The 60,948-nt window shown below is 38.4% G+C and overlaps 4 protein-coding genes, 1 long non-coding RNA gene and 1 pseudogene across 5 annotated transcripts; 4 read left to right on the forward strand and 2 right to left on the reverse strand.

Moving 5' to 3' along the window:
• The first annotated feature begins 5,036 nt into the window (after nt 1–5,036).
• On the forward strand, nt 5,037–12,306 carry LOC105439163 (5-hydroxytryptamine receptor 1A-beta-like). The gene is made up of 3 exons (XM_030986460.1): nt 5,037–5,243; nt 8,173–8,319; nt 10,616–12,306. Exons 1-3 carry the CDS (start codon nt 5,037–5,039, stop codon nt 11,777–11,779), a joined length of 1,518 nt encoding a protein of 505 aa, XP_030842320.1. The 3' UTR covers nt 11,780–12,306.
• An 8,996-nt stretch (nt 12,307–21,302) lies between these two features.
• LOC115924330 (toll-like receptor 4) lies at nt 21,303–23,973 on the forward strand. Its single transcript, XM_030986461.1, has 2 exons — nt 21,303–21,500; nt 22,939–23,973. Exons 1-2 carry the CDS (start codon nt 21,303–21,305, stop codon nt 23,971–23,973), a joined length of 1,233 nt encoding a protein of 410 aa, XP_030842321.1.
• Nucleotides 23,974–28,278: 4,305 nt separating this feature from the next.
• Nucleotides 28,279–31,001, reverse strand: LOC115924331 (annotated as a pseudogene).
• A 1,701-nt stretch (nt 31,002–32,702) lies between these two features.
• On the reverse strand, nt 32,703–36,644 carry LOC115924332. Its single transcript, XM_030986462.1, has 3 exons — nt 36,641–36,644; nt 35,902–35,943; nt 32,703–33,247 (listed from the first exon to the last, which is right to left on the reverse strand). Exons 1-3 carry the CDS (start codon nt 36,642–36,644, stop codon nt 32,703–32,705), a joined length of 591 nt encoding a protein of 196 aa, XP_030842322.1.
• A 6,777-nt stretch (nt 36,645–43,421) lies between these two features.
• LOC115924271 lies at nt 43,422–43,859 on the forward strand. Its single transcript, XR_004064249.1, has 2 exons — nt 43,422–43,629; nt 43,742–43,859. It is a non-coding gene; the product is annotated as an uncharacterized LOC115924271 (long non-coding RNA).
• Nucleotides 43,860–49,058: 5,199 nt separating this feature from the next.
• LOC115924011 lies at nt 49,059–51,042 on the forward strand. Its single transcript, XM_030985518.1, has 2 exons — nt 49,059–49,213; nt 50,672–51,042. Exons 1-2 carry the CDS (start codon nt 49,156–49,158, stop codon nt 50,941–50,943), a joined length of 330 nt encoding a protein of 109 aa, XP_030841378.1. The 5' UTR covers nt 49,059–49,155; the 3' UTR covers nt 50,944–51,042.
• The last annotated feature ends 9,906 nt before the right edge of the window (nt 51,043–60,948 follow it).

Consider the following 60,948-nt stretch of genomic DNA (forward strand, 5'->3'; position numbering starts at 1 on the left):
TTTTGTTTAGGGCTTCAATATTACACCATATCACAGACATTGATAACCCGTAGGGCCATGCATCTCAGATTTAACATTGTTAAACGATGCCTTTAAAGCAAATAATTACCGACTACCCTGACGATGGGACAAACTATCATCGCAGAGGTGATCTCGTGGACCCTAGAGAGAGAGAAAAAAGAGCGGGATGATCCGACAATTGTTTCGGGCTTTTTTGCGCGTCAGAGGTATAAGGTTAGGGTTAGGTATAGTATTGTGTGCAGGTATCCAGTTCAGAATCAGGTTAGTGTAGGAAATCACCGAGGAGCATTTTGTTGCAGGAGCACGTGTCATACAACCGGAGCAACAAAGACAAAGATGATAGATCGTTAGATATACAAACTCTCACATCATCTCAGGAACCTGGGCCCTGTTTCATAAAACTCAATACCAATAACATGTTATAAGCTACTGTTATAAGCTACTGAATCCTGGCATCTGATTGGCTGGGAACAAATTTGTCATAGAAATTAAGCAGTTGTTATAGATAACAAGTTTTATGAAACGGGCCCCAGAAAGAGACATCAAGATCACTCAGTGAAGACATTCTTCAAATCGCTAAATCCTCAAACTCCAAAATGAATGCGAGAAAGTGTTGAAATGTGCCCAGACCAACGCATTTTCTTGAGAAACCATGATGAATGCTGTCACAATAAACAAATCAACATGATTCTGACAGACAGAAAAGATAAATCCGTACAACGTGAGAGAAGTTGACATTGACCTGTGGCTCAGTCACACCAAGGAGCCCGACACCAGACCGACGCCAGACCGAGAGGAGACCGAAGGTAACCAGACATCGTCGCGAATAGCCGAACAGTCGGTTTGGCGATGTGACTGATGAATTGAAGGTACTGTCAGTTCTGATCACACCAAACCGAGTCCAAATCGACAAAATGTTGGCCTTTCTACCCCGGTGACACCGAAAAGACCGATACCAGACAGACACAAGACCCGAATAGCCAATATTGTATGGGATTATTGATCAATTTGAGGGTAGTAACCCAGTCATAACGCATATGACTGACGCAAAACCGCAAAAAGACCGACAGAAAATGACATTACCTCCCCCCCCCCCCCCCCTCCCGAATCGGATCGGATCGGTTGGTTGTTGGAATCGGTATGGAGTCGGTATGGCGGTGGGAATGATCATGTCCCAGTCCGGAGTCCCAGTCACACCGCCAAACCACTATAAAAAGAAGAAGAAAAAAATCCACTACTCGAATGGGTCGGTTTGAATTCGGTTTGCAGGGTGACATACATATAAATCACATTAATGAGACCGACATAAGACCAACGCCAGAAGGAGGCGTGATAGCTCAGTGGTAGAGCAGTGGTCTCGTAACGGGGAGGTCCCGGGTTCGAAACCAAAACGATGCGCTAGTGCCCTGTGGTAAAGCATTCATTTTCATTACCAAGTCCTTCGAAGAGGACTTAAAGACGTCGGTCCCCTGGTTGCTCAATTAAAAACATACGCGAAGAGATTGAGACAGGGAGACAAAGGGAGAGAGAGAAAGACAGGGAGAGAGAGAGAGAGACACAGAGAGAGACAGAGAGCCAAAGAAAGACAGAGAGCCAAAGAAAGACAGAGACTGAGACAAAGAGAGAGAGAGAGAGAGAGAGAGAGAGAGATAGAATGAGAAATAGAAATACAGATGATACGGGGAGACAGACAGACAACAAAGGTAGACTCACGGACAGACCGAAGTGGGGAGGGTAGAGCGCTCATTTACGTCTCGTGACCAAACTACTAAGCGAATAATGCAAGAAGCAGATGAATGGCTGTGGATCAAAATTAGATTACCATTTCTATTAATCTAATATAACCTTTCCAAAACCATCCTTTCGCCTTGCATTGTATCACAATTCGATTTGTATAATTGATCAGGCATAGATAGAAACAGGATAGAAATTGAACACATTTCCTTCTGCTTCTAAGACTATAAACTGCCTAATGCTGTATCCAAAGATTGGGACTTCCCTTTGAAAACTGAATCAGCCATATTTTATTTCCGAATTATGATCAATTTCATTATTTTAAACAAATTCTTGATCTCATTTTTTAAGTCATTTACCGCGGCTCTATATAAGAGGTAATGCTTACCAATGTTTGGGCTCTGACAAAAAAATAAAATCCGAAATGTCGAAGACATATTAAAGATCCCTATAACTAAACTAAACCAATTTTCCTCATCACAGAACTCTTTTTTTTTAAACTATCCAACCTGTCAAGATTAAATTGTTCAGTAATTTCTTCATAATTTCAAGTAATTCACCTTGTGTTTAAAAAAATTCCTTACAGTTTGCATCCGGGTTTTTTTTCTTTCTTTTTCTTGGGTGGGGGGGGGGGGGTTATGGCCATGTACAACAGAATAGAGACATCGTAGCACGATGACGGAGTAAAAATTACACGAAAGCGGCTAAATACATGCAGTACATGTAATTGGTTGATATTTGTTTTGTTTATTCTTTTTTTAATCCAGTTTAATCTTAATCTTCCGCAATTTAAAGTTTCACCTTCAAATTTCTTATCTAAAGCAATTTTAACCACACAAATAACTATAATTGTTTTAATATTCTGGCACCTTTCAGCACCTTTTCATGCTTTAATTGATTTTGTTTTCTTCACTGAACCCATGACTGTAGGAAGATCCGTTAACGCCGTTGCCAATTTACAGAACTCCTACACGTTAATCTCATCCTGCGACGTCAGCACGCTCCCCTGTCACCTGACTTTGTGATTGTTACTACAGATTAAGCACGTGTACCTAGAAAATACACATCGTGAAAAAGGTTTAACTTATTTAAATTGCCTCATAGCGTTGTCTATTTTTAACAATGAGCCTCCAAACCAAATGACTTTCAGAATCAATACTGCAAATTAAATAAACTAACCGATTCGGGCTAAAGCGTGACTTGCAGAGAGGTATACCGGTACACTAAATACATCAAACATTTTCAAACAAGAAACAGATGCACCAAAATAGAATTAGTACTGAAGAAATAATGGATATCTTCCTCTTGATAGCTGTTCAAAATACATACGAACAAGAGAGAGGGGAGAAAGAGATACGAAGAGAGATATATAATTATAGATAGACCTATAGAAAGAAAGAGTGATGTATTGTAAGAGAATGAGACATACATGGGAGTTGGAGAGAAAAGGAAATACATGTAGATAGATAGATAGAGGGAGGGAGAGAGAGAGGAATGAGAGAAAGAGAGAGAGGAGAGAGACAGAGAGAGAGAAAGAAATTTCGCAAATCCTGACTCTACGTACTTCCTTCACTCCCTCGCAGTGGCGTAGGTAGGGGAACATGGGGGACCTCCCGCCTCCAATGACAACAAAACAACAAGAACAACGAGAATTAAAGGAAAAGGAATGGAAAAGGAAAAAATAAGTTGATACAATCTAACCCCCCCCCCCTCCCCCACAAACACACACGCACACGCACACGCACACACCAATCACCAATCGTCCCTTCATTCGACGGCCGTGTTCTCTCCCATTTCATTTATTTCGGAAGACCAGTGCCGCCCGCAGGACACATGTGCCCCATCGGTGGCTGGACCCTTCCTACGCCTTTAATTATACTCTCGATTTTATTTGGATCAATTGGATCATCTTTGGATAAATTCAAAGTCATGGCCAAGGCCCTTGCGATGTCCGCTAACCTCACTCTGGTTTACATACCAAATTCTCTTGGATCAAGACAGTATCCAGTACGAAAATATGGCTGTCATCTGGTCCCCGGTAGATTCCCACTGTACTACTTGTAGCTACTTGGTCTCTCTATATAGAAAACAATGCCTAAGCGGTGGCCGTTGGTCCCCCATGGTCCTCTTTTTCTTATGTTAATTGAGAGGTGAGTTGATGAGATAATAACCTGTCAGTGACCAAACTGGGAGGTCTAATCCCTCCTGGCCAAAGTAGTGCAGACAGGTTTTAATCGAACACACATCGAAATCTTTGAGGGGATAAGTGGGGTCGAGGGAGACTTGCCTCTCTCACTTAAAAAAAAATTCTGAAAGCACAATTTCTCTAAAGAATAGTCTGCGAAATATTTTGTTAAAGCTTTGGAACAAACGATTCAGCTATGAGTGTAAACATGACGTTTTCGATAGTTTGCAGATGTTGCTGTAAGCTATTTTTTAAAGCTAGAAAATAATATCGGAGTGTGTACTTTTAATATGGCACAGAATTAGAACATCGAAACGATGATATACTTTTTAAATTTCTATTAGGGTTGGGTGAGGCATGCTAGTTGGGTAAAATGTTGGTGACGATGATCACCGTGCATCAAAGACGAAATTAGTCTGATATGATAGGTTTTTGTCCTCGGTCTTATTCTTCATCGGATTCTCGTAACTCTCTTCCATTTTATTCTTTTGTCTGATCCTCTTGTCTGTTCTAATCCTCATGGTGTCGAGAGGGTTATAATTCAAAATATACTGCGATGATAATTGCTCCGCAGTTTAAAAAAAACACTGTATACCTAATCCTAACCATAAACCAAATCAAAACCATTATCTTTGAGTAAATTAAACACACGGCAATTGTTGTCGGATTGTGTGTTGGATCAGACGATCTTTGATCACCCCTGGCAAGCTGAATAATATATACATGTACAACAAAAATGGTGTATGAACTATGCAGACAGATTTGATTTAATATGATGAACTGAAATCTGACGGAAATTTAAATGAAATGATATCGGAATCTGGCATATACTATTGCTCCTGCGGCAATTGCTCCGAGTCAATTTACTACGTTTAATAACCAACTTCTCAACTTCAACACTGTACCCAACACTATACTTCAACACTTAACTGAACCGACACCTAATCTGAAACCCAAGTGCAACCCTAATCCTAACCCTATACCTTTGACGAAGTAAAGCGCGGACCGATTATCGCCGGAGAAAAACTGTAGGGTCACATTTCAGAGACTGATCTTTTCCATTTCCATTCGTATCCTTGACAGGGCGCGGTGAGGAATGGAGTCCGTAGCCACCTTTCCCGGTGCCGTCTGGACATCGTACGATCCGTGGTACCACGTCACCGAAACACCACTCCTCGTAACCAACCTCGTCGAGTTTCAGACGACGGCGCATAACGTCTCGGACGTCGGCACGACCGACCGTTCCAACGACACGACAACGACTCTCGACATCGTGGCGCTTGTTCTCCTACCACTCGTTCTGGCAAGTATTTAACATGATCGCAAAGATTAATATAAAACTAGGCGTTGTGGCGTGCGCCTGTAATCCAGCGTACAATGGAAGTTGCAAATTAAAAGAACGAAACCTTTATCAAAATAACACATTCAGTTGGTTGTTTGGACTAAAAAGGTTTCCTACCATTGACATCGGTTTGAATCTATCCTTTTTCCCTATAAGCTATGGCATAAACTCTTGTTCGGTTTTTAACATCAACCTCGCAAATGAACGTCAATGGTTCTATGAGAGTACTTGCCGGAAGTTAGTAAGCACCTCAAAGGGGTTTAATTTGGATTTTGGGTTAAGGTATATGAAACAAGAGGAATAAGACCCAAAACGCACGGATTTATTTGACGAAATTGAATACCCCTGTCTCATTGGAAGTCTGATCAGTAGACTGAACACTCATCTACATCATGATCAAGAGTAGCTCATGAGGGCTGTCCCGTCTTTGGGAGAGCAGGGGACGGCTACCCCCGATAAATTGGGTACGATAATAATGTATCGTAATCATGAAGCACAAGCCTTTGATTAGCTCCACAACCCCCTGGCCACCCCCATCTCCCCTCCCCCGATCGTGTAGACAGATCCATGCCACTGAACCAGCCGGGGAGGGGGAGGGTGGAGCTGATTCTTCGTGGAAGACACATTAACTTTTCCTCCCCTGTTTGTATCATAGGGGATACCTAGTGTGACGCATCGGGTAATCCCTGCAACACAGACATGTCTCCTCCATCTCCGATATCCTCCCAGACCGATGCAGCGCATGTTATACACTCCTGAATGAATTATCCACCGTTATTCTCTAAGTCTTATTTAAAGGGATTTGGTAACTTTGTCTCAGATTCTGAAACAAAACCCTTGATTTAGCTCATGCTACAATGATAATTATAAACATTTAGGTCAGTCAGGATCCCCATGACTTTTACAAGTCAATCGCCTGTCTGATTATCAAGATATTTATGATTTGAAATCGAAATTTAAAAATTCGTTTTCCTAACGGTTTCTAATCACACTACAGTCAATTGGGGAAAATTGGTATGGGAAAGCCGGTCACTCAAAGATTATTACTTTTTTGAAGCACTTCATGATCATTTTGAAGCGCCAGTTTTCGATGGCTTCAATATTACACCATAGCACAGACACTGATAACACGTAGAGCCGTGCCTCTTAGATTGAACATTGTTTAACGATGCCTTTAAAGGTACTATGTCCCATTTGCAGGCCAAAAAAATGAAAAAGTTAAATTCCAACTGCATTTGAAAGATGATACTAATTTAGAACTTCCCTAAAAAAGGTGGGGCTTGAAAATGTCTTCAAGTGGGAAAATAATGACTATTAGTTGTCAAATCGACTTTAGGGCTATAGAGCCCAAAAGAAATAGTCTTGATTTTCAGCCAATTGTACCGAATGGTCATACGTTTTATGCTGCGCAAAGATTCAATCAGTTTAATCTTGGCCATCACAAGAAGTGGGTTATTGAAGTAGAAAAATGCTCCTGTACCCTTTACAACTCTTTTCATGTATGTTATTACCAAAGAAGAAAAAAAAACCAGTCATTCACTCAATAGTGTCTGACAGTGAAGTCTAGCAAGTAAACGGGTTTCCAGCATAATTTGAATATGAGGACACTGCTAACGTTTAAATTTCACAGAGAGAACATACATGACATATTCATAATTCCTGCAAAGTTCTACAGCATTTGAGGTTGGCTGCAAAAGGGACATAGTACCTTCAACGTCTTCTCTATCGTAAAACAAGGAAGTTCTACTTCCCAAAATAACATTGCTTCCTGTAACATGAGAGCTTCTTTAAACCACGTACTCGAGTCAAGACGTGTGTGTCGTCTTCTTCTACTGTGCAATACGTCACACTTTATGAATTATAATCTAAGCTGCTTTCGCAGCAGGTTTAGATTTAAAGGAAATATAATCATAATAACGGGCTACTAAACTGTTGCCACATGATAGTGTTTGGTGTGTAATGCAAAACAGTAATGCGTTAACAAAACTAATAGAAGGGCGTTATTACAACGTTCTGGACGGAACTGGAGAAAAATAATGTTGTTGTTGTATTCCAACATCTTCCTTTCTCCACCTCTTTCTCTCTCTCCCTCTCTTATTCTCTCTCTCTCTCTCTTATCTTCTCTTCTCTCTCATGCTCTTATTCCCTCTCTCTCTCTTTTATCTTCTCTCTCTCTCTCTCTCTCTCTTTCTCCATTATCTCATACTCTCACTTATTCTTTCACCTTCTCTCATACTCCTTCCCTCCTCTCTCTTACCTTATCTTCACTTACTTTGATTATTTCCCATCAATCTATCCAGCCTTCCCGTGATAATACCATCATTCAATTCTTTTACGTTATAATATTCAAACATACTCACTTACTTACTCATGTATGATATGAAAATAAAAAGAGGTGGTATTCATACACCAATAATAATAATTCCATGACAATATTTAATAATAATAATAATAATAATAATAATAATAATAATAATAATAATAATAATAATAACATAATATTCCCTGTTTTAATGTATAGCGCTCAATACATCGATCCAACGATGTGCCAAAGCGCTTTACAGGTATATTACTTTTTGAAGACAGATTTAAAGACAGATAAGTCATGTAGATTCAAATAATGAAAGATAGGAAACCGCATAATACACTTACCGAGTGAGCCCTCCCCCTCCCTTTTGACGAATATTGACATAACGTCTACATATTTGCAGAAATAATGGGCCCACCATTCATTGTCTATACACGCACCATCTATGTACAATTCTGGTTAGTGAAATAATGCATTTAGTGTAATGAATCAATTACGATAAAATGGAAATTACATAACATTTGTCAAATAACGATTAATCCTTTAATTTTTCATCTCTCTTTGCCACCATGCCCATCACAGCTATGCGGTCTCGTCGGTAACACTCTGGTCTGCATCGCCGTCTTTCGGTTTGCACCTCTTCGCATCGTCGCCAACTATTTCATCGTATCCCTGGCGATAGCGGACATGGCGGTGTGTGGTATTGTCATGCCTCTGGCCGCTATACAGGTAACCATATTGTTTGCACCTTTTTTTTAGGGGATAGAGGTGGTATAATTATATAATATTGACTGGCCTTGAGGGGTATATCAGAAATATTGACCAAGCTCAGATCATATTGCCCCGAGTCGAAAGACGAGGGCAATATGGTCTTAGCGCGGTCAATATTTCTGATATCCCCCGAAAGTAAAGCCAGTCAATATTTTGATTGTTATCCAAATCAGACATCTAGAGCAAATACAGAAATCCACCATGACAATCTCAAGAACTGAACAAACTTTTTCAAACCAGCACTGTGCATCCAGTGCTTGAATTTGTTTTCGATACACTGCAAACAGTGTGCATTTGGTGTGATTATTACGTCACAATAGATTGCGAGCAAAGTGCGCAGGTTCTCGTACGCATAATAGATGCGCAATGAAAATGACAAAATACGGCGCGGTCAATACAAGATGCCCGGATGCGAGACCGTGGAAAATACCAAGGTATATTTTCACTCGTCTCTACACGCAAAGTCAATACGCGCAGGGAGACCAAGGAAAATACAAAGAATATACCCCTCCGTTCCCACTGCTAGTAAAAAAAACTAGGGCAATACGGTTTTGTAAATGACCAGCTCAGATGTCTGATACGGGTAATAATTGATTATATCCCACATACTAAGAATCTTGCTCTACGATTGGTCAAAAGTAACTCACGTGATGAAAGAAAGTTCGCCTTTATTGATGGGAGAAGCAAAAAGTTAATTACATTGTGTAGAGAGTACTACTATCTACACAGTGCAACGTACTTTCACTGAAGATAGAGGTACTATCTACACAGGGCAACGCACTTTCACTGAAGATCATCCAAAAGCGCACTAAAACAGGCGTAATTAAGCGCGCATTACCAATGAGCACAATTAAAGAAAACACATGCGCGCACCTTACCCTCAAGGGGTTGGGTTAAACTTAAACTTTTTGTGTGTCAATTTGGGCCTAGGTGTCTTTTATGTAGATGCATACACGTCCTTTTCTTTTAGTAGTTAAATTGTTTTAGATGTGGAATATAAAGCAAATAATCACCTTTTGGTTTCAGGCGATGACAAACTATCACTTCCTCGTCGATCAGAATGTATACGCTATCTTTCCTCAGCTTCGCTTCGGAAAGATAGCTACATCAAATCGCTTCAGAAGTGATAGTTTGTCCCATCACCTTCACCAACGGTAATTATTTGCTTACTATCAGCAAAACGCAACAAAATTATAAGGGACTTTTGTATCACCGATTGCTGGGGAACATAGGGTGAAATCTGTTGGGAAATTCGAAAATGAAATTGGCAGTTTTTACTTTTCATAGCAATTTTTGAAAATATAGCGACAGCCTCTTTCTTGTTATAAATTTTCGTTCGCAAATTTAGTCTGATGACCCCCCCCCCCCCTGCTACCAATTACGCCCCTGCTTAGAAAAATGCCAAGATATATTTGTCGATATATAGGTCGATTGAAATATAGATTGATGTGCTCGAATATTATTGCATTGTCTCTGCGACTCGTCACTGATCTGGCTACTTTTCACGAAATATACCCCAGTTTTTTTCATTAATTCGGGATACCGGAGTAGGATTAAATTAAATAGATTATGGATCAAGTGAAACATGAATTAGTTCGAATACCATTCCATCGACTCCCTGGCAATAGCTGATATGGCGGTGTGTAGTATTTTCATGTAAAGCTGATGTACGGGCAACGAAAATCATGTGTTTTTTTTAATTTTTAAGTTAGGATGAAATAGTAGGATTGGTATATTATTAAGACATAGTCTAAAACTATTTCATCTTCGCCTTGGCGATAACTGACATGACTGTCTATGGGCTATTCATGCCACTTGCTGCTATATAGTTAAGTAACCCCCTCCCCCCCTCCCCCTCTCAACCCCTCTTTCAGTCTGAATGATGCACGTAATAAAGCAAACTGATGTCACGGAAATACTTGAAGAAATGGAGGGTGAGTGAGAAGGAAAGTGGTGGGAAGCAGGAAAATTGAGAAGTGAGTGAGAGATATTCGCAAGGAGCCACGTCCCCTTTCACAAAGTATGAACAATTGCTTACATTCCCAGGACAAATATTACCACCCCCACCTCCCCCCTACCCCCCCCCCCCCCCCCCCCTCCTTCCCCCTCGTAATGCTGAAGCCAGTCCCTCTCTCTCTTTAAATGATCACCTTGGTAATTATTTGTAATTAATCTAAATTACACAATGTTCCATACGGTAGTCAAGGTTGTCTTTCCTTACCATTGTTATTCTCTTCCTCACTTTCTCTAACAGGAGCTAGCTGGTGAGTGGCGCCTTGGTATAATCCTCTGCGATGTGTGGGTGTGTCTCGATGTCCTCATGAGCACGGCATCCATCTGGAATCTCTGCGTAATCGCTCTCGACCGCTACATGGCCATCACACGTCCAGTTTGGTACGCTCTCCGTCGGACACCGCTGATGGCCGCGGTTGCGATCACCGTGGCCTGGGTTCTCTCCATTATCGTCAGCATCCCCGCTCTCCTCTTCGTCGGCGGCTACGACCCGACGACGAGTAACTTTTGCGTGCTCAACATCAGTCCCGTCTTCGCCATCATCTCGTCGATGATTTCATTCATTATCCCCTGTGTCGTCGTCCTGGTCGTTTACCAACGGATCCTGGTGGCAGCGCGACATCATAGTCGACGTCGAGTTCGTCCAGCGATCATGAGCGTTTCGACCGTACCGGCGGCCACGGCCAAGGCAACGACACGTGCAGGAAACAATGGTAGCTCACTAGCATGTAGCAGTAGCGCTACCAGTAGTAACCCTACAAGTAGCAACCCATCGGCAACACCGTGCAGCAACCGCAACAACCATGCACATAATAATGCCAGTACAACAAACAGCGAGGGACAACCGAGTCTTGTCTCGTTGGACCCAAATGCGAATAACACAGCAAGCAATTATCACTTGGCAGAAATTAGTCAGGAAAACACAGATTTTAGTGCTGCAGACAAAACAAACGATGAAAGGAATCATTCTGTAAACGGAGCAAATAATGTCGGCGAAGAGGAGCAGACAGATAATAATCATTTATCGGTTAAACCGAAGTCGAAGCGTGTGACATTAATCACGGACGACGCCCCGACGACGCTGGCGATAGCTAATAACGCAATCAACCATCACCACCGCCATCCCGCGTTCGTCAGACGGCGACAAATATCAGTCTCTCGCGAACGGCGTGCCGCGTTTGTCCTCGCCATCGTCGTCGGCGTCTTCATCTGTTGCTGGTTACCGTTTTTCATCATCAACGTTCTCCTCGGGATTTGTCCGACCTGCCCCGTGTCCCCCGTCGCATTTCAAGTGGTCACGTGGCTCGGCTGGTGTAATTCTATTCTCAATCCCATTATTTATACGACTTTTAACCGCGAGTTCAGAAACGCTTTCAGAAAAATCCTCTTCTGTGGGAAATTATAGCTTGCCAGATTCATACATTCGTTATAAATGTTGTCATCTTCTTTCGTACGACTTTGGAATTCAAAAATGAATTAGAGCCTTTTGATAAGTTGTCGGAATCATGAGCGAAGTATTTTTTTTATCAGAATAATAGACTACTTTTTATGAAAAATGGAACATAGCAGCTATGAGAAGCCTGTCGAAACTAATTTTAGATGGCCTGATTTATGTGAGCTTACTGTCGGACCTCAGAAACAAGATGAAGCTTTGTCAAGAATTGTCAGATACTTGAAGGACTATTTATTTCAAAAGGAATATATACTGATTAATGACAGATTAAATACGTAAAATACTATGAGGAAGTACATTCTGTACTTCAAATATATCCACGTGATTTCATTGAATGTAAGGATAATGCCATCAAATTGGAAAAGTGAACATAGATGCCTATATTTAGCATTTCATGCTTACTTGACCAAGATTATTTAAAACAACTACCGAAGCTTGAAAGTGCCACAAAAGACAGGATAACCACTGGCGTAGCCAGACTTGTTAAAGATAAACTTGAGTTCTGGTAATGCGATTGCATTGCAAAAGAAAAGGTGTGGAATGGATCAGAAAAGTTGATCATATAGCATGTAAGTAATGGTGTGTAATGCAAGGTTCTGGAGTCATCAAAATCATCATAAATTTGGCAGAGTCTTGGTAAAGTAACAATCACTTACACAGAAAGATGTATATGGGACAACACACATGGTGTCGGGGCTAGTACTACCCTGATTTCCTTATCTTTCTATGCTCATTACTCAGCCAGTATACATTTTCTTCCAAAATTGTTTGGCACATGACATTTATTTGTAATCTTGAACATTCAGTGTAAGTTTCGTTAGATTCTGTGAGAATTCATTTTCTTTTTTTACCAGTACTCAAGTTTATCTTTAAGCATGAAGGGGTGCTCAGACTGGCACACCTGACACACTGGTGTCTTGCCCATTGAGTAGCTCGTCTTTTTATGAGCACTTTTAGCTCCCGTTTGCGAAAGAACGATCAATATTGAGTCCACCTCGGATTAATTATACACAACCTTCTGGTTGCAGGATATGTGATTGGTATCCGAAACACGGATGAGATGGGCGATTACTATGATATGGAATGTGAAATGATATGGATGTGATATGATATGGAGAGAGAGATAAAGAACGAATAGAGAGATGTACGTGGATAATGTGTGTATGAGAGAGAGAGAGAGAGAGAGAGGGGGATAGAGATAGAGCGAGAGAAGGGCATGAAAGGAGATGCGTACATTGATTGTGTGTTGGTGTAGTTGCGTGTTTTGAGACTGAGAGAGAAAGAGAGAGGTTTAGATAAAGTGAGAGGGGGAGAAGAAAAATAAATCATAATGGGAAAATATTTCTTAGAGAGACAGAGAAAGAGAGACCAGACAGATTGAAAGACAGAGAGAGATAAAGAAAGTCACAGAGAGAGAAAGAGAGAGGGGTAGAGGGGGAGAGAGAGGGGGTTAGTAATGGAGAAAAGGGTCTATACCATGTGAGTTATTAGGGAAACGGGCATTGCGCTGTTGTAGTTAAGGTTGAGTTCTGGGAAGAGGTGAAAAATAATATGTAAGCGATATCATTGTTATTATGCAAGTGTGGAAGAACATCAGATAAAGAATGTTCCCTGAAAACTGAGCATGGCTCTTCAAATACCTTAATATTCTTAATATGGCATGTAACAGCATAAACATCGGGGCGGAGTTTTATGCCACATGTTCGTGTAGTCCCATATACTTTCTGTATACAGTGCTTGTAACTTTACCATGACTGGGCCAAATTTCTTATCATTTTGATGATACCAGAACCTTGCAGTAAACACCAATACTTATCATGCTAGATGATCAACCTTTTCTGATCGATTCCACACCTTTCCTTTCAAAATGCAATCGCATGACCTGAACTCAACTTTATGTTTTAGACATTTGACTGAAGATTTGAAGGACGTCGGTTACATTTCTGGTACGGCTTTTTTTTCCTTCCCGTTAGCAAGCAATATCATCAGCATTTCTTCTCTCCGTCCGGGTCTTACGTGAATGTCTTTGTATTTTGGGTCAGCATTTTGGGGTACCCATAAAATGGCGCTAGTTTTGATTGCTACCTAATTTAATGTGCACATTTGTGCGGGCATGCACGGAGTCGATGACCGGGGTATATATAAAATATCTATCTAGAGAGAGAGAGAGGGGGGGGGAGGGAGAGTGAGGGTGGGGTGATAAAGTATCGACAAAGAATCATAAAAAATGGCCAAGAAAAAATGACAGGAGATAGTGGGGGAAGAGGGGAAGACAAAAAGCGAAGCATGACCGAGAGGAGGGATGGAGACAAAGAGATAGAAAGAGGAGAATGAAAAGAAAACATGACAGAGATAAAGAAAGAGAGACAGCGGGAGAAAGCCTGACTTAGACAGAAACAGAGAAGACAGCATAGATGGGGGAAAGAGGGGTGGAGAGAGGAGGGGTTTAGAAAAAGAAAGAAGAATGAACTCATGATAGAAGAGGAGAAATAGACATAGATATAAAGAAAGGAAGAGATAGACAAAAAGAGACGTTGTGCATAAAATGACGTGTTAGAGATAGAGAGACATGCGTGCGTGCGTGCGTGCATGTGTGTGTGCGTGTGTGTGTTTGTGTGAGAGAGATTAGGTAAGATATATATATATATATATATATATATATATATTATACACAAATATATAAAGAGTAAGAGAGAGATTGAGAAAGAGAGATAAGGATAGAGCTAGAGAGAGAGAGAGTGTGTGATAGGGAGAGAAAAAGACATAGAGCCAAAAGAGGGATCAGGAAACGCTGTGTGGATATGGTCTTTGCAATTACATGGATTATTCTGAAAGTCAATGAATACACGAAGTTGCAATAAATGAATAAATATGTATTTGAAATTCTTTACGAATTATGGATGTTCATGGTTCATGACAAATGGCGAAATAAATTTTTCAAAATGATACACATATAAATTGTTTTCCTATTTCTTTCTAATAAAACGGTTTATCAGGAGCAAAGTACGATAGTACTGTGAATTGTTTTAACACTGTGTGACAACAAAGTGCCATACTGCGTGGCCAGGATGACACACTGTAAGACAAAAGATAACACACTGCGTGGCTAATGGTAACACACAGTGTGGCAAATTATGGCACATATTTTGGCGAATGGTGGCACATATTTTGGCAAATGGTGGCACATATTGTGGCAAATGGTGGCACACTGCGTGGCTAAAGGTAACACAGTGTGGCAAATTATGGCACACATTGTGGCAAATGGTGACACACTATGTATCCGCGGGCGGGTGACACAGTGTGTGACAAAGGGTGACACACTGTAAAGCACAGAGTGACACAAATGCAACACTAGCCGCACCCTTTGTAGTGTAATTGTACCTTGATTTGGTGGGGGGGGGGTAGCCTATCCGATAGGCGTCGGGCTAAATGACCAGCCGTGTACTAATCGCGTTATGGAGACTAACATCGGCGCGGGCGTCAGCGCCGATGTCAGTATCCCAAACGCGATTAGTACACTTGCCATTTAGCCCGACGCCTATCGGATAGGCTAGGGGGTGGGGGGGGGGGGATTGGCATCACTTAAGGTGCTGCTATTGCGGAAGTTCGCACCCGTAAGGTGCCGGGTTAAAGTGCTTCGGGTGCATTGTTTGCACCTTTGAGGGTTGCAAACCGATGCAACAACAGCAGCACCTCGAGTATGGGTGCAGAATTGAACCATTAAGGGTTCTTACATGTCTCCTAAAAGGGGCAATCTGGCACCCTTTTAAAGGGTGCAGGATTGAACCCATAAAGGTGCTGCTAGTGTTGCATCGGTTTGCACCCCTAAAGGTGCAGGATTTAAATATTAAGGGTACTAACATGTCCCCTAAAAGGTTCAATCTGGCGCCCTTTCAAAGGGTGCAGGACTTAACCCCTAAAAGTGCTGTCAGTGTTGCATAGATTTGCACCCCTAAAAGTGCATACTTGCACCATTTTCTTAGTGTGTAAAACAAGGGGTGACACACTGTAAAGCAAAGTGTAACATACATTGTGACAAATGGTGGCACACAGTAAATCAAAGGGTGACATACTGTAAATCAAAGGGTGACACACTGTAAAGCAAAGGGTGACACACTGTAAGGCAAAGGGTGACACACTGTAAAGCAACATACATTGTGACAAAGGGTGACACACTGTAAAGCAACATATATTGTGACAAAGGGTGACACACTGTAAAGCAACATACATTTTGACAAAGGGTTATACACTGTAAAGCAAAGGGTGACACACTGTAAAGTAACATATATTGTGACAAAGGGTGACACATTGTAAAGCAACATACATTGTGACAAAGGGTTATACACTGTAAAGCAAAGGGTGACACACTGTAAAGCAACATATATTGTGACAAAGGGTTATAGACTGTAAAGCAAAGGGTGACACACTGTAAAGCAACATACATTGTGACAAAGGGTGACACACTGTAAAGAAACATACATTGTGACGAAGGGTGACACACTATATAAAAGTAACATACATTGTGACAAAGGGTGACACACTGTAAAGCAACATACATTGTGACAAAGGGTGACACACTGTAAAGCAAAGGGTGACACACTATATAAAAGTAACATACATTGTGACAAAGGGTGACAGGTTGTAAATCAAAGGGCGACACATTGTTAATCAAAGTGTAACATACATTGTGGCAAAAGGTGGCACACTGCGTGACAAACGGTGCTGCACTGCTAAAGCCAGGGTAATTATGCTGCATTATTGTAGAGCGCTTAGAGACTTCTGACAAAGTAAGTGTTAGGCGCTATATAAGCACTGTAATTATATATTATACAGTGTGGCAACGGGTGACACACAATGTGGCATTCATTCACAGTATAGTCTCTGAGTTCATATAATGTGACAGAGGTGTAGCGTGGGTCCAGCCAAAGAGGGAGCACTATCATTATTGTCTTTTATTATGGTCTTACACGAATAATAAAATGCGAACACCGCTATTGATTAAGAAGAGGGCGCGGGAGGGGAGGGGGTATTTTTATCATATTTGTTATCGTCCTTTTTATTATCTCTCTCCCTTTTCCCCTCTCCTCTGTTTAATGACATTATCCGAACATGATTTCAGCAACACAACGTGGTCTTCAGTACAGTTCAGTTCAGTATCATTATTTCCATAAAAATCAAAATACAAAGAATACATTTTGTTTTCTTCGTGCAAATGAGATTTGTTTTTAGCACAGTACAATATAAATGATAATACTAATAATACAAAATAAGAAAAACGTAGGATAACATGATATGAAAATGCATGCTTTGTAGAATTAATGACAAGAACATAATATTAAAAGTATAATGGAAAAGAGTGATTGGAACTGCACTTCGGTTGAATTCTTAAAAGTCTTCGCGATCTTGTTGTTTAATATTATCTCTGGCACTATTATATTTGAAGTGGGCAGTTGTCCCAGCTTTTCTACGCTACTGATCTCAGTGTTGACTAGTTGAATAAAAAGGAAATTGAATAGTTTTTTATGAAGCAGGATAAAGGTTCGAGGAGGGACTGCTCTGGTAACTTTACTTTCACTTTCTCTTCTATTTTCGTATTATGGGGGGCATTCAGGATTGCTTATTAGGCCCTATGTTAATAGCTCTTTATGCGTCACCTAAACAAAAGTAATGATAGTTTCTTTTGCCCATTAATGCCATTATCTATCTCTCTGAAGAGATATATCGTGCAACCAAACCAAAGTGGAGGTGTCGTTGTCTAGCTGTTCATTCACTAGACTCTCAATCCGAGGGCTGAGGGTTCGAAGTCCAGCCCGACACTAAGGTCTTTGTGCAAACATTAATCCACATTTGCAACACTTAAAGGTGCTGCTAGTGTTGCATCGGTTTGCACCCCTAAAAGGTGCAGGATTTAAATATTAAGGGTACTAACATGTCCCCTAAAAGGTTCAATCTGGCGCCCTTTCATAGGGTGCATAATTGCACCTTTAAAAAGGGTGCAGGACTTAACCCCTAAAAGTGCTGTCAGTGTTGCATCGATTTGCACCCCTAAAGGTGCATACTTGCACCATTTTTCTTAGTGTGTAAAACAAGGGGTGACACACTGTAAAGCAAAGTGTAACATACATTGTGACAAATGGTGGCACACGGTAAATCAAAGGGTGACATACTGTAAATCAAAGGGTGACACACTGTAAAGCAAAGGGTGACACACTGTAAAGCTACATACATTGTGACAAAGGGTGACACACTGTAAAGCAAAGGGTGACGCACTGTAAAGCAACATACATTGTGACAAAGGGTGGCACAATGTAAAGCAAAGGGTGACACACTGTAAAGCAACATACCTTGTGACAAAGGGTGGAACACTGTAAAGCAAAGGGTGACACACTGTAAAGCAACATACATTGTGACAAAGGGTGACACATTGTAAAGCAACATACATTGTGACAAAGGGTGACACACTGTAAAGCAAAGTGTAACATACATTGTGACAAATGGTGGCACACAGTAAATCAAAGAGTGATTTACTGCAAATCAAAGGGTGACACACTGTAAAGCAAAGGGTGACACACTCTAAAGCAACATACATTGTGACAAAGGGTTATACACTGTAAAGCAAAGGGTGATACACTGTAAAGCAACATATATTGTGACAAAGGGTTATAGACTGTAAAGCAAAGGGTGACACACTGTAAAGCAACATACATTGTGACAAAGGGTGACACACTGTAAAGCAACATACATTGTGACGAAGGGTGACACACTATATAAAAGTAACATACATTGTGACAAAGGGTGACACACTGTAAAGCAACATACATTGTGACAAAGGGTGACACACTGTAAAGCAAAGGGTGACACACTATATAAAAGTAACATACATTGTGACAAAGGGTGACACGTTGTAAATCAAAGGGCGACACATTGTTAATCAAAGTGTAACATACATTGTGGCAAAAGGTGGCACACTGCGTGACAAACGGTGCTGCACTGCTAAAGCCAGGGTAATTATGCTGCATTATTGTAGAGCGCTTAGAGACTTCTGACAAAGTAAGTGTTAGGCGCTATATAAGCACTGCAATTATATATTATACAGTGTGGCAACGGGTGACACACAATGTGGCATTCATTCACAGTATAGTCTCTGAGTTCATATAATGTGACAGAGGTGTAGCATGGGTCCAGCCAAAGAGGGAGCACTATCATTATTGTCTTTTATTATGGTCTTACACGAATAATAAAATGCGAACACCGCTATTGATTAAGAAGAGGGCGCGGGAGGGGAGGGGGTATTTTTATCATATTTGTTATCGTCCTTTTTATTATCTCTCTCCCTTTTCCCCTCTCCTCTGTTTAATGACATTGTCCGAACATGATTTCAGCAACACAACGTGGTCTTCAGTACAGTTCAGTTCAGTATCATTATTTCCATAAAAATCAAAATACAAAGAATACATTTTGTTTTCTTCGTGCAAATGAGATTTGTTTTTAGCACAGTACAATATAAATGATAATACTAATAATACAAAATAAGAAAAACGTAGGATAACATGATATGAAAATGCATGCTTTGTAGAATTAATGACAAGAACATAATATTAAAAATATAATGGAAAAGAGTGATTGGAACTGCACTTCGGTTGAATTCTTAAAAGTCTTCGCGATCTTGTTGTTTAATATTATCTCTGGCACTATTATATTTGAAGTGGGCAATTGTCCCAGCTTTCCTACGCTACTGATCTAAGTGTTGACTAGTTGAATAAAAAGGAAATTGAATAGTTTTTTATGAAGCAGGATAAAGGTTCGAGGAGGGACTGCTCTGGTAACTTTACTTTCACTTTCTCTTCTATTTTCGTATTATGGGGGGCATTCAGGATTGCTTATTAGGCCCTATGTTAATAGCTCTTTATGCGTCACCTAAACAAAAGTAATGATAGTTTCTTTTGCCCATTAATGCCATTATCTATCTCTCTGAAGAGATATATCGTGCAACCAAACCAAAGTGGAGGTGTCGTTGTCTAGCTGTTCATTCACTAGACTCTCAATCCGAGGGCTGAGGGTTCGAAGTCCAGCCCGACACTAAGGTCTTTGTGCAAACATTAATCCACATTTGCAACACTTAAAGGTGCTGCTAGTGTTGCATCGGTTTGCACCCCTAAAAGGTGCAGGATCTAATATTAAGGGTACTAACATGTCCCCTTAAAGGTTCAATCTGGCGCCCTTTCAAAGGGTGCAGAATTGCACCTTTAAAAAGGGTGCAGGACTTAACCCCTAAAAGTGCTGTCAGTGTTGCATCGATTTGCACCCCTAAAGTGGGCGATTGTCCCAGCTTTTCTACGCCACTGATCTCAGTATTGACTAGTTGAATAAAAAGGAAAATGAATAGTTTTGTATGAAGCAGGATAAACGTTCTAGGAGGGACTGCTCTGGTTACTTTACTTTCACTTTCTCTTCTATTTTCGTATTAAGGGGGGCATTTAAGGCTTGCTTATTACGCCTTGTAGGTTAATGGCTCATTGTGCGTCGTCTATGAAAAAGTAATGATAGTTTCTTTTGCCAATAAATGCCATTATCTATCTCTCTAATTAAAAGAGGTATTACTGTACATGCAAAATGACCCCAGTGGGTGTGTCATTGTCTCACTTTTCATTCACTAGACGACTCTCAATTCGAGGGTTGAGGGTTCGAATCCCAGCCCGACACTATAAGGTCCTTTGGCAAGACATTAATCCACATTTGTCACACTCCACCCAGGTGTAATTTGGTACCTGGCAATGTTGGGGTAATAATGATTGCATGGCCGAAAAAGCAGTATTAATACCAACGTGGCAATTACTGCAATTTAAACTAGTTACAGTGTAGAAATTCTAAAATATTATGCAAATTTGACACGTGAACTAGGAATTCACAAAATATGAACATTCCTGGAAATCCGCAAATGAATTACCCTACATGGGTATCTCCAAATATATACTTTTTTGTCATGAAGGTTTATAATGTAGTATTTCATTACATGCATTGAAACAGTTTACCGAATCGTTCTCAGAGTATCTAATTAAACATTCTGGATTTTGTTTTATTGTCTGTTTGTTTGTTTGCATGCTATGAGTTAAAGTATATTACATATAACAAAACACTTATATCACAAGAATGAAATATAATGATCATTTTACAAGAGAATCATGAAAAAGGGAAAGGGATACCCCTTTTAGAAAAGTAGCATGGAAATCAATTTAAATATAATTAAACTTTCTATTACTAATTGAGAACGAAAAATGATCGTGTCTTAATTGCCCATTGAGAGTATAGACGCATAATTAAGAGCAACTGGTCTTAAATCGCATAAATAAGTTTGGACTCGGAGAAAGTCATCATTCGTTACGTTAATTCCTTTCTGAGCATGCTTAAGGAGACGTTTATTGAGAGATATTCACATCATCATTTTCCCTTTTAGTGCTGGTATGAACTAACCATGATGGCAAGTAAACATCACCTCTTCCTCCTCCTGTTGATGGTAGCTTGCTGTGGTCTACCCTTGACAGTCGAACTCTTACTTGGAGATGCGACACCACTGACTTCATCCTTCCAACCCCGTCTTGGAAGCTCCTTTAGGAAATGCCATCAGGACTTTGAGCTGAAGGAAGCCAATTGCAAGAAGAGAGGACTCGATTCCGTTCCTCATAGCCTTTCTGAGGATATCGCGCGCTTATACTTGAAGAAGAACAATTTAAGTATTCTTTTTAACTCATCGTTTCAAAGATACCCTCTGATCACCTACCTGGACCTATCTGTCAATGATATTAGGACGATCGGATACAGGGCTTTCTATCCACTCAAGAATTTGACTTACCTCGATATTTCCGAAAATCTTCATCTTGTGCTTCCAAGTACAGGTCTATTCAGATGGGCCACAAAGCTATCTACTCTGAATCTGACTTCAGCAAACTTGAAATGGCTGCCTAATGACACATTGAAATGGATCTCAAATTCAGATACTATATCATTAAATAATAACCAGTTGTCATCCATTAATTTCAGCTCATGTGGCAGTACACGAATAGCTGACTTGTCTTGGAATAGTATTGAACACCTAGAAGCGGGAACTTTCAACTTCGCATGTCACACTGATACCCTCGATCTGATAGGTAACCCCATAGAATCGGTTGATCCTAGTGTGATTGCATCGCTAAATGTCCGTTCATTAGTGCTAGGAAGAAGATACGTAGGAGTTGAAGTTTTCAGAAATATATGCATCGGTATCTCGCGTTCTAAGATAGAAGACTTTGCATTTACACACGCCGATTTGGATTTTATTATATTTTCAAGAGGTGTCTTTGATTCACTCCGGAATCATTATTTTTCTGTTCTCGACTTCACCTGCGGCTTATCACTAGGCCTATATCCATTTATCTTCTCTGATTTGACATGGGTCAGTAAACTAAATTTAGGTCGAAACTATAATTGGGATATAGCGCCCAGCTACTTTGATGGCATGCACAAATTAAAAGTATTGCAAATGAACAGTAACGGGTTAGAATATATCAATCTTCAAAAGAAAACTTGGACAATAGATCTAGTCGAGTTGAACATATCTGAAATTTTTTTTCTCAATCATTTCAGAATATTCATTTGTCGGTTTGGATAACTTAACTCTCTTAGACTTGAGTTCAAACCCCTACCTTGTTGCCTTAGAACTAGGATCATTTACGGGACTTGACAGCATTAAAACTGTTTATTTGTCGGAGTGCAATATTGTATACCTTTGGCGATTAAACATCCCAAACTTGGAATCACTTTCCCTTAACAGCATGACCTTTACTTTCGAACCAGGAGAATCCTTTAAAGGAACACAATTTCTTATAAATTTGGACATGATAAATGTTGAACTTAGTATCTTACATTTGTGGAATGCGACTAAGAACGTTTCTCTTTTTGACGGACTGTCTCACCTTAAGACTTTGGATATGAGTGAGAATCCTGGTTTGAGAATTATCACTAATTTTCCTCCTGGGATCTTTCGGCAACTGTCTGCTTTGCAAGAGCTTAATCTAGACTACTGCAAAATTCGAACATTACATCCACTTTTATTTGCAAGACTGTATTCGCTTCAGAAGCTGGCGTTAAGAGGAAACACGATTAAGCAACTTCACTCGGATTTACTGACAGGGTTAAAGTATTTAAAAAGCATTGACCTTGAAAGGAACTTGTTAACGTACCTCGCTGAAGACATTTTTTCAAACAATAAAATACTGACAAATATTTCATTAGCGAATAACAAAATATCGCTTTTCAACAAAAGTACTTTTACACCTATTAAATCTTCTCGTTCATCTCTTGATCTTTCCGGTAACCCAATTATCTGTAACTGTGATCTGAAGTGGCTTCTTGTTTGGCTAAATGGGCCGATACGCCTCATCAATGAGGAAGCAACAAGCTGTTCATTCGCGTCAATGCTTCCTCTTCGTGAGAAACCTCTGCTCGATTTTGATGTTAACATACTTTGTACATCCGACAACATTCTCCTTGTTTGTTTAATTCCCCTCGCCGGCATCAGCGTGATTGTCATTGTCGTACTCGTTTATCACAATCGATGGCCGCTGAGATACAAATTCTTTCTCTTGAAACTAGCAGCCCTCGGGTATATGGAGATACAAGATGCTAGAGACCACAATGACTACGAGTTCGATTTGAACGTTATCTTCTACGACGATGACGAAGAATGGGTTCGACAATTTCTCCAACCAGCTCTTGAAGAACAGCTTCCACAGTTTCAGAAGAACGTCTTTGGTGACGGAGATCTCGTGCCGGGTATGCACTACTTGGATTCCGTTGACTACGTGGTGAGCCATAGTTACAAGACCATCATTTTACTCAGTACAGCTGCCGTGCAAGATCGCTGGTTTATGCTCAAGTTCCGGACGGCCATGGACCACGTGAGTGACACTCAGACCGAATTCGTAGTCGTGGTCTTTCTTGAAGACATCCCAGACGACGAGATACCTTTCCTGGCGAGGTTGTATCTCAGAGATGGCAGACCTTATCTCCATTGGACTGAAGACGTGAGAGGACACGACTATTTCTGGGACAAATTGGTCAAAACTTTGACCATTAATCTAAGGACCAATGACTTAGTCCCAAACGAGTAGGACATTATTAACTTGATGATTATTCCAATTAAAGCGATTCGTGATGTTAAAATATCACATTTCCCCCCGCATTACTGCTTAGATGAATCAATATTTCAATGTAAAGCTGCTTGCACAGATAAAATTGTTACAGTCTTAAATAGGCACATTAAGAGTATTAAGAATAGATTTCTTAATACAATAGTCATCACAACAATCATTCCTGCGAAATTCGGTGTAATAGAGTTGTCGAAATGTGATCTCACTGATTTATTCAATGCGTTTCGCGTGGTCGTTCGGATATGATGCGGTCAACCACGTTTTTATTATTTTCATTATGTGTGAACGAACGGCAAATTAAACGCCCAACAAAGGTTATAAGCTTATTCACCTAGATACACTGAAGTCATTTTTTTTGTTTTGAATAAAAAAACGAACCGCCGCGTTTTACCGCGGCACATCTGAACAAGGGTTAAGTGAGCCGCAATCTTTATTATGGTAGATACATATTCCCATCTGTGCATAGAACCACTACAGAAGTATTGATATTTGAATCACATCGTTATGTTTTACCAGTATATTGAATGTTACATTATGTATATCTTACTCAATAACCACAGTATATTATATTCATAAGCGTTGTACACTTCATAATGTAAATATTGACAATCGGGTAGTGTATAACGTGTGCGTGGTATAGCCACGCGCGGATCCACGGGGCGGGGAGGGGGCATGGCCAAAACAACTTTTAAAAAGATGGTAACGTTAATTATACCTTTTTTCAACAAAAAATGAAAACGGGCCCCTCTTCCCCGCTGGTCCCCAAAAAGTAACAAAAGTTTAGTGTTGTGTTTTTTTCTTCTTCAAAGGAGTGGGGGTGAGCGGAAGGGGGTGGATGTTGAGAAAAAAAGGAGTGTTCACCCCCCCCCCCCCCCGTTCACGCGGTGCCGCATTAAGGGGCTCAAAAACGTCCACTTTGGGCAATTTTTTTAAAAAAGGGTATATTTTCAAAATGATTCAAAATCCGGCTGTACGCGCCGGTATACGCGTTTAGGGGTAATAGGGTTTAGGGGGAGGGTAATAATTCGTCGTGTTTGCTCATACGACGGCCGCGAGAGGTAGCTTATCAAGCGCGAGTCGGTTTGAAACGATCTTAAGATCGTCGGTGGATCAAGGTGGATACCCACGATACCGACCTAGACCTACCAAGTCTCACGCCTATAGCTGGTCCCTTATATTTTGTTTCGCAAAATACAATTTACAATTTACAATACCTGTTTAGGTGTACACCCTTCTTTTTTAAATACCCGTTTAGGGTGTGAATTTGGGAAAAAACCACGCAAAACCCTCATTTAGGGTGTATTTTGCTTTCAGAAGAAATCCTCGTTTAGGGGGTGTCTGGAAAACACTTTTTTGGTGAAATACCCGTTTAGGGTGTGAATTCGGGAGAAAAACAAAAACAAAACCCTCATTTAGGGTGTATTTTGCTTTCAGAAGAAATCCTTGTTTAGGGGGTGTCTGGAAAACCTGTGGTCACGCTTGCTTACAGTATTTCTACATGACTGAGACCCCCACAAGATCAAATTTACATTTCATACAACCTATATCACAACAATATTTGTATGCATTATTATTGTTATTATTATTATTATTATTATTATTTATTAAAATTTATTTCCTTCTCAACAGTACAATATGAAACACAATGTATATATACATGATATATGTAACAACATAGAGTATAGAGTAAATAATTCAGATACGGAAGGAGGCGAAAACCCGGAAAGCAAAGCTTGAGTTGGGAACGCCCATAATAAATTAACACAGTTACCGAGAGAACATTATAGATATTATTATGAAAATTACATGTTATATAACAGAATGTTGATAGGAAAGAAAGAAAAAAATTAAATGGAAGAGAGAGAAAAAATACTTGCTTCAATAAAGCCATCTTTAATAAAGTGAACTGATTTCTTATCTCATTTATAACATAAATGTACTGCTCATCCTCATAATATGTCTTTATTATATTTTTTTAATGAAAAAAAAAGAAAATGTCTTATTAAAGGTACTATGTCCCATTTGCAGGCTAAAAAAATTAAAAAGTTAAATTCCAACTGCATTTGAAAGATAATACTAATTTAGAACTTCCCTAAAAAAAGGTGGGGCTTGAAAATGTCTTCAAGTGGGAAAATAACGACTATTAGTTGTCAAATCGACTTTAGGGCTATAGAGCCCAAAAGTAATAGTCTTGATTTTCAGACAATTGTACCGAACGGTCATACGTTTTATGCTGCGCAAAGATTCAATCAGTTTAATCTTGGCCATCAGAAGAAGTGGGTTATTGACGTAGACAAATGCTCATGTATACCCTTTACAACTCTTTTCATGTATGTTATTACCAAAGAAGAAAAAAGCCAGTAAGTCACTCAATAGTGTCTGACAGTGAAGTCTAGCAAGTAAATGGGTTTCCTTGCATAATTTGAATATGAGGAGACTGCTAACGTTTAAATTTCACAGATAGGACATACATGACATATTCATAATTCCTGCAAAGTTCTACAGAATATGAGGTTGGCTGCAAAAGGGACATAGTACCTTTAAATCTGGAAATAAAAATTTGTTGCTGTATCATAATACAGATAAGTGCATTATGTCGCTCCTCTTTTTAAACAAAACATATTTTTGAGGGGTGAAATTTGAGGCAGAAAGTACGTGAAGTACACTCCTACATTGACTGCATTAACCTGAATACTCATACAAAAGAAATGTTAATTAGCTTCCTTTTTTCGGTATCGCAAAACAAACAGAGATCTTTATTGACAAAGCTTAATTTGAATAAAGTATCATTTAAAAACAGATTTCGATTTAAAACTGTGAACGGGAAATACCTAAGTTTATTATCCATTGTAAATCTGAAACTCATGTCGTTAAAATACTTTATTGCATTTTCTGAACGAAAATCTGAATTCTTTTTCCATTTTAACGCTATATTTTTCTTTTTTCTAATGTTTTATAAATACTTCTACAGTTTTTTTTCGTCTGGTATTAAAGGAATAGTTGAGTTCTGTTTTCAGATCGCAAATGCCTTCAAAGTGCATGATTATTGCTCTTATTCTTATCTATGACATTTCTAGTGCCATTTTAGAACCTAAAATTGCTATGAAGGTATAGACCCCAAAAATGTGTGAAATTTAGCCAATACGATCATACCAATGCAGCTCCCTTTCAAAGAAATACGGCGACCTTTAATTAATTATTTAATTACAAATAATAATACACGGGCCAGGTGGTTGTGCGTAATACAACCAACACGAAAATGCCAGCAAAAAAGCCAACATCGGCATTGGCTGAAATATGTCGTAAAAGACGCTATTTCGTTTGTTCAACGGCTTTTTCAAATTATCTAATATTTGTGGTGGTACACAAATATTAGAAATCGTTATATTTATGGATATTTCAGCCGCCTCTGAACCGATTTTGATCAAACAAAGATGATTTTGTCATTTAAATTGTATGTTCTTTCAAATTTGACACTCAGCTTTGTATTATCTCACAAAAAATATTTTGTGTAGCGCCCTCTGCAACACTACTCAACTATCCCTTTAATACTGAAATATATGGTAAAAAAAGTGGTTCGCACATTCTATGTTGAATTTGTCCAGGTTTGAAGTGAATGAGCATCGGACAGCTTGTCGTAGTGAAAATACACTGTAGAAATCAAGGCTTATATTAAACTTTGATTTACATTGAGGAATTTAGCGACAAAATAGATTCCTTCTTTACTTATTAAATCATTAATAAACATAATGCCATTTCCAATGATTTGAAGAAGAAAAAAAAGGTTTTCCAACGATGTGTCATTAACTAGATCTATTTCTCCATAAAAGTTGCACTTACAAATTCAAGTTTTCTGTTGTTTATATGAATGAAGAAATTGAAAATAAAGACAAAATTGAGAATTTTTTTTTTTTTTCGAGAACGAGTTTCGAGTTTTTTCAAAGTAAATGTCTCCATAAAATAAGTGGGAAGGCCAGGTGCCGGAACATAAAGTGCTATATTTGTTTCTTGGCTAAAAGTGAATTTCGATGAAAACTTAAACCTAAACGAAAAACCAGGATGATTATTGGCAACGTAATGCCCGAAACTCCTCATTTTCGCGTGTATTTTGATTGCGGAATAATATATTTACTACAATGAAAGACAAAGAAGGTTCTTATTTCAATACGAATTTAAAATCCATTTTCTTACGCGAATCCTACCTGTTTTCATACAAACTAGTATTACAATTTAAATAAATGTCTACTCTTTTATTCCGATTGAATCTTAAGAAATGTCTATCACTCTGAAGTTAGGATAATAAGTTTGAAGTTTAGTAAGCCAAGGAATGGTTACATCTGGACCAGAATAAAATCGTTGTGCTAGCGGCGTACCGGGTTTCCACGGCGTGTACTCTTTGGAATATCCTAGGACAAACCGGATTCTCCCCATCAGTCCCTTCTCCCGGAGGAGACGTAGAAAACTCTCCAAAAAATGGATGCATCCACTACAAGGAGATAAGAATGTGAACAGATGTAATGTGTGCATTTATCCGTCCGCTGGCGGCCATTTTGAAGTGTTAACCCGACTGCTTAGCCAGTTCAGTATCAGCTTTTCGGCGTGCGCGTTCCGGCTACCTGAGGTACTGGCTTCTCTCGGGCATGTAGCCATGAATTCGTCGTCGACGCACAGCCCCATGTTGTCGGCTAGTTGGCGTCCATGTGGGGGAAGGGGCGAACGACTGTCATGATCGTAGCGCACCCGGTCGAGGGAGACCCCTGCGTAGGTCTTCCAGGAGCTTGCTGAAAAGCGATTCGCCAGGCTCCTGGACAAAACCCTAAGAATGAGGTCGTCGTGATGCATCGATGCTGCTAAAGAAAAAAACCCAGATATTTCTTATTCGTAATATTTTCATAAGCCCTATACACACTGGTGGATTAAAGGAGTCATTGGAAAATTAACCCCCGAAATGTGCCCCTTTCAACATGCTTAATCAACATCAGTGGCGTATCTATAAGGGGGTGCAAAGGTGCTACGTAGGCTTACGTATCCCAGGCAGCACTTGAAGTAGAGCAAAAAGCACGAAAGATTGAGAAGATGAGCGAAAAAAAATTAAAAAAAGCAAAAGAGAGAAAAAGAAAATGGACTCGTAGGTAAAATTCAAAATTGATGGTATTAAGGAATATGATTTTGTTAACCTCAGTGTTTAGTCAAAATCTCAGGCGCGTATGCAGGGTGGTTGGGGTCGAACCCCCCCCCCCCCCCCCCCCCCCCTCTCACTTTTTTTTTTAGTGTATATTTTGGAGGGAAACCCCCCCCCCCTCGAATTAAAAAAAATAATAATAATAATTTAGAAATAAATTGTGCTAAAGGGTGACCCCAAAAAGGTGACCTTACCCTCCCCCACCCCCTCCCCCCCCCCCCTCCCCCAACTGAACGAAATATCGATCGGCCTAATTTTCAAATTTTCGGGACCAAAAAAAAAATGTGCTCGTATTTTGTTTCGTTCCAATAATTTATGCGAGCAACCATCACCTCATATTCTGGAAACGACTTGCCCGAATATTTTCATATTTGGGTGCCTGTATATCAATAAAGTGCCCGGATAAACTAATAATAATTCACTGAAAACAAATCCGGATGGATCACTCTATTCAGAGCCATTCATTAAATGGCTCTGATAAAAGAAGTCAAGTTTTTCATTTTTGTTCCATCGCTACGACCTCCCGCGGAATTAAAAACAGGATGCCTTGGTCTTGACAACGGGATGCCGGAAATCCACATGTTCTGGCAGCATGTATTTTGATGACGAAGTAATAAAGTAATATCTTTATTAAAAAGACTGTGTCTTTTTTTTTCTCGCTCGCTTCACTCCGCTCGTATGTATATAATTATGAGCGGGGGCAAAATATTTTCTTCTCTCTTAATTGCTTGTTTTTTAGAGGTGTCCCACGGTTTTCGTCCTCCTCCTGGACATCTAGCCCTTCCATACATTATTTTTGTCTAAGCAATCAATGCTACAAGATGAGCTTTTAAATTTCTTTTGAGGATATCTTGCGACTCTCGTAAAGTCGGCTTTTGTTGGACGAGATGTAGGCTGTCGACAAGTAAACTTCTACAGCGCTATAGCTAGGGCATTGTATAGGTCTTGACATTTAGAAGGTGTTTTTCTCGCGAGATAAAGTAAGTGGGCTTAATATCCCCAGTGTTTACGTAATAAATGGTAATGGCACTTCGTTCATTTTGAAAAGTTATGTGTACCTTATATTAACAATTTTGAAAAAAGTAAGAATCAATTTGTGTATTAGTTAACAAGAAGTTTATGTGTATATACATGTGTGTGTTTGCGTGTACGTGTGTGTGTTTACGTACGTGTGTGTGTGTGAGTTTGTATTAAAAATGTATATCATGAATAATACTACCAGTGTTTGTGTTACAGGACATCACGCGTCAGTAGAAAAAGGGGGAAATAAAATGTCACTGGCTTGCTCAGGCTTCCGAGAATCTTTAAAGGCAATTCCCGGTATTTACCTGAATGAACCGGTTCATTACAACTTTCAAACACAATTTTCTAACGTATATACATATATATATATAGATTTATATAATTCGAATACTAGGACACTACTCACGTTTAAATTTCACAGATAAGAAAAATACGTTACATATTTATAATTCGTGCAAAGTTCTCCAGAATTTGATGTTGGCTGCAAAAGGGATACACTACTTTTAATATAGTTCAGTGGTTGAAATTATACAATTATATGAAATATAAAATTAAAAAATCAGACGAAGAAGTAAATACAAAAATAGTGGAGAATTCTTGGAGGACACAAATGAAAAAGTGGTAATATTTAAAAAGAATTGAATTAAAAACTGGTATTGTAGGCCTACTTAGTCTGGATTTGGCACAAATAACAATATATACATATATCATAAATACATTGTAAATTATAGAATGATCTACATCTCAATGATATTTTGATAGAATATTCGTTAGACTTACCCATATTGATAAAAATGTGTTGCTTTTGAATCATCCAGATAGAATGTTGTGGATCTATAAAGTATAAGGCCTATATAATAGTCAAATTAGTTTAATTTATAATGATGTATGATAAAGGTGACGTATCATGCACTGCCGATTCTCCAGTGCAGTGAATAAAGTCTATTAACACGATTAGTATTTATACTATTAATTGTGCTGTAAGGCATGAGTCATATCCTATTGTGAAATACAGACAGTAGGTGAAAGGGCCCAATACATGGTATTACCAATAACCTTCAATTATGCATACGAAGTACTAACATTGTGTCGCCAATATGTGGTTCCTGTTGGATTTCGTTGGTTATTTTGGATAATATTGTGGGTGTGGGGACTCCCCAAACAACATAGCGGAGCACAGTGTATAACTAATATAAACCATTATAAAAACACACCAAACCGCATGCATACCTCACACCCACATACACACACATAACTACAGAAAAATATTCTGCACAAACAATCCCCTTTCAGAGTGCCATGGCAAACTTCGTTCGGCAAGGATCAAATGTCACTATCGTCATACATTCTCATTAACAGATAATATAGTATGTGTAAAGTAAGAAAAAGTTTCATTCAGAGATTTCATCTAAAGTTTTAGAAAATAAGAAAAAAATGAATAAAAGAAAACCAAGAATATCGGTATTCAAATATCATAATTTTGATATATTTTCACTTTCATTTTATTTACAAAGTAAATGCAAGTGAGATTCATTTATATATTTTGTAAATGCATACAAAACGTGTAATTTTCTCCTAATTTCTCAATCGATTTAATAGGATACATGTATTTGGCTATGGTGTTGACAAAATGAAAAACAGACAGAGGAAGGGCCCAACACATGGTGTTACCAATAGCCTATACAGTGTGAGTCAAAAAAAAAGTTTACACCTAGAAAATTGCTAAATTAAAAATCTTCTATGAACAGTAAATTATTATACATCTTATAAAAGAGTGTTTTATCCTCAATAATTTGGTATCATTTTTGTGCGGTGTGTGTTCACGTTTGGATGAACAGGAGGCATTGTTTGCGAGAGTGCAAAAATCGACTTGCGCCAAAGTTGCTTATGTGATGTTTGAATAAAACAATTGGGATTTGGATTTTAATTCTGTCTTTGCAGATCCAAGTAACATTCCTAACAAAATTAATAATGCCACACATATCAAATATCGAATATCAAATACCAACAAACATTTGTGCGCGTGTGTGTGTGTGACTTTGCTTCTGCAAAAAGCATATTCAATGCATTTCATTTGATACATTCAATTCATTCTCTCACTCCGCTAATCCCAACATAATACATACTGAAGACATCACTTAAATATGTCACTGTACAAATAAATGTAGATTGAACACAATGGTAATCATAAAAGAGATAGCAGTACTTTTTACAATTTCATTGCGTTTTTGCAGGCCAGGTGGTAATTTATTTTGCCCACAAGACCTATATATTGGTCTCGGAAAATTTCAGATAATTTTTCAGAAGGCCACCGAGACCGGTAATTCATCTCGCTGCTCAATCTCGCTGGCCATCCGAAAAGCAACGAAGGTTTTATTTTAATACGAATTTGAAATCTCCATTTCCTTAAGCAAATCCTACCCCTTTTGACACAAAATATTATTATAATCATAATAAATGTCTACTCTTTTATTCTCGTTATATTTTAAGAAATCTTCATCACTTTGAAGTTAGGGAAATAATGTTGGAGTTCATAAAGCCACGGAATGGTAAGAAAAGGACCAGGAATATTTAGACCTCCTGGCGGCGTGTACCATTTGGAATATCCTAGGACAATTCGGATTCTAGGCATCAGTCTATTCTCTCGGAGAAAATGTAGAAAACTCCCCAACCACCAGATGCATCCACTACAAGGAGATAAGAATGTGAACAGATGTAATGTGTGCAGTTGTCCGTCCGCTGGCGGCCATTTTGAATTGTCAACCAGATTATGTAACCAGTCCAGTATCAACAGTTCGGCGTGCACGTTAGTGCTACCTTCGGATTTGGGGCATGTAGCCATGAACTTGCCGTCGACGCGCATGTTGGGAAGTCGGTGTCCATGTGGGGATGGGGACGAACGACCGTCGTGATCGTAGAGTACCCGGTCTAGGGAGACCCCCGCGTAGGTCTTCCAGGAGCTTGCTGCAAAGCGATGCGCCAGGCTCCCGGACAAGTTCTGAAGAATGTGGTAGTCGTGATCCATCGATGCTGCTAAAAGAAAACATATATTTCTAATTCGCATTATTTTCATTAGTATTTTTAATTTATTTTTATTTTATTTTTATTTTATTTTTTCGGGGGGGGGGAGGGGGGGGGGGGTATTTATTCCATTCATCATAAAAATCATATATACAATGCATACAAAGTATGAACAAATTGAAATTTGAAATACATAAATACATGTAGAAAGGTAAACTTACAGATAATGAGAATACAATAAAATTAACAGGAAATAAGTTCAGAAAGCAAATTTATGTTGAATGAGGGGTCAACAAAAAGCATCTAGCCTTGTTGAACATTGACCCCTAAAGCCCTTTACACACTGGCGGAATAAGGGGTCACTTCATCTTTTTGGAACTTAACCCCCGAATGTGCCCCCCCCCCCCCCCTCCCTCCCACTGTTCAAAATCTACGACTACCGCACAACCGCTGCAGATGGCGACTTGCCTTTTCGTGACCTTTTCTTTTCAAGTTATTGCCTCGCAACTTTTGAGACAGTTCGCAAAAATCGATCGAATTTATCCCCCCCCCCCAAAAAAATAAAATAAAAAATAAAATAAATAAATAAATAAATAAATAAATAGGCACAGCCTGCCCTCAAAAAGCCTAGTCAAAATAGGGTTAAGTATTATGATAAGGCAGGTAAAGATGTAAGAGGTAAAACAAAATGCCAGAAGTAAAAATGTCACATGTAAATACGTCAGAGCTACAACAAGGACTCCTTATTAGAATCCGATGTTGATGGCGTATCAAGGAATCTAATTTTGTAAACCTCAGTGTTGAGTCAGTAGCTCTCCTTGTCTTTTGATGACTTTTTATGTGTATGGACAAAAAAAAAATCTCATTAAAAAAAAAATTGAATATCATATCAGGTATATGCACATGGATGATCATTATTTGATATGCACACGCGTATCGGTATGTCTCTTCAAAACACTAGCCAGTAACGTAGTCGGGTCGAAAAGATTGCAAGGGCTTCAGGATGGGGGGGGGGGGGGGGAGGGTATTAAAATGTAAGTGCAGTGTTTTTTGTAAAGGTTATAATGTTTTATTTTTTTGTTTAGGTATGAAGCAGGCTTGATTCTAAGGAGAAGGCTTACAAAGGCTACAATCCCCTCCCCGAAAAAAAATGATCAATCTAAATCCTTTTATGATGTATTAGACTATAAGCCTTTATATTTTATGTTTCTATCGCGAAATGTATTTTTTTACCTCTCACATTTTGGATACACGAACAGATTATGCACCCCCAGTTTGAAGGGTTCATTGCATGTACTAGATATAGAGAGTTTGGAGGTTTAAGAAACGAAAATTGTCTAAAGCTCGATCGCTTTGCTCCTCCGCATCAAGATCTTGCAATTTCATGCCAAAAAAAAATAAATACCGTTTTTAAAAGAAAAAAGGTTAGAAAAGATGTAAATCTCGATGCTTTGCTCCTAATTACGCCTTCCTTTTCTACAGTGTAGAAAATAATATTTGGGAAGGGTCAGCATTTCAAAGAAATCTTATGTTTCTATTACCATGCCAACGTCTTTAACTACATTGATCTAGAGAGTTCCTTAATTGTTCGCCCCAGTCGAAGGACAATTGAATAGAAAGTCGCTTATTTAAGAAATTAGCAAATCTAAGCGTGTAAGCGGACACTTTTTTTTTTTTGGTCTCGAAATTTGAAAATTTGACATTTTTTTTCGTTGGGGGGGGGGGGGGGGGTAAGGTCACTTTACGTTAGCCGTGGGCATAATTTTTTTTTTTTTTTTTTTTTTTTAATTTAAAAAAAACAAAAAAACAAAGGGGGGGGGGTTAGTTTTTTTTAGGGGGGTTTACACACATATTGCTCCGATTGTCTCATTTTCGCTCGCGTGAACATTGCCAGCACAAACCACTGACCTCTACCTCCTACACGGATCATCGCACATTCCCATTCACTATACGTTACGTACTAAAAGGCTGTATTGTCTGACCGTTCATGAATATTCATGTTTTTGCTAAACTCGGCAAAATGTTTGCTTTTACTAAATGGAAAAATTACGGTGGGGGGTTGGATGAAATGGACAAAACGAAATAGGCAGAAGTGATCTATGATAATTCATGCTTTTTATGTTTCGTGTGCTCGACCTATAATCTTCAAATCGCTTGGTAAACTGAGTCCAAAGTTAGACTTGTTTCACATGTGTATTATAGGCAATGACGAGCTTGCAACCTATTTTGAAAAATTACGGTGGGTGAACTTTCAAAAGTCAATGAGACATGAGGGCTCCAATGAAAGAGCTAGTGATAACGTACGTCGGGGTGGATGTGCTTTTCGTTTAAACAAAAAATGAATTTTTAACGATTTTTTTAAAAAACGTCCATAGGCTAACATGTTAGGCTGCTGAATCTGACCATGCTCTGACGATAGGGGGCGTTGTGAAATGAGACTAAACGGAGCCATATGCATAAAAATACCAAAGGGGGGGTTTGAACTCCCTAACCCCCCCCCCCCCCCCTGCGTACGCCCCTGTATATGTGTGTGTGTGTTTTCAGGGAAGGTGGTTCATTTCAATATTAAATGCTTTTCTTTCCACATTTCAGTGACAATCTCGTGCAAATGTCTTCTTTGTGGATAATATAACGAGTACAATATCATGCCATGATTAACTTACAGCTGAATGATGAATAACCATATGGATAGCCCCTGTAGTAATCTGTTAGAGAAAAACGGGACAGACTTTTTAATAAATATATATGGTATTCAGTCCATAATCTTGGCATGATATAATGATGAATCAAAAATTAAACAAGAGAAGTTTGATAATCACTTGACCAAGCTGATAGTTGTATATCATCGAACATTTCTGAGCGACATAAAAAATAATGTCCGATAACAATGCATGAATCTTCTCTTCTTCTGAATCAATATTTCCGTCATTAGATACACATTCACACAGATACAAGAAATACCAAAAAGAAAAATACACACATATAAATATAATAATATATAAATATATCATATTCCAATTTTTCACAATGACTATCATTTAACCATTTCGAAAGTAGTCTTGTAGTAATGCCAAACTTTGTTAGCTGATAACAAGGAACACATACCACACACTGTTCCTAGCCTCCTCAGAATACCCAAAATTGAAGCGACAGAATAATGATAATACAAAAATGAATAAATAATCAAAATGAGGCTACAATACCACTTCTGTAAATGTAAGGCTTATTTACCTCCCCTCCCTGGAATATTCTTTTTTTCTTCATCCCTAAATTCCAACAGGACTTAGTACTTAGTCTAGATTTGACACAAATAATAATTATATATATGCATCATAAATACATTCTGAATTATAGAATGATCTTGTCTTAATGATATTTTAATAGAATATTCGCTATACATACCCATATTAATGGAAATTCTGTTGCTTTTGAATAGTCCCGATAAAATTGTGTAGATCTATAAGGCCCATATGATAGTCAAATTAGTTCAATGTTTAATGATGTGTGATAAAGGTGAACTATCATGCTCTGCTGATTCTCCAGTACCTCAGCTGCAGTGAATAGTCAAACTATTTGCCAGATTATATACTATTACTTGCTGCAAGGCATGAGTCATATCCGATTGTGAAATACAACTGTTGTCATGTACGAACAGTGTTTCACTCATCGTTGGCTATTTTTTAATTGTTTTTGGTTCTTTTGGAAAACATGGAGCGTTGGGATTCCCACAGCGACATAGCACAGTGTATAATTTAGATTTCATTATTCAGGCTCGTTATTCATCTCGCACTTCGTTAAAGTAGATATTCATTGATTTTAAAAACTAACTTTATTTTCATTATTGCAAAGTTGAAACTTTGATTCGACAAGGTTATAAAAATTCAATGCTTGGAAACATTCGAAGTAATGATTATTATAAATTACAAAACGCTTAAATACAGCCCAGGCATAGCACCTGAAAAGCTCTCCTAACGCTGCTGAGATGTGTGAGATCATAGTATGGACATGATCTGCACAAGCAGACGATGTCCCATGACATCTTACACATTTTCAGTGCCTGTGTTTTCATCTTCTCTTGAGTTCTTTCTCTTACTTCACTACCTTCAGGCTAAATGTATAATCTATTGCCTCACTCTAATCCCCGCGCATGGTTTTATTTTGATGACAAATGCAGCGATACAAAAATAAAGGAATCTGTAGGTTGTAAACAAAATAAGACGCCATTGTATATTCAGCTGCACACACCGCGGTATGTTCGGCGGTTCAAGAGGGAACAAATGTCGTCCTCAATATCATTCCGGGGGGTTTTCAATTTGAAAGTCTGGTTTCTTTGAGTGTTAATTAACCCCTATCCTGTGAATTTACAAGCAAAATATTTTAGTTATCAGAATCGGGTCATATCCCCTTTTGAATGGTTTGACATGCCATTACATTTATATACACTAAACTCATTATAATTTGACAAATAATAGCTTTGCAATTATGTTCATTCTTTATGGGATGTCGTCTGCTTGGGCAGTATTGGTCCATATAGTGACGTCATTAAAACATCGTAATTTTTCCGGCGAATCTCTCGTATATCCCAGCTGCTATGGAGGTGGTTGTATTTGTATTTTTAAAAATCACCCGATATGTAGTTGACCTAAAGCTTGTACGATGGCCATCTGTTAGCATACCAGTGTCTAGTGATACATTAGTTGACATATTTGTGATTTTCTTTGAATTTCACCTTTAACTTAATATCCACTTTATCATTACCACTAATTATAATACACACCCACGCGCACACATACACAAACAAAACTACAGACAAATATTTATCTGTACAAACAGATCCTGTTCCACGGTGCCATGGCAAACTTTGTTCGGCGCGGATAAAATTTAACGACCACCATACATTATAATAGACAGATAATAAAGTATGTGTTAAGTAAGAAAAAGTATGTCTCATTCAGAGATTTCATCTGAAGTTTTAAACAAATGAGACAACAAATGAAGAAAAAAAAGAAAAAGAATATTGTTGCTCAAGCATCATCATTGTTGTATAATTTTCAGTTTTATTTACAAAGTAAATTTAAATACGATGCATATATTATATTCTGTAAATGCATACAAAAACATGTAATTTTCTCCTATTCACAATCAATTTAGGATAGCCGGGTACGGCTATGGTGTTGACATAATGCAATTTTGGAAATAAACTTGCACAATCTCTTTAGGTTGATTTGATTTTTTCTGATTAATTATATTCAAATATGCACTTGTATGGAGACATACACTGTACATCATCATCATAAATAGATCATCAATGGCATAATCAATATTATTCAATGTTACATGCATGAATGGATCGTCAGAAACTTTCTTCAAAGCTTGATGGAGTCGTCCAACAAAGATTTCAACTTCTATAAAGAAGTAATATTTGAAGCTGATAGTTTCAATTTAATTAGTATAATGGCATTGAACCCAAAATATACAGTGAACAATATTTTTGGTGGATAGCCGGGCTCCAAACATTTATATATGTGTGTGTGCAGGGTATGTGCGTGAGCGTGCGTGTGTGTTTATATTCAATATGCCGTCAAGTAAATTTATGATATCATATACTACCAGTGTTTCTATTCGAGGACATCACTAGATCATTAGAAAAAGGGGGAAAATAAATGACACTGGGTTGGTCGGGCTTCCGGGAATCTTTAAAGGCAATTCACGGTATTTACCTGAATGCAGTGGCCCCCCCCCCCCCCCCTGGGGAAAAAACGTGTAAAAACACGTTCATTTTACCTTTTTTGGAGATACCCCCCCCCCCCCCCCCCTGAGCGAATTATCGGCGCGATTTTCAAATTTCAGCACATTAAATTTCAAATTGATTTCAAATTTGGGCCTACCCCCCCCCCCCCCCCCCCCCGCCTGCCCGAATGAACCGGTTCATTGCAACTTTTAAACACAATTTGCTCAAATCTAACGTGTCACGTATCATTCATATTCAGTGGAAAGGCTAATTTCCGGTTTTGGTATTTGGTCAAAGGGAATAAAAATTTCCGGTTTTGGCACTTTGGTCAAAGGGGATAAAAAATGTCTGGTTTTGGTATTTGGTCAAAGGGGATAAAAAATTCCTGTTTTGGCATTTGGTCAAAGGGGATAAATATTTCCGGTTTGGCTATTGGCTCACACAAAGTTAACGGAGTAAATTGTATATGTATCATTCATATGTTTTTCATTATTTGTATATATATATTCGTAAATATATGAAAATGCCACATTTGGGTATTTGGTTAAAAGGGGATAAAATTTTCCAGTTTCATGACATGGTTTTGCTATTGCCTTACACAAATGGATTGTATATGAATCATAGACATGTATTTCATTATTTGTACTTATGTTTGTAAATAATGAATATTCATTTTTGTAAAAGAAAGATATTACTTCATTTGTCTTTGATTATATGAATATTTTTTACAGTTATTATTTGTTTTTATTTTTGTTAGTAATAAAATTTTCTCTGCATACATTTATTTTGTAGATTTCTTTCATTAAATTGTAGTTGTGAATGTACTTTATGATTCCGACAGATGAATCAATTAATAAGTGAGAATGATTATATACAGTATAAATAGAGAGAGAGAGAGAGAGAGAGAGAGAGAGAGAGAGAGAGAGAGAGATTAGAGAGAATTGTCGCTTGGAATGAGATGAAAATGAGCATTCAGTAATTAATTGGCAAAAGTGTTTTAAATAAATCATGTAAGATGCAAAATATTGTCAGAGACACATAGTTTTTCCAAAGTACACTAGTATAGGAAAACAGTAACAATTTACCAGTAAATGAGCATAAAATTGCTTCACTTAATCTGGATTTATCAACATTCCTAGACTTACATACCAAAGCTTTTAAAAAAAATCTGATTTCCTTTGAAATAATTTATTGTTTAAAGATCATACGGACATAATACATACATGCATGTATATAAGTGTGCATGTGTGAAAATCCAATAAATACTGAATTTTAGCTTTTTATTACACGATGACATATCATATAAAACATATTTAAGGCTCAAAATATAAACGTGTGTGAATCCTCTGGTAGACAAGTGATAATACCAACTAAAACTCCCTTGAAAAGATTAAGAACTGGTAATTACCTCTATGTGGAATTATATCGACCATATTAAAGGTAGTGTATCCATTTTGCAGCCAACATCAAATTATCGGCCGTTTGGAATTTTCGCAACGCGTTAAAAAAAAAATTGCGTAGAAAATAGTCAGATTTTCAGACCCTTGCACCTTATGGTCGTACGTTTTGTGCTGCGCAAAGATTCGATCAGCTTAATGTGGGCCATTACAAGAAGTTAATTGACTAATATGTACACAAACTCATGTACCCTTTACAGCTCATTTTATGTAATGTGATTTCCCAAGAAAAAAAAAGTCAGTCAGTCGCTCAATAGTGTTTGACAATGAAGTCTAGAAAGTATACGGGTTTCCTTGCATTATTTGAATACTAGGACACTGCTAACGTTTAAATTTCACAGATAGGACATACGTGGCATATTCCTAGTTCCTGCAAAGATAATTAATTTGAAATTGGCTGCAACAGGAAGATACTACCTTTAATATGGTTCGGTGGTAGACATAAACAATATGATTTAATGAAGTATGAAATTAAAAAATCAGACGAAGACACAACAAAATAGCAAAGAATTCTTGGAGGACACAAATGAAAAAGTGGTAGTATTTAACAAAAATTCAATTAAAAACTGGTATTGTACTTTAAGTTAGTCTGGATTTAGCAACAACAAAAAAAAATATATATGCATCATTACTACATTCTAAATTATAGAATGATCCACATTTTAATGATATTTTAATACAATATGCGTTATAGTTACCCATAGTAGTGGAAATGTGTTGCTTTTAAAGGGTCCCGATTGAATTTTGTAGAATTCGTTGAAATTTTAATGATGTATGCTAAAAGTAAACTTTCATGCTAGATCTGCTGATTGCCCAGGAGATCAGCTGCTGTCAAACTATTTGCCAGATTATATCTACTATTACTAGTTGTTGTAAGGCACGAGTCATGTCCGATTGTGAAATACAAGTGTTGTCATGTACCACGTTCTTACAGTGTGTCACCAATTATTGATTCATGTCTTTTCTTTTTTTTTATCTTTTGTTTTTCGGATTACAATATGAGGTTGGGGATTCCCACAACGACATAGCATAGTGTATAATTTAGATTTTATTATTCAGGTCATCGCGCGCTCATATCCAATGTATTGTAACAAATCAGTGTTTTAGTATTGGACGAAGGTTAAGCATTTTCTGTTGTACGAGCATGCGCTATAGCAATATGGTGCATCGTTGATTTAGCAATTACCAAACTGAAGGAAAATGAGCATAAATTACATATTTTGATCATGTTGGTGCAATTATCATGTTTCTTTTAGGGATATTACTTGTATAGTAGTGATCTAATCAGGAATAAGGGGTTATACTGAAGATTATATGTGAAGATTTTATGGGATTAGCAGAAATATTGTGTTGAAGTGTTGTTTTACTAACGAGGACATAATTGTTCTTTTACACGTTTATGTATAGGGAAATTGTTATGATGGTCAGGGTTGTGCATCTAGGGCTTTCCACTGCACTGTATCCGATACAGGCCAGCCTCACCGAGGCTGGCCTGATAGGTGGCCTGATAGTTGGCCTGATAGGTGGCCTGATAGTTGGCCTGATAGTTGGCCTGATATAGTTGGCCTGATAGTTGGCCTGATAGTTGGCCTGATATAGTTGGCCCGATAGTTGGCCTGATAGTTGGCCTGGCCTAAGCCTCTATGCTAAGTCTCACATAGTTTGCACTGTACTTGTACTGAGTTTACCCGATTGTTGAATGGATCGCAATAAAGACTTTCAACCTACACATCATGATTGGTTTGATTTCTTGGAGCAGTGAAACTAAGGGACGAGAACCTGTGACAAGTGTTGACAAGGGAAATTGATTGTTCGAAGGATGCTCAATTGATTGATGCTGTGAACGAGACGTTTAGGTGACCGATTGTAGTCGATGGACGAATGATTGTTGAGATACGTGTGAAGCAGTTAATGACTCCAGCCATTAAGCTACGGGCATATATTTTGTCCAAACGGACGGAGAGCGCCTGGCCGACACGGGGCATCCTGACAAATATTCCGTGTCAAGCCAAGGTGGCGAAATCATGTCCGCCACACATGGTGTCAGAAGTGGGATAGCTGATGGTGTGGAGTGGTAGAGCTGACAGAGCTGGGGGACGACGGCAGTAGCACTGACGGAGCTGGGGGACCATAGGCAGTAAGTCTGACGGCGTCACAAGCTGGTAGAGCTGACGGAGCTGGGGGACGACAGGCAGTAAGGCTGACGGCGTCACAGCTGGTTGAGCTGGGGGACGACGGGCAGTAGGTCTGACGATGTCACAAGCTGGTAGAGCTGACGGAGCTGGGGGACGACGGGCAGAAGGCCTGACGGCGTCACAAGCTGGTAGAGCTGACGGAGCTGGGGGACGACGAAGGGCAGTAGGTCGTACGGCGTCACAGCTGGTCGAGCTGATAAAGCTTGGGGGCGACGTGCAGTGGGACTGCCGCGTCACAGCTGGTCGAGCTGAAGGAGCTTGGGGACAACGGGCAGTAAGACTGACTGCGTCACAGCTGGTCGAGCTGACGGAGCTTGGGGACGACGGGAGGTAGCATTGACGGTGTTGCAACTGGTCGAGCTGACGGAAGTGCGGAACGACAATGGAGAGAAAGAACAATGAGCACAGGGATGCTGAGAACGAATCGAACTAACTTTTGAACAGTTGAACACTTTTGGAAAGAGCCATTTTGAACTGTCATAAAAGACTTGGATTTTAGTTTTGATTTGTTTTGATAACATGTTATGATTTGTTGTTGTTGCATAAGTTAGAGATAAGTTAGCTTGGGGACCAAGCTTGGGAGGGAAGGGAATCGTGTAACAAATCAGTGTTTTAGTATTGGACGAAGGTTAAGCATTTTCTGTTGTACGAGCATGCGCTATAGCAATATGGTGCATCGTTGATTTAGCAATTACCAAACTGAAGGAAAATGAGCATAAATTACATATTTTGATCATGTTGGTGCAATTATCATGTTTCTTTTAGGGATATTACTTGTATAGTAGTGATCTAATCAGGAATAAGGGGTTATACTGAAGATTATATGTGAAGATTTTATGGGATTAGCAGAAATATTGTGTTGAAGTGTTGTTTTACTAACGAGGACATAATTGTTCTTTTACACGTTTATGTATAGGGAAATTGTTATGATGGTCAGGGTTGTGCATCTAGGGCTTTCCACTGCACTGTATCCGATACAGGCCAGCCTCACCGAGGCTGGCCTGATAGGTGGCCTGATAGTTGGCCTGATAGGTGGCCTGATAGTTGGCCTGATAGTTGGCCTGATATAGTTGGCCTGATAGTTGGCCTGATAGTTGGCCTGATATAGTTGGCCCGATAGTTGGCCTGATAGTTGGCCTGGCCTAAGCCTCTATGCTAAGTCTCACATAGTTTGCACTGTACTTGTACTGAGTTTACCCGATTGTTGAATGGATCGCAATAAAGACTTTCAACCTACACATCATGATTGGTTTGATTTCTTGGAGCAGTGAAACTAAGGGACGAGAACCTGTGACAAGTGTTGACAAGGGAAATTGATTGTTCGAAGGATGCTCAATTGATTGATGCTGTGAACGAGACGTTTAGGTGACCGATTGTAGTCGATGGACGAATGATTGTTGAGATACGTGTGAAGCAGTTAATGACTCCAGCCATTAAGCTACGGGCATATATTTTGTCCAAACGGACGGAGAGCGCCTGGCCGACACGGGGCATCCTGACAAATATTCCGTGTCAAGCCAAGGTGGCGAAATCATGTCCGCCACAGTATCATTAACAGTGTGTCACTTATGCCTAGGTCACATCTGCTCTACGGCTAGGATACGGCGGCCGTACGCCCCCGAAATCGAGAGATACTTGCGGCGGCCTCAGGGTAGCCTCAAGCAGGGGCGTAAATCCCGGGGGGGGGATGGGGGGCTGCATCCCCCCTGGTTTGAAGTAGGGGGATGGCCTGTACAATCATCCCCCCTGATATTACCCAAAAAAAAGAGGGGAAAAAAAGGAAGAAGAAGAAGAAAAAAATGTGATTGTTTCAATTGCAGCATAATGCATGAGAAATGAGTTATTTTGTTTATGTATAGCCTACGCGTATACAGTATGTCACGATAAGGAAACGTCAAGGCTTCCGCGCTTCGCGCGAGAGGGGGAAACTGAATTCAGATAAAAAGGGCTTATTAAGAGTCGAAAACGGTGCAACGAATCGTCTTCTTTCTTTAATAATTAAATCAAACGTCTAAGCTTTTCGCGCTTCGCGCGGGAAGGGGAAACTGAATTCAGACGAGAATTAAGAGTCGAGAACAGTACACCCAATCGTCTGCTTTCTCTAATAATATAAGGAAACGCCAAGGCTTCCGCGCTTCGCGCGAGAGGGGGAAACTGAATTCAGATAAATAGGGCTTATTAAGAGTCGAAAACAGTGCACCGAATCGTCTTCTTCCTATAACAATTAAATCAAACGTCTAAGCTTTTCGCGCTTCGCGCGGGAAAGGGAAACAGAATTCAGACGGGAATTAAGAGTCGAGAACAGTACACCCAATCGTCTGCTTTCTCTAATAATTTAAGGAAACGTCAAGGCTTCCGCGCTTCGCGCGAGGGGGGAAACTGAATTCAGATAAATATGGCTTATTAAGGGTCGAAAACGGTACAACGAATCGTCTGCTTTCTCTTATAATTTAATAAAACGTCAAAACTTCGAACTAGGTTTTAAGATATTTGGGTCGGTCGCAAAGGACAATACAACATATTTTATAATTATTGTTACAAACATCATGATAGTGGTGGTTATTTTACCTGACAGCTAAGAAAGCAATAAATTCTTGTTAGTAAGCAACCAGAAGACAGACGGCTTAAGGTCCTCTCCGAGGGACCTGGTAATAAGGATTAATGCCTTAGGGCACTAAGCGCATCAGCGTATCAGCAGATTTGTCTCTGATTTTTGTTATTTGTCATTGACAAAAGGCTTTGTAAAACGCCCCCCCAGAGTGATGATAGGTTTAGTATGGGAAGCATCATGTCTGTATGGTTTGTAAAATGAGGAGGTGAGTGGCTACAGCTGGTAGAGCGTCCGTTTGTCGAACCAAAGATCATTGGTCGACTCTATCCCTGGTGGAGGACTGAAGCCTCCGTTGTTTTTTAACGTGCCCCTCCCCTGTGTCATAGATGCAGGCTAGGTTACAGTGGGAGAAGGAAAAAATGCGTCCCTCGGATAGGACGTTTAATGTAGTCCCCAAGAAGAAGAGAGTCTCAACCTCTGCACGTTAAGAACCCACTACACTTTTTGTTCAAGAGTACGGGAGAAATCCCGGTATAGTGGTATACTTCCACACCCCCAATCAGTTATAGAGACCCCGAGGGTAACAGTGATTCAAATCTCTCTTCCCCTCCCAGTCATAGGTGACGCCAAATAATATTTGGATCGGTAACTTGTATTCTTGGAACCATGGAGGCCAGATTAGAAGCCCTCAGGAGCTAGTTGATATCTTCTCACATGGACTAGACACTCTTTCTGCTATAGTTAACAAGCAGACATTCACATGACCCAGGGCCGTTGGGCGCATCTGGATTATATTGCGAGATTCTGTTGCATGCAACTTTCTCTCTATGTTCAATTACATTACTTCAAGGGGCTAACTCCGAGCCTACACGACCTGACCTGAAGAACTAGAGGATATCCTGTCAAAGTGGATTAAATTCTCTATATACATGCCACGGTGTAGTTCACCACTGGATATTCACATGATCAAGGAAGCATATGGCTTTTATAGGGAGTGCTGCTTCATTCGCAACGTGCCATTCTCCTTTGTGCGATCAACTTCTTAATCTCTTTGTGCCTAATGCCAAACCATTTCACGCATTTGCTTGACTTTAGGTTTGAATTATAGCTGTGTGAATCGATACTTTACCAGACAAGCCTAACACAAGCTGGTTGTTGAAGACATTAGTTCTTCGGTTCCAAGATGCGGAGTTCTCTGTAGCTCAACTCGTGTCTATTTTCACCTACATGGTCGTGACGTGTCTGGATTCATCAGCTTTAGAAGGAACTGAATAAAAGCTGTACAAGTATAGACAACGAGAAGAACTATTGAACATTGGCGTGAATAGAAATTTGAGTATATACTTTTAAGAAGTGTATTGCTCACTCTGCGGGATGAAGAGTCTTGTTTTGACCCGTATCAGATGTGAATGGTCGAACAGCATCCAAAGACAGAGAAAGCCGGTGTGGAAAGTGGTGGAACTGCAATGGTGCTCTTCTTCATACACACTGTACGATGTTAGTCAAGGCGCTGTTAGTAGCACTTCGAGTGTGGTCATTTGAAAGAAAAACTATTTTGAAGGATGTTCTATTATTAGTAAGTGTTTTGATCAGGTGTAAACCCCATTCAGATAAGCTGCGATAATCCGTGGCAGTTCTTTTTAATGATGATATAAAGTGTGATACACTTTACCTTTATGTATCTTATAAAACGGAGCTCAGTGAATACAAAAGGGACCTTTGTTTGACGTAGTTGCCATTCTTCTACAGGTTTTAGAAAAGCCGTCGCAGTGTATCAATCTTTAATCATCCAAATGTAGTAATTAAGTGAACAACTCAAGAAAAGAAATGTGATTTTATTACTCCCAATTTGAGTTGTATTACAAATGTGTTATACCATGAACTGTCTTATTTATGAGTCTGTACTTTACTTTTAAGACGTATTTTAGTCTGAAATTATTACACATTGCAACGAATCGTCCATCTATCTCTCCCATTATTGGGAGTGGGGACTCTATTTTTGGTCTCTATTTAAAGGAAAAAAAGTAATAAACAGATATTTTACTACGTTGCTGAAAACTTGAGATCATCCGTTTCGAGCAAGGGGGTATATTGTAAGACAGAAATAACACCCTCCTGGTTCCAATTGTACGTTTAATATATGATCCAGAACGATGGATTTTAAATCCTCCTAGGAGAATCTAGTCTTAATGCTTGTATATTACTGCAGTGTAAATTCATATTGTTATGTATTTGTATATCAATTTATTTAAGTTTCAGTTAATGTTCTCTTGTTGGCGTCCATAAAGAGACATTTTAAAGACAATTTGGTTATGCTTTTTTGCAAATTAATAAATATACCCTCTTCCCGAAAATTCTCACAATACAGTTTTATTTATAAATTGGGAGAAATGCATTACCAAATCGTCTTTCTTGATTTTATATAAGTGTGTAAGTAGTGGAATTTACTATTTAAAATAGAAGGTACAAGTTTGGATTGGATGAATCTTGTCCTGTGTATAAGGAGATGTTATCACCCAAAATATTGCTCACTGTATATTTTGGGTTCAATACCAGGCACACTATTTAAATTGAAACAATCAGTTTCAAATACTTCTTTCTTTATAGAAGTTGAAATCTTTGTTGGTCGTCACCATCAAGCCTTGAATAAAGCTTCTGACGGATATGCATGCATCCATTTAATTGATTATGCCATTGATGATCTATTTATAACGATGATGTGTACACACTATGTGAATAAAATAAATAAAAACAAATCAAATCTACATAAAGAGTGCAAGTTTATTTCCAAAATTGCACTTTAACTTAAAGGTACAATAAGGCTTGCGAGCAGATCAGTTTATGCATTTGCGCTTGCGCTCACACATGAAAGTTAGCCTCCTTTCGAACTCCCATTCAGGCCTTGCTATGAAATCTTTTTTTTTGTTTTTACCCCTGATGCTCATAAATCCTCATTTGAATGTCTCCTAAAATGTGTGGTCAATTTCATTTCTTCTTACAAAGCCCTTGCCTAATCATTTTGTTGGGGTTATTGATCTCCGTAAAGGTAGTTTCAGGCATTTACAAGTTGCCACCAATCTGTATGTATCTTGTGATATTCTCTGTAGTTGTCTATGTGAGTATACAGAATGGGAGGCTATTGGTAACACCACGTGTTGGGCCCTTTCACTGTCTGTATCTGAGGGTTTTTCTTTAATTTGTCTATAGCCATGTAGTACATGTATCCTATAAAATCGATTGAGAATAGAAGATAAACTACACGTTTTTTTATGCATTTACATAATATAATATGTATCTCACTAGAATTTACTTTGTAAATAAAATGAAAGTGAAAATTATACAAAAATTATGATGTTTGATTACCGATATTCTTGGTTTTCTTTTATTCACTCTTTTCTTATTTTCTAAAACTTAAGATGAAATCTCTGAATTACACATACTTTTTCTTATTTACACATACTATATTATCTGTTAATGAGAGTGTATAGCGATAGTTACATGTGATCCTTGCCGAACGGAGTTTGCCCTGGCACTCTGAAAGGGGATCTGTTTATGCATAATATTTTTCTGTTGTTATGTTTGTGTATGTGGGTGTTGGGTATGCATGCGGTTTGATGAGTTTATGTAGTGGTCTTTATTAGTTATACACTGTGCTATGTCGTTTGGGGAAACCACACACCCACAATGTTATATAAATTAACAAAAAAATCCAACAGGAACCACATGATTGATGACACAATGATAGTACTTCGTATGAATAATTGAAGGCTATTGGTAATACCATGTATTGGGCCCTTTCACGTCCTGTCTGTATTTCACAATAGGATATGACTCGTGCCTTACATCGCTAGTAATAGTAAATACTTATCGTGTAACCATACTTTATTCACAGCAGCTGATGCACTGGAGAATCAGCAGAGCATGATAGTTTACCGTTATCATACATCATTACAAATTGAACTAATTTGACGATTATAGGCCGTATGTATCTAGAATATTATATCGGGACGATTCAAAAGCAACACATTTCCATCATTATGGGTAAGTCTAACGAATATTCTATCAAAATATCATTGAGATGTAGATCATTCTATAACTTACAATGTATTTATGATGCATGTATATATTGTTATTTGTGCCAAATACAGACTAAGTAGCCCTTCAATACCAGTTTGAATTCAATTCTTTCTATATATTACCACTTTTTCATTTGTGTCCTCCAAGAATTCTCCACTATTTTTTTTTACTTCTTCGTCTGATTAATTTTATATTTCATATAATTGTATAATTTCTACCACTGAACCGTATTAAAAGTAGTGTATCCCTTTTGCAGCCAACATCAAATTCTGGAGAACTTTCACGAATTATAAATATGTCACGTAATTTTTTATCCGTGAAATTTAAGCGTGAGTAGTGTCCTAGTATTCGAATTATATATGTATATACGTTAGCAAATTGTGTTTGAAAGTTGTAATGAACCGGTTCATTCAGGTAAAAACCGTGAATTGCCTTTAAAGATTTTCGGAAGCCTGAGCAAGCCAGTGTCTTTTTATTTTCCCCATTTTTCTACTGGCGCGTGGTGTCCTGTAACACAAGCACTGGTAGAATAGAATTTCTCGGTCAATTTCGTAAGTTGGCCACATAATTCTTTTTATGTTCATTCAATTTCGCCGATTCTGTCACCGCAGCTGTTATTTTTCGTTCAAATTCGTTTTTTAGCATTCAAATTCCTAAAACGATCATTCATTAACATTTTATTTTCATTCGAATTAAAACGTGTGTCTTTTTCGTAAAATTTTCATTCAATTTAAAGCGAGACGATTCGCGATTACGTAATAGCATCTTCCGTGAATTCAAATTCGTTTCTTTGCATACAATTTCACACATTTTGCAGACAAATTAAACATGTAAATCTTACCCAGTATGATCATATATAGAACCCCGCAAGCTTAGTTCCATGCTAAATCCATTTCAAATTGTAAGGGTTAGTAAGCAAAAAACATGTTATTTGTCCTCACTAGGGGTGTATACCCACTAAGTCATCACCATTTTAGCAACTGAACGATCATGTGTTAAGTAAATATAACCTAGCCACATAAATATAGAATTAGCATGGAACTAAGCAATAGCGCCTGAGCTTTCGACTCAACACTGAGGTTAACAAAATCATATTCCTTGATACCATCAATATTGAATTTAAATTAGGAGTCCATTTTCTTTTTCTCTCTTTTGTGTTTAGTCATTTTATTTGCGCACCCCCTCAATCTTTCGTGTTTTTTGGCTCTCCTTCAAGTGTTGCCTGGGACACGTAGGCCTACGTAACACCTTTGCACCTCCTAATATATAGATACGCCACTGATGACGATGTTGATTAAACATGTTGAAAGTGGCACGTTTCGAAAGTGAAGGTCCTGGTGAGTGCAGGGCCCCCTTAAATCCGCCATGTAAAGGACTAATGAGAATAATGCAAATTAGAAATATCTGTTTTGTCTTTGGCAGCATCGATGCATCACGACGCCCTCATTCTTAGGGCCTTGTCCAGGAGTCTGGCGCGTCGCTTTTCAGCAAGCTCCTGGAAGAACTACGCAGGGGTCTCCCTCGACCGGGTAAGCTACGATCACGACAGTCGTTCGCCCCTTCCCCCACATGGACGCCAACTATCCGACAACATGGGGCTGTGCGTCGACGACGAGTTCATGGCTACATGCCCGAGAGAACCCAGTACCTCAGGTAGCCGGAACGCGCACGCCGAAAAGCTGATACTGAACTAGCAGTAGCAGTCGGGTTAACATTTCAAAATGGCCGCCAGCGGACGGACAAATGCACGCATTACATCTGTTCACAGTCTTATCTCCTTGTAGTGGATTCATCCATTTTTTGGAGAGTTTTCTACCTCTCCTCCGAGAGAAGGGACTGATGTGGAGAATCCGGTTTGTCCTAGGATATTCCAAAGAGTACACGCCGTGGAAACCCGGTACGCCGCTAGCAAAACGATTTTATTCTGGTCCAGATGTAACCATTCCTTGGCTTTCTAACCTCCAAACCTATTATCCTAACTTCAGAGTGATAAAGCTTTCTTAAAATTCAATTGGAATAAAATTTATTAAGATTGTAATATTAATTAGTGTGAAAACAGGTAGGATTCGCGTAAGGAAATGGATCTTAAATTCGTATTGAAATAAGTACCTTCGTTGCCTTTCATTGAATTAAATAAATCATTCCGCCATCAAAATACACGCGAATATGAGTAATCCCATTGCCAAGAATTCGGCATCCTGGTTTTTTGTTTAGGTTTAATTTTTCATCGAAATTCACTAGCCAAGAAACAAATATAGCACTGGATGTTCTGGCACCTTGCCTTTCCACTTATTTTATGGTGACATTTATTTTTTAAAAACTTAGCAGAAAAATTAGGGAATCCGTTCTGGAAAGAAACTTTTTTCAATTTGTCTTTATTTTCAATGTCTTCATTTATTTAAACAACAACAAACTTAGATTTGTTAGTGCAACCTTTATGGAGAAATAGTAATGACAAATCAGTGGGAAAACTTTTTTTTTCTTCAAATCATTGGCAAGGGCATTATGTTCATTAATGATATAATAAGTAAAGAAGGAATCTATTTTGTCGCGAAATTCTTCAATGTAAATCAAAGTTTAAAAAGTTGTCCGATGCTCATTTACTTCCAACCTGGAAAAATCTAAACATAAAATGTGCGAATCACTTGTTTTACCATATATTTCCGTATTAATGCTAGACGAAAAAAAGCTGTAGAAGTTTTTATAGAACATTGTAAAAAAAAATATATAGCTTTTATATGGGAAAATAATTCAGATTTTCGTTCAGACAATGCAATAAAGTATTTTAATGACATGAGTTTTAGATTTACAATGGATAATAAACTTAGGTATTTCCTGTAAACAGTTTTTAAATCGAATTCTGTTTTAAAATGATACTTTATTCAAATTAAACTTTGTCAATAATGATCTCTGTTTGTCTTGCGATACCGAAAAAAGAAGCTAATGAACATTTTTTTTGTATAAGTATTCAGGTTAATGCAGTTAATGTAGGAAAGTACTTCACGTACTTTCTGCCTCAAATTTCACCCCTGAAAATATATTTGTTGTTTCAAACGAGGAGCGACATAATGCATTAAACTGTATTATCATACAGCAACAACTATTTATCAATAACGAGTTAATAAGACTTTTTTCATTCAAAAAAATATAATAAAGACATATTATAAGGATGAGCAGTACATGAGAAATGAGTTAACTTTATTAAAGATGGCTTATATTGAAGCAAGTAATTATTGAATGATATATACAAATATTGTTGTCATATTGGTTGTATGAAATGTAACTGTGATTGTGTGGGGGTCTCAGTAATGTAGAATAACTGTAGGCATGCGCGACCACAGGTTTTTCAGACACCCCCTAAACGATGATTTCTTCTGAAACCAAAATACACCCTAAATGAGGGTTTCGCGTGTTTTTTCCCGACTTCACATCCTAAACGGGTTTTTCAAAACAAAGTGTACACCTAAACAAGTATTGTAAATTTTAACCCCTTAAGCATTTTGAAGTGCGATATGGATTACCATTTAAAATGTTGACAATGTAAACTAACTCAAATTGCGCTTCTGATGTAAAATTCACAATGTAAACATTTATTTCAATAGAGAAGCAATAACATCAACCTGCACACGTTCAAATGGGTTTAATGCACAGCCATCATAAGTCGTTTCTTTGAAAAAAAGAATTACATTTCAAATTTGATCTATTTTACATAAAGTGCATGTAGTGTTTACAAAAGTATACAATGTACATTGAACAGTTACTATTCTACTGTGCAAAAGCAAACATAAGGGACCAGCTATAGGCGTGAGACTTGGTAGGTCTACGTCGGTATCTGGGCATCCATCTTGATCTACTGAAGATCTAAAGATCGTTTCAAACCGACTCGCGCTAGATAAGCTTACCCCCCCCCCCCCCCCGCTTATTCAACGGTCGGCTGAGTCGTTGCGATTTTTTTGCGACCCCCTCCCCCCCAAAAAAGTGACCTCTTACCCCCCCCCCCCCCGCTCATTCAGCGGTCGGCTGAGTCGTTGCGATTTCTTGCGACCCCCCCCCCCCCAAAAGTGACCTCTTACCCCCCCCCCCCCCCCCCGCTTATTCAGCGTTTGGCTGAGTCTTTGCGATTTTTTTTGGGGAAAAAAAAAGTGACCTCATAACCCCCCCCCCCCCCCCCTTCCCCTTGAAAAAATCATGCGTACGCGCCTGTGTACAACGCTTATGAATATAATGTACTGTCGTTATTGAGTAAGATATACACTGAATGTAACATTCAATATACTGGTAAAACATCACGATGCGATTCAAATATATATCAATACTTCCGTAGTGGTTCTATGCACAGATGTGAATATGTGTCTATCATAATAAAGATTGTGGCTCACTTGACCCTTGTTCGGATGTGCCATGGTAAAACGCAGCGATTATTATTATTTTTTTAATAATAATGACTTAAGTGTATTTCAGTGCATACGTACGCGTAGGACCTTTGTTGCGCATATAATATGCCATTCGTTCACACATAATGAAAATAATCAAAACGCCGTGGTTGACCTCATCATATCCAAACGACCATGCGTAACGCATTAAACAAACCAGTGAGATCACACCTCGACAACACTATTACTCCATATTTCGCAGGAATCCTTGTTGTGATGACTATTGTATTCTATTCTTAATATTCTAAATGTGCCTATTTAAGACTGTAACAATTTTATCTGTGCAAGCAGCTTTACATTGAAATATTGATTCATCTAAGCAGTAATGCTGGGGGGGGGGGGGAATGTGATATTTTAACATCACGAATAGCTTTACTTGGAATAATCATCAAGTTGATAATGTCCTACTCGTTTGGGACTAAGTCATTGGTCCTTAGATTAATCGTCAAAGTTTTGACCAATTTTTCCCAGAAATATTCGTGTCCTCTCACGTCTTCAGTCCAATGGAGATAAGGTCTGCCATCTCTGAGATACAACCTCGCCAGGAAAGGTATCTCATCGTCTGGGATGTCTTCGAGGAAGACCACGACTACGAATTCGGTCTGGGTGTCACTCACGTGATCCATGGCCGTCCGGAACTTGAGCATAAACCAGCGATCCTGCACGGCGGCTGTGCTGAGTAAAATGATGGTCTTGTAACTATGGCTTACCACGTAGTCAACGGAATCCAAGTAGTGCATACCCAGCACGAGATCTCCGTCACCAAAGACGTTCTTCTGAAACTGTGGAAGTTGTTCTTTAAGAGTTGGTTGGAGAAATTGGCGAACCCATTCTTCGTCATCGTCGTAAAAGATAACGTTCAAATCGAACTCGTAATCATTGTGGTCTCTAGCATCTTGTATCTCCATATACCCGAGGGCTGCTAGTTTCAGGAGAAATAATTTGTATCTCAGCGGCCATCGATTGTGATAAACGAGTACGACGATGACAATCACGCTGATGCCGGCGAGGGGAATTAAACAAACAAGGAGAATGTTGTGAGATGTACAAAGTATGTTAACATCAAAATCGAGCAGAGGTTTCTCACGAACAGGAACCATTGACGCGAATGAACAGCTAGTTGCTTCCTCATTGATGAGGCGTATCGGCCCATTTAGCCAAACAAGAAGCCACTTCAGATCACAGTTGCATATAATTGGGTTCCCGGAAAGATCAAGGGATGAAAGAGAAGATGTAATAGGTGTAAAAGTGCTTTTGTTAAAAAGCGATATTTTGTTTTTAGATAGTGAAATATTTGTCAGCATGTTATTGTTTAAAAAATGTCTTTAGCGAGGTATTTAAACAAGTTTCCTTCAAGGTCAATGCTTTTTAAATACTTTGACCCCGACAGTAAATCCGAATGAAGTTGCTTAATCTTGTTTCCTCTTAACGCCAGCTTCTGAAGCGAGTACAGTCTTGCAAATAACATCGGATGTAATTTTCGAATTTTGCAGTAGTCTAAATTAAGCTCTTGCAAAGCAGACAGTTGCCGAAAGATCCCAAGAGGCAAATTAGTGATAATGCTCAAACCAGGATTCTTACTCATATCCAGAGTCTTAAGGTGAGACAATCCATCAAAAAGAGAAACGTTCAGAGTCGCATTCCACAAATGTAAGATATTAATTTCAACATTTATTATGTCCAAATTTACAAGAAATTGTGTTCCTTTAAAGGATTCTCCTGGTTCGAAAGTAAAAGTCATGCTGTTAAGGGAAAGTGATTCCAAGTTTGGGATGTTCAATCGCCAAAGGTATACAATCTTGCACTCCGACAAATAAACAGTTTTAATGCTGTCAAGTCCCGCAAATGATCCTAGTTCTAAGGCAACAAGGTAGGGGTTTGAGCTCAAGTCTAAGAGAGTTAAGTTATCCAAACCGACAAATGAATATTCTGAAATTATTGAAAAATGATTTTGAGATATGTTCAGCTCGACTAGATCTATTGTCCAAGTTTTTTTATTAGGATTGATATATTCTAACCAGTTACTGTCCATTTGCAATACTTTTAATTTGTGCATGCCATCAAAGTAGCTTGGCGCTATATCCCGAATATAGTTCCGATCTAAATTTAGTTTACTGACCCTTGTCAAATCAGAGAAGATAAATGGAGATAGGTATGATACAAGGTTGCCGGTGAAGTCGAGAACAGAAAAATAATGATTCCGGAGTAAATCAAAGACACCTCCGGAAAATAGAATATGATCCAAATCGGCGTATGTAAATGCAAAGTCTTCTATCTTAGAACGCGAGATACCGATGCATATATTTCTGAAAGCTTCAACTCCTACGTATCTTTTTCCTAGCACTAATGAACGGACATTAAGCGATGCAATCACATTAGGATCAACTGATTGTATGGGGTTACCTATCAGAGCGAGGGTATCAGTGTGGCAGGCGAAGTTGAAAGTTCCCGCTTCGAAGTGTTTAAATCGATTCCAAGACAAGTCAGCTATTCGTGTTTTGCCACATGAGCTGAAATTAACGAATGACAACTGGTTATGATTTAATGATATACTATCTGAATTTGATATCCATTTCAATGTGTCATTAGGCAGCCATTTCAAGTTTGCTGAAGTCAGATTCAGAGTAGATAGCTTTGTGGCCCATCTGAATAGGCCTGTATCTGGAAGCACAAGATGGAGGTTTTCGGAAATATCGAGGTAAGTCAAATCCTTGAGTGGATAAAAAGCCCTGTATTCGATCAGCCTAATGTCATTGACAGATAGGTCCAGGTAGGTGATCAGAGGGTATTTTTTAAACGATGAGTTAAAAAGGATACTTAGATTGTTCTTCTTCAAGTTTAAGCACACGATATCCTCAAAAAGACTTTGAGGAACGGAATCGAGTCCTCTATTCTTGCAGTTGGCTTCCTTCAGCTCAAAGTCCTGACGGCATTTCCTAAAGGAGCTTCCAAGACTAGAATGGAAGGATGAAGTCAGTGGTGTCGCATCTCTAAGTAAGAGTTCGACTGTCAATGGTAGGAAACAGCAAGCTACCATCAACAGGAGGAGGAAGACGTGATTTTTACTTGCCATTATGGTTAGTTTATACCTGAACTAAAAGGGAAAATGATCTGGTAAATATCTCTCAACAAACGTCTCCTTTAGCATGCTCAGGAAGGAATTAACGTGACCAGTGATAAGTCCAAACTTATTTATGCGATGTATTGCTCTTAATAATCCCTCTAGACTCTCGATTGGCAATTAAGACACGATATAAAGCATTATTCGTTCCCTATAAGTAATAGAAAGTGTAAACAGGTGCTGCTTTGTTAAAGGGGTTTCCCTTTTTTTTCTTCATTATTCTCTTGTATAATGATCATTACATTTTATTTTTGTGTTGTATCTTTTTTTTTATATATCTTATATGTTAAAAATAAATAAAACAATAAATCAAGATCTAGAATGTTTTATTAGATACTCTGACAACGATTCGGTAAACTATTTCAATGCATGTAATGAAATGATTCTCTTGTATAATGATCAGTTAAATTTATTTGTGTGTTGTATCTGTTTTGTTATATCTTATTTGTTACAAAATATATAAAACAATAAATAAAGATCTAGAATGTTTTATTAGATACTCTGACGACGATTCGGTAAACTATTTAAATGCATGTAATTAAATGCTACATTCTAAACTGTCGAACAAAGCCTATATTTGGAGACTCAAAAACGTCTCCTAAAGCATGTTCAGAAGCGAATTAACATAACGAATGATGACTTTCTCCGAGTCCAAACTTATTCGATGTATTGCTCTTAATAACAACTATAGACTCTCGATGGGCAATTAGGAAACGATATAATGCATTATTCGTTCTTAATTAGTAATAGAAAGTTTAATTAAATGCTGCTTTTCTAAATACAAAGGGGTATCCCTGTTTTTTTTCTTCATGATTCTCTCTCGTATAATGATCACTAAATGTTATGTTTGTATTATATCTTATATTCATTCAATTCATTCAATTCAATAAGGGTTATTCAAAATGACGTTCTTGCAGCCGAAGCTGAATTGCATGTTCATTTACAAGGTAAAATACATCATAGTGATTAAAATACAGCATAATACATGTAAACATAAAATATAAATCACATATAAAATGACAAGTATACTAGATACATTTATACGTATAATAGGCAGCATCATTAAACATCATACAAATATACAACAGGCATGCAAGCTACTTTTATGAATAATACATTTTTAATATAAACCTTGATTTTCTACAGTATTTTTCACTTCGACAAGTTGTCCGATGCTCATTCACTCCTAACCTTGAGAAATATAAACATAAAATTTTCGAACCACTTGTTTTACCATATATTTCGATACTCTTTCTGCCATAGTTAACAAGCAGACATTTACACGACCCAGTGCCGTTGTGCGCTTCTGGATTATATTGCGAGTACAATGTTTGTTGCATGCAGCCTTCTTCATTTTTAAAATACATTTGTTCAAGGGGCTATCTCCAAGCCTCGAGGCCTGACCGGACGCCCCGAAGAACGAGAGGATATCCGGTAAAAATGCATTTTATTCTCTACATGCCATACATACATTCGCGTGATCAAGGGAGCATATGGCTTTTATAGTGAGTGCCGCTTCATTCACAACATGACATTTTATTACGTGCGATCAACGTTGTGCCTAATGACAAAGCATTTCACTCACTTGCTTGCTTTTAGGTTTGAATTATAGCAATGCGAAATGCAAACCTCATTTGCTGCTATATCAGACAAGCCCAGCACGAGCTGGTTGTTGAAGACATCAGTTTAGGTTCCAAGATGCAGAGTACTCTGTAGCTCAAATCGTGTCTATTTTCACCTTCATGGTCGTGATGTCTATGGATTCATCAGCTTTAGAAGGAACTGAATAAAAGCTGTACAAGTATAGACAACGTATGAGAAGAACTGTTGAACATGTGTGTTCATAGAGTTTGAATATAAACTGTTATTGCTCATTCTGCGGAGTGAAGAGTCTTGTTTTGACCTGGGTCAGATGTGACTGGTGGAACAGCATCAAATGACAGATAAAGGTGTGAAAAGTGGAGAAACTACAAAAGTTCTCTCCTTCATGCATACTGTAGGATGTTAGTCAAGGCGCTGTTTGTAGCACCTCGAGTTTGATCATTAATTTTGGAAGTAAGCATATTTTGAGGGATGTCCTATCTATTACTATTTTGTTCAGTTCAGATATGCTGCGTTAAAGCGTGGCAGTTCTTTTTAATGATGATATAAAACCATTTACCTTTATGTATGTTATAAAACAGAGCTCAGTGCATACGGCCATGCGCATGGGACCTTTGTTGGGCATAGTTGCCATTCTTATACAGGTTTAAAAAAGACTGCCGCAGTGTATCAATTCATATCTGAATGAGTCTTTAATCATCCAAATGTAGTAATTAAGTGAACAACTCAAGAAAAGAAATGTGATTTTATTCGAGCTGTATTACAAATGGTATTTATGCGAAGTATACTTAGAGTGTTGTACCATGATCTGTCTTATTTTGAGTCTTTACTTATTAATGTTAAAGTCGTATTTTAGTCTCAAATCTAAATAATGTCAAAATAAAATTTTCTCAATGTAATTTAAAAAAATGTTATTACATATTGCAACTAATTGCCCCTCTATCTCTCTCTTTTCATGATTTTTTCCGGGGGGGTGGATATCTCTATTTAAAGAAAACTACGTTGCTGAAAACTTGAGATCATCCGTTTCGAGCCAGGAGAATATTACCGTTACCGACTTACCGTGTATACTGTAAGACAGAAATAACACCTTCCTTGCTGCAATTGGACGAAATATATGATCCAGAAAGATGAATTTTAAATTCTCCTTGGAGAATCTAGTCTTAATGCTTGTATATTAATGCAGTGTAAATTTATAAGTATCAGTTAATGTTCTCTTGTTGGTGTTCATAAAGAGGCATTTGAGAGACGATTGGGTAATGCTTATTTGCATAATAATAAATAAAACTTTTTTCCCGAAAATTCTGACCATACGGTTTATATTAATTTGGAGATATGCATTTCCCGATCATCTTTCTTGAATTTATTCAAGTTGCATAGGTAGTGCAATTTACTATTAAAATAGAAGGTACATGTTTGGATTGGAAGAATCTTGATCTGTGTATAAGGAGATAGTACTCTTTCATTGAAAAGGGAACCTATCACCCAAAATATTTTTCACTGTATATTTTGGGTTCAATGCCAGCGTACTAATTTAAATTGAAACTTTAAGCTTCAAATATTACTTCTTTATAGAAGTTGAAATCTTTGTTGAACGTCACCATCATACTTTGAATAAAGCTTCTGACGATCCATGCATGCATGTAAAATTTAATTGATTATGCCATCGATGATCTATTTATTATGATGTTGTATTACATAGTACACACAAGTGTGAATGGGAATAAAATTAAATGAACACAAATCGAATCAACTTGAGAGATAGTGCAAGTTTTTTCAAAAATTGCACTATTACTAAAAGGTATAGAGAGACTTGGGAGCAGATCAGTTTATGCACTTGCACATGTGCTCACACATGAAAGCTAACATTCTTTTGAACTCCCATTCAGGCCTTGATATTGAAATCATATCCTCCCTAATGCTCATTTGAATGTCTCCTAACAGCCCAAAATTATTACTATTCTGGGTTATTGTTCCCCATAGAGATAGTTTCAGGCATTTGCAAGTTTTCACCAATCTTTATGTAACTTGTAATGTTCTCTGTAGTTGTCTATTGTGAGTGAGTATTCACAATTGAATGCTATTGGTAACACCATCATGTGTTGGCCCTTTCACTGTCTGTATCTGAGGGTTTTTCTTTAATTTGTCTATAGCCATGTAGTACATGTATCCTATAAAATCGATTGAGAATAGAAGATAAACTACACGTTTTTTTTATGCATTTACATAATATAATATGTATCTCACTTGAATTTACTTTGTAAATAAAATGAAAGTGAAAATTATTCAAAAATTATGATGTTTGATTACCGATATTCTTGGTTTTCTTTTATTCACTCTTTTCTTATTTTCTACAACTTCAGATGAAATCTCTGAATGAAACATACTTTTTCTTATTTACACATACTATATTATCTGTTAATGAGAGTGTATAGCGATAGTTACATTTGATCCTTGCCGAACGAAGTTTGCCATGGCACTCTGAAAGGGGATCTGTTTATGCAGAGGAGGCGCGATAGCTCAGTCGGTAGAGCAGTGGTCTC

This window comes from Strongylocentrotus purpuratus, unplaced genomic scaffold (assembly GCF_000002235.5).
Source record: "Strongylocentrotus purpuratus isolate Spur 01 unplaced genomic scaffold, Spur_5.0 spur5_scaffold_15, whole genome shotgun sequence".
In the NCBI taxonomy this organism is placed as follows: Eukaryota; Metazoa; Echinodermata; class Echinoidea; order Camarodonta; family Strongylocentrotidae; genus Strongylocentrotus; species Strongylocentrotus purpuratus.

Coding starts and splice junctions, on each gene's coding strand:
- LOC105439163 (XM_030986460.1), top strand. CDS start 5,037: ATGGAGTCCGTAGCCACCTTTCCCGGTGCCGTCTGGACATCGTACGAT. Junction 5,244..8,172: donor TTCTCCTACCACTCGTTCTG/GCAAGTATTTAA, acceptor TGCCCATCACAG/CTATGCGGTCTCGTCGGTAA. Junction 8,320..10,615: donor TGCCTCTGGCCGCTATACAG/GTAACCATATTG, acceptor TTTCTCTAACAG/GAGCTAGCTGGTGAGTGGCG.
- LOC115924330 (XM_030986461.1), top strand. CDS start 21,303: ATGGCAAGTAAACATCACCTCTTCCTCCTCCTGTTGATGGTAGCTTGC. Junction 21,501..22,938: donor AGAAGAGAGGACTCGATTCC/GTTCCTCATAGC, acceptor TATTCGCTTCAG/AAGCTGGCGTTAAGAGGAAA.
- LOC115924332 (XM_030986462.1), bottom strand. Junction 33,248..35,901: donor TGGTTATTCATCATTCAGCT/GTAAGTTAATCA, acceptor TTCTTTTAGCAG/CATCGATGGATCACGACTAC.
- LOC115924011 (XM_030985518.1), top strand. CDS start 49,156: ATGTATCTAGAATATTATATCGGGACGATTCAAAAGCAACACATTTCC. Junction 49,214..50,671: donor ACACATTTCCATCATTATGG/GTAAGTCTAACG, acceptor TGTCTTTGGCAG/CATCGATGCATCACGACGCC.